Raw genomic sequence first — 72,089 nt, 5'->3', positions numbered from 1 at the left:
GTGAGACGACGCTTCATCCAGTCCCAAACATGCTCAATGGGGGACAGATCCGGAGATCGTGCTGGCCAGGGTAGTTGACTTACACCTTCTAGAGCACGTTGGGTGGCACGGGATACATGCGGACGTGCATTGTCCTGTTGGAACAGCAAGTTCCCTTGCCGGTCTAGGAATGGTAGAACGATGGGTTCGATGACGTTTTGGATGTACCGTGCACTATTCAGTGTCCCCTCGACGATCACCAGTGGTGTACGGCCAGTGTAGGAGATCGCTCCCCACACCATGATGCCGGGTGTTGGCCCTGTGTGCCTCGGTCGTATGCAGTCCTGATTGTGGCGGTCACCTGCACGGCGCCAAACACGCATACGACCATCATTGGCACCCAGGCAGAAGCGACTCTCATCGCTGAAGACGACACGTCTCCATTCGTCCCTCCATTCACGCCTGTCGCGACACCACTGGAGGCGGGCTGCACGATGTTGGGGCGTGAGCGGAAGACGGCCTAACGGTGTGCGGGACCGTAGCCCAGCTTCATGGAGACAGTTGCGAATGGTCCTCGCCGATACCCCAGGAGCAACAGTGTCCCTAATTTGCTGGGAAGTGGCGAAGCGGTCCCCTACGGCACTGCGTAGGATCCTACGGTCTTGGCGTGCATCCGTGCGTCGCTGCGGTCCGGTCCCAGGTCGACGGGCACGTGCACCTTCCGCCGACCACTGGCGACAACATCGATGTACTGTGGAGACCTCACGCCCCACGTGTTGAGCAATTCGGCGGTACGTCCACCCGGCCTCCCGCATGCCCACTATACGCCCTCGCTCAAAGTCCGTCAACTGCACATACGGTTCACGTCCACGCTGTCGCGGCATGCTACCAGTGTTAAAGACTGCGATGGAGCTCCGTATGCCACGGCAAACTGGCTGACACTGACGGCGGCGGTGCACAAATGCTGCGCAGCTAGCGCCATTCGACGGCCAACACCGCGGTTCCTGGTGTGTCCGCTGTGCCGTGCGTGTGATCATTGCTTGTACAGCCCTCTCGCAGTGTCCGGAGCAAGTATGGTGGGTCTGACACACCGGTGTCAATGTGTTCTTTTTTCCATTTCCAGGAGTGTATGTTAGATTTAATGAAATGCAATCTTTAGCGAAATTACTATTTTTTTATTTTAAGATTATAATAAATGCTCAAGTAGGAAAAGAGAAGAAATACAAAAATATTGTTGGAAACTACCCAGCGCACAACAGAACTAACCAAAATGGAGTCAGATTAGTAGAACTCTGCCAAGCGCATGGCTTGATCCTGAAATCCACAGCCTTTAAGAGACTACCCAGAAAACAGAAGACATGGACCTCACCAAACCCACACTTGGGTGAATTTCAACTTGATCATGTGGCGATAAAATGGAAACACCATACAGAAATACAAAATGTCAAAGTACTCAGAGGAGCAAACTTGGATTCTGATCACTATCTTTCTAAAATAAAACTCAAAATTATCCCCAAAAGGAAAGATAGAAACAGTAAACCCAAAAGCAGAAGATACGATCCAGAAAAGATAATGAATTCGAAGGAGTTTCCCCGCGCGACTCAAGATATAAGGAACCAAAATTGGGATCAAATGAAGGAAAGCCTACTAACCAAAGCTGAACAAATAGCACCTATAACCAAAATCAAAAAACACGCATGGTGGACAGAGGAATGTGACAAACTTATTGAGCAAAGAAAGAAAGCATGGCAACAGATGCAATCTCAGAAAAATGAATATAATAGGCAAAATTTCCTGAGTGTAAGAAAACTAGTGAGTAAAAACCTCAAAAGAATTAAAAAAGCACAAGAAGATCAACTCCTTTTGCAGATCAACGAAGACTTCAACAAAAACAAGACTAGGAGCTTTTACAGAACTTTTAAACAAAAAATAACCAAGTACAGCCCACCGACACTCCAATTACAAGATAAAAATGGTAATATTGCACACAACAACAGGGATAATTGCAAAATTTTGAGGGAATATTTCAGAAACCTTCTCAACTGTAAAGAACCAATTGAAAAAATGGATTTCAGCAACTCAACTTCAACAAGTCCTAACTCAGAACCACCCACCGTCGAGGAACTACAATCAATCATTTTGAATCTCAAAAACTATAAGGCTTCGGGAGAGAACCAAATTACAGCTGAACTGTGGAAAAATGTCAATAGAAATGCCATAGAATCTCTCCAAAACATATTTGAAGAAATATGGAAAACAGAAAGAATTCCGGATGAATGGAAGATGGCCCTCATTCACCCAATTCATAAGAGGGGATCCAGAACAGACCCCAACAATTACAGAGGGATTTCGCTCCTTGACGTAACATACAAAATACTGTCTAAAGTCCTTTTGAACAGAGCAGAACCCCAGCTAGATTGTCAACTTGGAGAATAGCAGGCAGGCTTCAGAAAGGGAAGATCCTGCCCAGAACAAATTCTAAACCTCAAAAATCTTATGGCCTACCAAAAATCGAGAGCAAAAGCGTATGTCATCACATTCATTGACTTTCAAAAGGCGTATGACTCCATAGACAGGGAATCTCTAATCTCCATATTAAAAGAATTAAACCTAGACAATAAAACTACAAACCTAATTAGAGAAACCATCACCAACACATACTCCAAAATTAAATTTATGGGAGAACTCTCAGACCTATTTGAGATAAAAACTGGAGTACGACAAGGTGATGGACTCTCTCCATAGTTATTTAACTGTGCCCTAGAAAAAATAGTAAGAGAATGGAATAAGAAAATCAATAGTGGAATCCGACAAGGAACAAAAAACAAAGGCATCAAGGTTAATTGCCTAGCATTTGCAGATGATATGGCCCTACTAGCTGAAACATGGGAAGAAGCCAAAGAACAGATCCTCGAATTACAGAAACAAGCAGAGAAAATAGGCCTTAAAATTTCTTTTGAAAAAACCAAAATAATCACAAATATAAAAAAGCCAATGAAATATCTTAAAGTAAGAAACCAAAAGATCGAAATTGTTAAAGAATTCAAATATCTTGGTGACTGGATTAGCTGGAACGCCCTTGAGAAAAAAGCAATAGAATTAAGAAGAAACAAAGTTGAACTAGCCTTTCAGCTTACTAAAAATACTTATAATAAAAAGTCCCTCTCATGGAATTCAAAAATAAAACATTACAACACTGTCATTAAACCAGAAGCACTATATGCAGCTGAGACATTATCTATCACTAACCATGGCCCAATTGAAAGGCTAGAGATCAAAGAAAGAAAAATATTGAGAAAAATTTTAGGCCCCAAATTTCATAACGACAAACTAATTCATACCAAAAATGAAACACTCTACAAAACCACAGAAAAACTTTCGGATACAATGAGGAAAAGAAGAATTGAGTTTTATGGGCACATTCTCAGAATGAACCCAAATAGACTTACAAAAAGAATGTTTGACTACTTCAGGAATAAAAAATCCAAACCAAATTGGTTTATCCAAACAGAGAAAGACTTAAGAGAACTACACATCACAGAAAAAATGCTCACAGACAGGACCGCAAAAATGATAAGCAAAGACAGAAAAGAGGGATTCCAGCTCCAAAATAGGAAGAAAAGAACGATTGTCATCTCTGATGAGGAAAGAAAAGCAAGATCAGAAAGAATGAAGCAGTACTGGGCGAAAAGAAAGGCACAGAACACACAGAAGTGATTGATTCAACGTACCCCAAAGTTGGGTGAAACGAAGAAGAAGAAGAAGAAATGTGTAAGCCACACAACTGAGCAATTCAAAGATGAGTTCACTTTTCTCATTATTTACTAATCCTGCCATTATAATTCATCATCAGGCAATTCCAGCAAATGTTCCTCTTTGTCACAGAGCTGATACATATATTTTCCAAACTTAATGATATGTTTTTCCATAACTGGGTTGTTGTAGTTGTGGTCTTCAGTCCTGAGACTGGTTTGATGCAGCTCTACATGCTACTATATCCTGTGCAAGCTTCTTCATCTCCCAGTACTGACTGCAACCTACATCCTTTTGTATCTGCTTAGTGTATTCATCTCTTGGTCTCCCTCTACGATTTTTACCCTCCACGCTGCCCTCCAATGCTAAATTTGTGATCCCTTGATGCCTCAGAACATGTCCTACCAACCGGTCCCTCCTTCTTATCAAGTTGCGCCACAAACTCCTCTTCTCCCTTATTCTATTCAATACCTCCTCATTAGTTATGTGATCTACCCATCTGATCTTCAGCATTCTTCTGTAGCACCACATTTCGAAAGCTTCTATTCTCTTCTTGTCCAAACTATTTGTCGTCCATGTTTCACTTCCATACATGGCTACACTCCATAGAAATACTTTCAGAAACGACTTCCTGACAAATCTATACTCGATGTTAACAAATTTCTCTTATTCAGAAACGCTTTCCTGGCCATTGCCAGTCTACATTTTATATCCACTCTACTTCATAATACAACAATAATGGTTCTTTTGCATGTCTATTTGTACTCTTAACAAAGTCACTTAAAGTTTTTGGGTTTAGCCTATTACGGTATTTAGTTTTAATGTCTGTCATCATGGAGGAAGCCCATTTGACATCTGCATTTCCATGTGACAGGACTAGTATTATTTTTGCTAGTTTGGCAGCATTTGAGAACACATACTGTGCAGCGAAATATTTTATTTTACCTACTGCACTCCAGTGTTCGACGCTATTCTTTGATCACAATGTCTGTTTTTCTGTATCAGAAAATTACGCCTTTAGTTTGTTGAACTCTTTGACGGCCTCATGTTTATCGACCTTCCTTTCATACTTCTTGGCCGGCCGGGGTGGCCGAACGGTTCTAGGCGTTACAGTCTGGAACCGCGCGACCGCTAGGGTCGCAGGTTCGAATCCTGCCTCGGGCATGGATGTGTGTGATGTCCTTAGGTTAGTTAGGTTTAAGTAGTTCTAAGTTCTAGGGGACTGATGACCTCAGAAGTTAAGTCCCATAGTACTCAGAGCCATTTGAACCATACTTCTTGGTAAGTTATGCTATATCACATACTACCTCTGAATTGGGACTAAGAGCAATTTTTGGATTCACAATTGCCATGTTCTTACGTAAATCGATCTACATCTACATCTACATGATTACTCCGCAATTCACATTTAAGTGCTTGGCAGAGGGTTCATCGAACCACAATCGTACTACCTCTCTACCATTCCACTCCCGAACAGCGCGCGGGAAAAACGAACACCTAAACCTTTCTGTTCGAGCTCTGATTTCTCTTATTTTATTTTGATGATCATTCCTACCTATGTAGGTTGGGCTCAACAAAATATTTTCGCATTCGGAAGAGAAAGTTGGTGACTAAAATTTCGTAAATAGATCTCGCCGCGACGAAAAACGTCTTTGCTTTAATGACTTCCATCCCAACTCGCGTATCATATCTGCCACACTCTCTCCCCTATTACGTGATAATACAAAACGAGCTGCCCTTTTTTGCACCCTTTCGATGTCCTCCGTCAATCCCACCTGGTAAGGATCCCACACCACGCAGCAATATTCTAACAGAGGACGAACGAGTGTAGTGTAAGCTGTCATCTTCTAAGTGTCCTGCCAATGAAACGCAACCTTTGGCTCGCCTTCCCCACAATATTATCTTTGTGGTCTTTCCAGCTGAAGTTGTTCGTAATTTTAACACCCAGGTACTCAGTTGAATAGACAGCCTTGAGAATTGTACTATTTATCGAGTAATCGAATTCCAACGGATTTCTTATGGAACTCATGTGGATCACCTCACACTTTTCGTTATTTAGCGTCAACTTCCACCTGCCACACCATACAGCAATGTTTACTAGAAATCTCTTGTGGGCACCACGCACACGTTTTTGGTAAAATTTCATACAAATTAGCCTGAATTGCTCTTTGTCCCTCTCACTACACTCCTTCAGCATCTTTATAGTTTGTCCTCCCACATCACGTACCTTCTTCAGTACCGAGCAACACTTTAGGATCATATACATTTAAATTCTCTAACTTTCCATTCTCGCTGAGGAAGGAAGGTTTGATAAAATTGACTAAAAATTCTGATAAATCTTCTAGTTTCTGTATATAGGTCTTGTACAGAGATTTTCCATGACTGAAACATTGCATTGAACTATTATATAACAGGAGTACTTGGTTCAAAAAATGAAGATGAGCCTTTATGTAGGGGTTTTGAAGTTCAGAAAAGATCATATTCCTTACAGGATTCTTATCCTCGAATGATGCATCAATAAACAGCTCAACAAGAACGTTCCATTGTTGCAGTACATGATTAACACAATTCGTAAGTGCTGACAATTTTGATTTATTGGGGTTTAATATTTTTAACTGAGAAGAACGTATGAACTTCTGAAATTTCTTTAATATTCTCTGACGCTTTGGAGAGCGAGATAAATAGCTGCAAATATTCTATATCAGAGCTTCGACATAGCTAGGGATTTGTGTAAAGCAATTACGGCAGCTAAATGAGCTGAATGACAGAAATAACCGTTGACAGTTATCTCGGAGTTTTCACTTAAGATATAGGTGTCGAAGCGATTCATTCTTACCTAACATAACATGGGCATCATCAGTGCAAAACACAACAACATTATCAACAGATAACTCAAACCTCTTTATACTATTTTAGAAAAGAAAAACCTTCGCCTCCACCTATGGCAATTAGATCAAAAATTTGTTTTGACTTAAGAATTGTCTACATATCTCACTAACATACACATTAACCTGATATTGCTGATATCCTAATTACATCTATAAGGATGGAAAATATGTTGTTTCTTTGATCATTACTTAACTCATCCTTAATATATGCGGAAAGTGCATTCTTAACTATGCTTGTGCATTTTGTACAACTGTGGCTTAGTGTTTCTCCAATTGTTGAATCCAATCTTATATTAGCTATTGTAGCATCCTTTTGCTCTTTCTCAGGTTTAAATATCCAAAAACAAAGGTATTAACATACGGTGACAGTGACCTCCTGCTATATTGACATAAATGAGATTAATGTGTTCTATTTTCCTATGAAAATTGTTATATTTTAATTCGTTACTCTAGCTTTAAAGTTCAGATTCATAAAATATAATTGTAATAATAACAGCACAGCAGTAATAATACCCATTTTCATTGTCTAACTCATATGATTAAAAAAAAAACTTGTGTGAGGAATACTTCTGTTGTTGTACATAGCTTTCCCATGCCTCTGGCTTCCAGTGTGATTCACAAAGTCATTTCGTTTTGTTCATAGCACTAAACTGGAAGATTTGCATTCGCTTTAGTGTTATCGCTATAAACTGTTCCTAACTACTTTTTAAAAAGTCTTCATTTAACCATTTTCCAGAGAATAATTGTTTTCCCAGTTTTTTGCTCATCTCGCACAACCTCACTCCTATATTTCATTTTCTTCTTTGGTTCTCAACAACGAGCTTCAGTACTCATTTCATAGTCTTACACCTTTAAGCACTGGCAGCTCGTGAGCATTCACAAATTTTTATACTCAGAAAAATTTGAGAGTGTGAAATTAATAGCATCTGTTGTCTAACAGTTACGCTCATCAACAAGTTTATATAACTACAGCCACTGCCAACAATAATAACAGCAGTAATAATGATAATATCATAAGAATAATAAGATGCATAACTTATCTGACAAATCAAAGAATTGTTTTTATGGAATTTTGTTGTTTTGTACATAATTAAGTGCTGTTTAGGGAGAGCCGGCCGAAGTGGCCGAGCGGTTCTAGGCGCTACAGTCTGTAACCGCGTGACTACTACGGTCACAGGTTCGAATCCTGCCTCGGGCTTGGATGAGTGTGATGTCCTTATGTTAGTTAGGTTTAAGTAGTTCTAAGTTCTAGGGGACTGATGACCTCAGAAGTTAAGTTCCATAGTGCTCAGAGCCATTTGAACCATTTTTTTGCAGTTTAGGGTAACAACAAAATAATGTGTTAGCTTTCGCAATACTTCATTTCGCATTTTTGTGTAAGTGTGTGTTTTCTGCTTTTACATTTTTTTGGACAAATGTACAAGATACCTAACAGATATATTAGTTCACGAATTTACTTCCGGGCTGAAAATCAGATAATCTTACGCTGCACCCTCACAACAATTTGTGCTAACCTTGTCAAATGTTCGCTTGTAGACACGCTTATTTGATTTCGTCACTCTCTCAATCAAAGGATCTGTTCTCCGAGGCCCTAGTTCCTTTTTGGCTAACTTTTCCTGGTAATTTACTTTTCTGTTCCCACAGTGAGATTTTCACTATGCAGCGCAGTGTGTGCTGATATGAAACTTGCTGCCAGATTAAATCTGTGTACCGGAATGGGACTCAAACTCGGGACCTTAGCCTTTTGCGGGCAAGTGCTCTACTGACTGAGCTACCCAAGCACGACTCACGACCCATCTTCACAGCTTTACTTTTCTATTAGCATTTAAAATAGGTTTACACTGCACATGAAAGCAGATTTTCGCTCAGGATACAACAAACAGTAAACACGAAGTTCCGTTTGTGAAAATGATTAAACTGAAGTAGTAATGTCTACCAACATGGTCACTTGACTAAACGAGGCGCTGAGATCCATAAGGGCCTAAAGCAGACCGTCGTCGATCCCAGATTTAAGTGAGTATCAGAGAAACCATGATACAGCTTCTCGTGAATTTCCATATACAGGGTGTTACAAAAAGGTACGGCCAAACTTTCAGGAAACGTTCCTCACACTCAAATAAATAAACGATGTTATGTGGACATGTGTCCAGAAACGCTTAATTTCCATGTTAGAGCTCATTTTAGTTTCCTTCTTCCACCTGCGCTCAATGGAGCATGTTATCATGATTTCATACGGGATACTCTACCTGTGCTGCTAGAACATGTGCCTTTACAAGTACGACACAACATGTGGTTCATGCACGATGGAGCTCCTGCACATTTCAGTCGAAGTGTCCGTACGCTTTCAACAACAGATTCGGTGACTGATGGATTGGTAGAGGCGGACCAATTCCATGGCCTCCACGCTCTCCTGACCTCAACCCTCTTGACTTTCATTTATGGGGGCATTTGAAAGCTCTTGTCTACGCAACCCCGGTACCAAATGTAGAGACTCTTCGTGCTCGTACTGTGGACGGCTGTGATACAATACGCCATTCTCCAGGGCTGCATCAGCGCATCAGGGATTCCATGCGACGGAGGGTGGATGCATGTATCCTCGCTAACGGAGGACATTTTGAACATTTCGTGTAACAAAGTGTTTGAAGTCACGCTGGTACGTTCTGTTGCTGTGTGTTTCCATTCCATGATTAATGTGATTTGAAGAGAAGTAATAAAATGAGCTCTAATATGGAAAGTAAGCGTTTCCGGACACATGACCACATAACATATTTTCTTTCTTTGTGTGTGAGGAATGTTTCCTGAAAGTTTGGCCGTACCTTTTTGTAACACCCTGTATACAGTGAGGGTCTAGAGCACAGTTAAAACTGACTGACCATAAGATCAACAGATTTCAGAAGCATGAATAAATGCTACAATCTCACAAACGACGGTGATATGCTTTAGGCCCTTAGGATTCTCACAAGAAAACTCCTCATCTCACCCCCTTCAGATTTAGCGGTAAAAGGGCCCAGTGGACAGCCCGTAAAAAACTGAACACAGTCCAAGCATGACAACACGAAGAAGTTGTACTAAACTGTGAAGAAAAAATAATAAAAACAGTGAACGGTCCAAGGTCAAGGAGTAACACATTGCGCACAGATGAAGACCCTAGGCATCGTGGTTAAGCAGTGACGGAGTTAGGCTACAAAGCAGATGAGCCCATGTTCAAAGCTCTATCGTGCCAATTGTTTTCTCACAAAATTATGAACTGTCGGTCGGGTCAATGACGTTCCAGTTCGTTGCATTCAGATTTATGTCTGCGTCGTGGTGTAACGTCTGTTTGCAACAGAGAGGTGCAAGTAAGAAACCTGTAACGAAAGTTGATTCTGCATAACGACTCTATTAGCAGCCGAAAGGAAGTGGCTTTCAAATGGGAACCACAAACGTTTGCTAACAAGGCGACAAGTCAACCCAATCCTCCACCGGAAAACACATCTGGTGTGTCACACAAAACATTAGTGACAGTACGTGTCTCCTATGGTAGGAATCTCTTATCGACGCACCTAATTTGTATGCCTGTTTAGTGGGTGAGATATGCCACTTCGCCTGATTTAAGTGTTTGTATGAATGTGATCACTCCCAAAAAAATGATGAAAATGCACTATGTGATCAAAAGCATCTGGACACCTGGCTGAAAATGACTTACAAGTTCGTGGCGCCCTCCATCGGTAACACTGGAATTCAGTATGGTGTTGGCCCACCCTTAGCTTTGATGACAGCTACCACTCTGTAGGCATACGTTCAATCAGGTGCTGGAAGGTTTTTTAGGGAATGGCAGCCCATTCTTCATTGATTGCTGCACTGAGGGGAGGTATCGATGTCGGTCGGTGAGGCCTGGCACGAAGTCGGCGTTACAAAATATCCCAAAGGTGTTCTGTAGGATTCAAGTTAGGACTCTGTGCAGGCTAGTTCATTACAGGGATGTTATTGCCGTGTATCCACTGCCCCACAGGCTGTGCATTATGAACAGGTGCTCGATCGTGTTGAAAGATGCAATCGCCATCCCCGAATTGCTCTTCAACAAGAAGGTGCTTAAAACATCAATGTAGGCCTGTGCTGTGATAGTGCCACGCGAAACAACAAGGGGTGCAAGCCCCCTTCATCAAAAATACCACCAAACCATAAAACCACCGCCTCCGAATTTTACTGTTGGCACTACACACACTGGCAGATGACGTTCATCGGGCATTTGCCATACCCACACCCTGCGATCGGATCGCCAAATTGTGTACCAAGATTCGTCATTCGACACAACCTTTTTCCACTATTGAATCGTCCAGTATTTACGCTCCTTCCACCAAGCCAGGAGTCGTTTGGCATTTACCGATGTGATGTGTGGCTTATGAGCAGCCTCTCGACCACGAAATCCAAGTTTTATCAACTCCCTCCTAACTGTCATAGTACTTGCAGTGGATCCTGATGCAGTCTGCAATTCCTGTGTTATGGTCTGGGCAGATATCTGACTATTACACATTACGACCATCTTTAACTGTCGGCGGTCTCTGTCAGTCAACAACGAGGTCGGCCTGTATGATTTTGTGCTGAACGTGTCCACTCACGTTTCCACTGTACTATCACATCAGAAACAGTGGATCTAGGGATGTTTAGGAGTGTGGAAATCTTGTGTACAGATGTATGATACAAGTGACACCCAATCACCTGAACACGTTCGAAATTCGTTAGTTCCACGGAGCGCCCTATTCTGCTCTCTCACGATGTCTAATGACGACTGAGGTCGCTGGCAGTAGGTGGCAGCACAATGCACCTAATATGAAAAGCGTATGTTTTTGGGGGTGTCCGGATACTTTTGATCACATAGTGTAGGCCTATTGTTGTGTTCACAGAAGAGCCAACACCGTGTTACTAGAGGAGACCGAAATGCACGCGTTTTAGCTCACGCAGGCTGGCGTGAGGAGGGAAGAACTATACTAACGTGAGGTCTGGAACATGACATGGAATTAGAATTCAGAAAGCGGACGTAATTAGTTTGATACTTAACTTTAATCAATTAATGATGAACGTCGCTGTTTTGACTTGGCAAGACAGCCAAGCCACTGTGAGGTAAGCCGAAAGGCACGCGTTTAAGCTCACGCAGGCTGGCGTGAGGTCTGGAACAGTTAGAGGAATAGAGACTAGCAAAAAAGGTACGTAGCTTCTGGAATACTTAACTTTAATCCATAATTGGTGAACATCGGTCTGACGGTACATGCATCACAAGATAAATAGCAAATGATAATGGCGCCTTGCTAGGTCGTAGCAAATGACGTAGCTGAAGGCTATGCTAACTATCGTCTCGGCAAATGAGAGCGTAATTTGTCAGTGAACCATCGCTAGCAAAGTCGACTGTACAACTGGGCGGGTGCTAGGAAGTCTCTCTAGACCTGCCGTGTGGCGGCGCTCGGTCTGCAATCACTGATAGTGGCGACACGCGGGTCCGACGTATACTAACGGACCGCGGCCGATTTAAAGGCTACCACCTAGCAAGTGTGGTGTCTGGCGGTGACACCACACCTATAAAAGTTTGTCACATAAACTGTAACAAATGCTCTATCAAAACATATGTTTTTAACGTTTTTGCAGTTGCGTTCCGTTTTGGAAGTTTTGGCTCTTGGATTCCTTTGTTGTAACATTGTTCACATCTATTTATTTGTTGTTTTCATTTCTATGAGATGTCTATGTGACATCTCGCCTGCTTTCACTACTCATCAGATTTACTTGCGAAGTAATGTATTCTTACCACATGACTCATATCTTATACCCAATATATAGTATGATAATTGCCAAGACTACAGAAAGAGAACAAACATTTCAATGAACAGACAAACATTTGATAATTTTGTGAAAAAATAAATAAAAAATTGGCATAAGGGAGTTTTGAACACTGTTCATCTGCATTGCAGTCCAACACTGACCACTTGATCATGACGCTGTGGTTTATCCGCAAGTATGCTCGATGTTGTACTTGTTAAGCTTCGACCATTCGCTGTTTCTATTTTGCTTTTTTTTTCACTGTTCAGTACACCTTCCTCCTGTTTTAATACTTGATGTGTGTTCAGTTTTTGACGAGCTGTCCAGTGGACCTTCTTACCACTAAACCTGATGGAGTTGCGACGGGGACTTTGTCTTGTCTTGTCATAACTTAATATACTATAACTCATTTAGAGGCCCAGAAAATAGGTTTATCGTCAGTACAATTTTAATATATACTCTCGTTCAATCTAATTTTACTACAGTACTCAGTGAGTGAATCAGCATATATGAAGAGTGGGCTATCACATAGCAGGATTTATGCCGAGCGAACTTGGATAAAAGTCTGCTGCAGTGTGCTGCCACCTGGTGGCACTGACGTAAACTTCTAGTTGAGTGGCAAGGGCTAGCTGTGCACATCGTGAACGGTGCACATAGTTTATCAAATCCATAAGTATTTGGCCCGTAAGGCAGTTGCATCACACGAGTTGTGCATCTGCAAAAGGACCTTAAAACGTGCTCAACTGAAGGTGTGCTCGTGGCCCCGATGCCAAGTTTCATGGAGTCTAGACGATCAGTAGCGCAGTACATTTAAGTGCCGCATCCTACATACAGAAGGCGTCGAAAGTTTAGTTGTTCACGTGCTCTTGTGCCCTTACGTAACAGTCGCTGCTGCCTTTAAAGTTGCTATATCCAAATCAGACACATCTGATTCACAAGACTTCTTGTAATGTATTGATTTACGAAAGTACTTTAATCGTCTCATGTGTCAACTGGTGCCTTAATTTATAGTTCCCATTATTATTATCAATTTCCAACTGTCGGCAGCATCCTTAGTGTATGCTATGTCATAAATGTTATCGTCTCAGATGTAATCAGGTCACATGCAAACCAATATCCGAAAGAATATGAAAGTATGCAGGTTTAACTTTAGGCAACATGTAAAGACATACTAAATCTCTATTAGTCTAAGTAACTAACGGTTTACAATTAAATTAATACTGAATTAAATGTTTTTGTACTTTGAGATGGAAATTTACGGTGGTTTTACTATATTCAGCCGAAGGAAATTAAATTACGCTACGTTTATATCAATTTTTGAATACAACCGCTATGCCACAAAAATTCAAAAAAACTCCGCTACCAGTAGCGGAATTCCGCTACGACTTTCAACACTGGTGGAGCTGCAGTTGCATCCCATGCTCTAGACACAAGTTGTGTTAATAAGGGGACGTGCAATCCACGTGGTTTTTTACTGCATTAGTGATAAATAAATTTACCAAAGATGTTATTTTTGAGATATCGATTCTGTCATATTCTTCGGAAATGATACATCCCTATCACTGTCTTTGCTAGTTTTGTGTGTAAGCACGGAGGAGTTGTCTAGTTTAAATAATATATCATAATAAAACACCTCCTTACTTCCTATTTAATAACTGATTATAGAAAATAGTATCTGGAAACATTTTAGAGAGGCTTGACACTGTATTTCCGATAGGAAAATATTAACAGCAGTTTGTTTTGAGCTTAAACTCGACAAGGCTCAATCATTTATAATAAAAATCAACAACTGCCAATCACTACCACCGATTATATTTTTCTAGTGATATATTATCTTCCTCTCCTGTAAACTGGGGGATGAAACACTACCGTACTGAAAAATATTCGGTGATGACGGCATGCTCTGTAAGATTTCCTCGCACTGAAATGACAGCACCTTCTACGTAGTTTAGACATTGAGATAGCACTGTAGCACTTAACGAGCATCATAGGACAATTTAGATTTACTTGGGGAACAGGGGCGCGTTGTGACCTACATCAAGAGTAGGCCTTAAAATGGAACTACACTACGCAACAAAATTAAAGGATCACATTTTCGAAACCCCATAATTATCTCCCTTTCCGACGCACACGTTTGAAATTTGGCTCAAAGTTGCCAAAACCTTCCTCTGTAATCGTTCAAAATCGTAGTGTCATGCGACGTCACCCTCGGGCCCAACGATGCTTCAAACAGAAAGGTGTCGACACATACGAAAAGAAGTTCATGCAAGTCTTAATGTGGGTCACTGATGTCACCTTGGCACGAAATTTCACCACAATTATGCTCAATGCCATAGCGGACATGTCACATGACGAGAAGATCGTCACAGCCGGCCGAAGTGGCCGTGCGGTTAAAGGCGCTGCAGTCTGGCACCGCAAGACCGCTACGGTCGCAGGTTCGAATCCTGCCTCGGGCATGGATGTTTGTGATGTCCTTAGGTTAGTTAGGTTTAAGTAGTTCTAAGTTCTAGGGGACTAATGACCTCAGAAGTTGAGTCCCATAGTGCTCAGAGCCAAGATTGTCACACCCCTTCTTTTGCCTCCTTGCCTCCCCCGCGATGGAAGTCAGAACCGCGAAATCCAGCATCGGAATCACGTGGTTTCCTTCTGGGTGAGCGAGTGAAACGTTTCACACACACCGCCACTCAGAATCTACACGGAAAGGCATCGGGCGGGGGAAGGGGGGAGGGGGGAGGGGTGGCATAGAGGAACGTTGCAGGGTGCCACACGTTTGCACCATTAAGGGGGGATATAATGGATTTTGGCCCCAAAAAAAACGATTTTTTATAAATATTTTCTTGATCTACACAGTTTCATCTATGTTGTGCGTGGATTTCATCATGATAGCACCTTTAGAAATGCATTTAAATTGTTAAACTGATTAACTCTGCACTGGCGGCCACTCCCACCTTTTCCGACGTTTGGGAAACTTATAACACTCCTTTCTGCTACTGCTATACCATAACCCCAAAGTAGGAGGCAGTTTGCAAAACAGAATTATTTAGTTATAGCAATTATGGTATAAAGCAGCAGAGCAGTGTTACCCTCTGAGAGGAATTTTGTTGTGTTGACCGTGTTATTCCTAATGGGGGTGGCTTATCGGAAGTGAAAGTCAGAATTACGTAAATAATTAAATGGTGACAAACAAAATATTGCCTATCTGCACTGTTTAATTGATAAAGAAAAAAACGGTCGCCAGCCTAACTAGGCAAGAGAAAGATTAACATTCTCGTTCAAGAAAATAGTTATTAGTAACTTTAATGGATGAACACAACCTATACTTTGCCACACGCGAGTGCAATTAACTCTGACACATACATATGTTTACGGTAAGGTTGAAACTAACAGTTAGAGCAGCAGAGACTATTTGCAAAATTATAAGAGATACCGAAACACACTATTACTTTCAGGGCTTAAAGAAAATATGTTTTTTATAATTAGTGGTCTTTCACAATAGACAAACTGTGGATCCTTTTAGACTATTAATATGCACTTCTAATACACAAGAGAGAAACACTTAGCAAACATGAACATATAATTTCCTACTATGCAATTTTCCACTTTTACTACCGTGAGACATAAAATTAACATTTATGTCAGATACTGACTCACTTTCTGCGATTTACAACAGGCAGTAATGTGATCATTTACTAAGCAAAACTTTATAGGCCTCAGTCTTAAGAACTTTTAATTTGAAGTTGGCAACAACACATTAATAAGCAGTTTTACTAGGAAAATTATTTTCAGCAAACATCATTAACTTTAACTCACTTTCTTTACTATGTTCAAGAGGCATTAAATAGAAAACTGGGTTTTAACTTACTTTCAGTAAGGACACTCGGTAATCACTTTAGTTCAAACGGAAAGGAACCTGAGAGGTGTTATGATGAGGAGAAAAATCAAGGTTGGTACATAAATTCAGATATAAATTACCTTATATTTCAGCACATTAGCACATCCATTAAGCTGATCCTTCACTGTACATCATTATAGTATTGCGTTGCAATGATTGCGCAATGCGGTGGCAACTGCATGTTGATAGGTGGAATTGCAGACTGAATTGCTGGACTCTGTCATTTCTTGGTGGCGACGACAGATACAAATTCCAGAATAGTTCCAGCTATTTATCCATCCATCCGAGGCCTTAGAAAGTAACAGGAAAAATCCTCTCTCAGAACTAGCACCATATGCACTTTTTTACATGGCAGTGCACGGACTCGTAGCCCGTCTCCGACTCGTAGATCGCCTCCGACTGACTCTCAGTTCCACCTTTCCTACCTAGGCCAACCACAATTTGCGTGCGCTACACAGTTCCTTTCCCGAGGGGAACCACACTACCTCTTATACACAAAATTACTAAGATTCCTAAGTGAGGATCAGCAGTTTACATAACAGCAAACAAACGCATTGAACAACACAGAACATTTGCACATATTAACATGTCTACAAAAAATTATTCACACAAAATTGCAATTATATACATTAAGTTTTGTTCCCTCCAAATGGGACAAAGAGTTTAAATGAAAGATATGCTACATCGCATAGAATCAGACCATGACACCAAGTTTTAACAAAGAAAGGAGTATACAGTTTTGTATTACCTATTCAATCAAACACATTTACAGAAGCACAGCAATGTAACATTAAAAGAAACAAAAGCAAAATAAATCCATAGAGTATTAGAGCTATGGTGTTACAAACTGCTTGCTTCAGCGGAATTTTTGTCAGTGTGAAAGCTATTTTCTTTCTATATCTTTGGCTGACATCTATACCTCTAGCTGAAAACATTCTTGCATGTGGTTTATTTATATTTTGACAATACTAACACACATTAGTAGGTGAAAGGTGGAAGTCAAGGTTTATGCATAATGGGTGGTGGAAAAACTGTGTTTAGGAAACGGTATTTTCATGGAAATAGGTTTGACAACAAAAAAGAGGAAGTAGATCGAAGTTTTCAGACTTAATGATTTAGAGCTTCTTTGCCAGGCTATAATGTTTTCATGTTCATGTGTTACCTGTAAAAATACGCAATGCATGATTGTTGTTGAAGAAAGAAGAGTGTGAATAGCTTGTGATTTTAAATTAATTTGTAATTCGTATGGCTATGAATTTTCATTTTCCTCCTCCAAAAAAAAATGACACTGGTACCTATGAAAGCGATTTTAGGTTAGCATATGCTCTGAGATGCCTTGGACAGGGCAGGGAAGGAGGTAATTTATTGTGTGGTCTCCTAAAATACTGGCTGTTGTGATTGGCTGGAGAGGACGAGGCTGGCAAAAGGGGGCATGGCTTCATCACAAATGTAGGCAAAGTGTGCCACAATCACCATTACCAATACCAATGTATTTCATGATTAAATAAATGTCTTCTCTTGGACTGTTTGCCTCAAACTGCATAAATAAATAAGCAGTCCACACAGTTAGCACAACTATCCATTCTCTAGTATTGTAGTTGGAGATATATGTTGTCCATATCCTGTGTAATTTAATTGCAGTGTCGCATGGTAAGACAGTAACAATTCATTCTGCTAAATGAAGTTGCACATTGATCACCACTAATCTCCTTTCTTGAATGAGATTTCCACTCTGCAGCGGAGTGTGCGCTGATACAAAACTTCCTGGAAGATTAAAACTGTGCGCTGGACCGAGACTCGAACTCGGGACCTTGCCTTTCGCCGGCAAGTGCTCTACCAACTGAGCTACCCAAACACAACTCATGCTCCGTCCTCACAGCTTTACTTCTACCAGTACCTCGTCTCCTACTTTCCAAACTTTTAATCTCCTTTCTTGTTTGCTTACTGAGTATATGGAACGATGGGCCAAAACATCATGACCACCTTATTATTGTCCAACTTTGTAATGTCATACACAAACCATTCTCCGTATCATGGATTCAGGAAATCCTTGGTAGGTTTCTGGACATATGTGGAATCAGATGTATATGCACAGGTCAACCAACTCCAGTCAACTCCAGTAAATTATGAGCTAGAATGTTTATGCAGTCCACAGCTGTCATGGTGCCTTCTACTAATACCACACGTCCTGTGGAAGCCCAGATAAATGACCCCTATAGCAAAATACTAGAATAAATCTTCATATGTCTCTACTCCATTTATATACATTCCTTATCACATCACGTGCCTGTGACACCATCAGGAGGCTTTCAATCTTGTGGTGGGCAGTGGTCATGTTTTGGCTCATTAGTGTATTCATGTTTCATGCATAACACATTATCGACACTGGTATTTATTTCCTTTTCTGGACGAGATTTTTTAACTACAATCACAAATACATTGCACTGAGTTACAGATCACACCCTGGAAAAAGTGAAAGTAAAAAAAAAAACATTTTTTGTTTTTGTCACTTAAAAATGTGTGTGAAGTGCCCTGTGTCGATGAAAAATGTCACATCTCCATCTCGCAATCAGTCCACTTCAATGCAGTTGTTTCAGTTTTGTTGTAGGCTACTTCACGATTCACCACATCAAGAACAGTGTCACTTCAGTGCTGCTACTGGCATATGTGCATTCATCATTCAAGATCAGAGGCGCATTCCGAGTTGTGAAACATTTCATGTATAAAGTAATTTTAATATAATTCAGTATTACAATGTCTGTGTTTATACAGTGTCTGTATCTTATATTACAATGACTGAAGGATGACAGTGTTTTGACGAATACAGCTGTTGTAAATATTACGAAATTTCATATTGAATCCATGTTCTATGCAAAAATGATTCATACATTATATAAGCCCATTTATGATTCTTTGTTTTCGTAAATTATGTTCCTTAGATTGTGTTGTGTACATAGTTCTGCGTAGTCAGCGTGTACACAACTTTCCCACTAGAGCGCGCCCCGCGAAGCATAACAGTGCAGGCGCAGCGCTCTTCCATCTCCACACTACGAGATGGCACTGTCTTAGAGACGGACCAAGTTCTGCTTCCGCCGATACGCGTATTAATATGTAACGCAGCCAATGAGATTGCTGCTAACGTAGAACCTTTTTTTCCTCGCGGATCACACTCGTGCAGTGATACCTGAATGCGCGAGGTATTATAACGAGTGTTCAGACCTTCGATTAGTCAGTCTGCATTTATCTGCACCTGTCTATACCAGTCTGCATCAGTCTATAGTCAAGTTTCAGTTTGCGCCTAATAAGATTATCATATTCCTGTACATAGCCATGACGAGAAATGTATAGACACTTTGTCAAGTATCAGAGATATGTGAGAATAAGATTAATGAACCAAGACCAAAGGAACTTCAGATTGTCAATTGTAAACAGCATCCAGAATCAAGTTACGTAAAGTCTATGATTTTTATTATTTTAATAAATATGTGTGAAAATTAATCAAGTTCTGTTTAAAGTTGGTCACCGTCAATCTGCTACTTTAACCGTGCAAGTGGCATTTCTATCATCTGACCTAACAGCAGAAGGTAAACACGCCACGATAAGACCACGAGACATATTGCTGACACTCGCCTACTTCGTTAGGGCGACAAGTCAAATAATCTGATGGTGTATGTACTGAAGGTCTTACAGTACGCACACCACAAATTGTATTTTTGAAATACAACAATTTCAACTTGTTTTTAATTTTTTATTTTCACTTAAGTACTAATTTTGCTTGATGGGGGTTTGAATGTCATCATATTACAGAAGGGTGGGAGGGGGGGGGGTAATTACGGGTGGAAAAGTAGCAAAAATATTACATGAAGGGTCATAACAAAAAAAAAAGTTTTTTGAAAGTCAAAAAAGTGACAACTCACAAAATTAATTACAATTACCTAATAACACATCACATTCAATGACAACAGAACTACATGACCATATTGATGTTGCATAGACCACAGTAGAATATACTCGCAAAATTCCCTAATTGCAATTTAAAAGATGCTTAAATAACATTTCAATTTATGTTTTATACAGGGTGTTACAAAAAGGTACGGCCAAACTTTCCGGAAATATTCCTCACACACAAATAAAGAAAATGTGTTATGTGGACATATGTCCGGAAATGCTTAATTTCCATGTTAGAGCTCATTTTAGTTTCGTCAGTATGTACTGTACTTCCTCGATTCACCGCCATGATTTCATACGGGATACTCTACCTGTGCTGCTAGAACATGTGCCTTTACAAGTACGACACAACATGTGGTTCATGCACGATGGAGCTCCTGCACATTTCAGTCGAAGTGTTCGTACGCTTCTCAACAACAGATTCGGTGACTGATGGATCGGTAGAGGCGGACCAATTCCATGGCCTCCACGCTCTCCTGACCTCAACCCTCTTGACTTTCATTTATGGGGGCATTTGAAAGCTCTTGTCTACGCAACCCCGGTACCAAATGTAGAGACTCTTCGTGCTCGAATTGTGGACGGCTGTGATACAATACGCCATTCTCCAGGGCTGCATCAGGGATTCCATGCGTCTGAGGGTGGATGCATGTATCCTCGCTAACAGAGGACATTTTGAACATTTCGTGTAACAAAGTGTTTGAAGTCACGCTGGTTCGTTCTGTTGCTGTGTGTTTCCATTCCATGATTAATGTGATTTGAAGAGAAGTAATAAAATGAGCTCTAACATGGAAAGTAAGCGTTTCCGGACACATGACCACATAACATATTTTCTTTCTTTGTGTGTGAGGAATGTTTCCTGAAAGTTTGGCCGTACCTTTTGTAACACCCTGTAGAATTCTTGAAGTCTATTTTTGTCAAGTATTGCATTTTTGAGTTGGGTCACTTAGCTATGAGTTCAGTAATTACTCCCCTTTTTTCAATTTTTAGAACATAGCGAAAGTGAAAATGAGAGATTTTGTATGAGAGTCCTGAAATGTGGTAACTAGCAACATACCTTCTGCGATTCCTGGGAAAGTGCACTGAATGAATTTCATGCAATATACATTTTTGTGTTGGCAGTATGTGGCAGACATAGCAGAAACCTTTTTTTTTATCAAGTTGAGCCTCTATGGTCTGCGTGGTAACAACCAACTTCACTCTAGTGTTCAGGTCTTGTTCTTGTTCCAGCTTTGACTTCCTGCCAGTATCTTCTGAGCCCACCAAGAAGTGCCTGTTTATGCTCTCCGTCTTTTGGATGTTGATGCCATTTTAAAACCTTGATAGTTGTTCACCAATCTTCTAAATTTGTTCTCGTCAGGAATTTCTCTCTGAGATACCAATCTGCCTAAGATCTTTTTCACGTTCTTCAAACCATCTTGGCCTTGTTTTCTTAGATTGGATGAAACTCCATACTCTTTGTTGATCAATCACTGTCCATCCTAATGAGATGACCGTAAAATAACAATCGTCTCTTCTTTGTAATTAGTTGTTACTGTCTTAATAATATAATGCATACTTGATTGGAATTACATGGTAACGAAAGATCACTTGTGAGTAAACCAAGTAGCAGCATCCATTCACTGCTGAAATATAGAGCAACTTCACATTGTATTCAAAAGAGATTGCTTGTAAGACATTTTTATGTCTACATCTATACTCTGAGAGCCAGAGTATTATGTGAGACAAAAGGTACAAGGTCCACAAGCATCTTTCTCTCCCCTTCATGTCCCACTCTTGAATGGTAAATAGCAAGGAAGACTTTTTTTTTTTTTTTTTTTTACATGCTTGAGTTTCTTTAATTTTACTCACAAGATCATTACATATGATGTATGTGAGAATGAATAGTATGTTATTCACTTGTATTGAACAATGAGTACTAAAAATTTTGGAATTCTGGCTTTCTGTGATGCATAACACTCCTGTCAGTCTCTCCCACTGGGGTTTCTTGGCCATTTTTTTGTGATATTCTTGACATGATTAAACAAACCCAAGACCAACCGTGAAGCACCTTTCAACTGATATATTAATGGTGCTGTATAGTATATTCATATGGTGATACAGGTTATACTTACAATCACTGATCAAGGTGCTGGCATCAGAGAAGACTATTGGAAGATGGTGATACATGAGGCAGAGCCCCTACCTAAATAAGACTGGGAAGCTAAGGTTGGTTACATTGATTACTACAGCAAAGTAGGTTGGTTTTACGCCACACATCATGAAGGTGTTTTTGTTAATAGTAAAAGAACTGTGTCTCTTTTAAGATAATCCAAAAACTGAGTACCTTCACTTTAAAAATTTACATTATAAAATGGTTTACAATCTCCTCTGACACGTTAAAAATGTTCACTATATTAGAGTTTGCAAGAGAAGATTCCTGAAAGCTGAAGTGGAATTGGCATGGGTGCTTCATGTGTCTACCTCAACCAGTCAGGAAAGCTGTTTTGTCTATGTTTCTTTGGCAATGCCTCTATAGATGACTATTGTTTTTGCCTTCAACAGTCTGCACTTCACAGTTGAATATTAACAGCAGTGCTGCCAATTAGAAAAACTAAAGATAGAGAAAACTGGAATCATTATAGACGGCACTGGAAACATTTAAACAAAGTTATACAGGAATCAAAATCTTTTTTTTTTTAAAAAAAAGGAAGAGAATAGACAATTCTAATAAAACAGTGAAAACATTTGGAACATAGTAAAATGTTAGTCAAAGGCAAAAATAAACGACATAGATGACCAAAAACTCGGACAAGAGGAAATTTAACAGAAAATCCAAGTAGTATAGCTGCATTTTCTTTACAAACATTGCCTATCTGTTACTCATCAAATTAGTTGTAAGTCCTCTGTTGATGAAGCCTTGACTTTATGGCAAGCTGCATACCCAAACATAATCCCCTAGAATGTTCCTTGATCATGTCGCTGTAGAAAGCTGAACAGTTATCTGGTCACTAAAAAGTAAGAATACTGCAGTGATGGATAATGTCCCTAATAATCTTTTAAAAGTGGGATTTTGAGTCAAACACAGTTCATCAAGGCATTGTTCCAGAAAGATTCAGTTATGTCATTGTCAAACCAGTATTTATAAGAAGGGTGATGAAACTGTGCTCACCCCTCAAGGTCACGGCCACTGCCTGCCGCCAGCAGGCTTTGTTACCATGTAGGTACCGTTAGCGGTGCGGTAGGTCAGAGCAGCTGAAAGTTCAGTGTTACCGTGCCATATCGGCGTTCACGCTTGATCTCAGTGTGTTACTGTCTTTAGAAAGGTGCTTTGACGTGTGTTCGGTGGTGAACAACAATGCAGGAGCAACGGCCTACTTGTAGTACTCCTCCGGTCGGTGTGTGAAAAGGGCCGAAAGACATTCGTACACAATCTAAAATTATCATATCGAATATGTTGTTGTTGTGGTCTTCAGTCCTGAGACTGATTTGATGCAGCTCTCCATGCTACTCTATCCTGTGCAAGCTTCTTCATCTCCCAGTACCTACTGCAACCTACATCCTTCTGAATCTGCTTATGTATTCATCTCTTGGTCTCCCTCTACGATTTTTACCCTCCACGCTGCCCTCCAATGCTAAATTGGTGATCCCTTGGCGCCTCAGAACACGTCCTACCAACTGATCCCTACTTCTAGTCAAGTTGTGCCACAAACTTCTCTCCTCCCCAATCCTGTTCAATACCTCCACATTAGTTATATGATCTACCCATCTAATCTTCAGCATTCTTCTGTAGCACCACATTTCGAAAGCATCTATTCTCTTCTTCTCTAAACTATTTATCGTCCATGTTTCACTTCCATTCATGGCTGCACTCCATACAAATACTTTCAGAAACGACTTCCTGACACTTAAATCTATATTCGATGTTAACAAATTTCTCTTCTTCAGAAACGCTTTTCTTGCCATTGCCAGTCTACATTTTATATCCTCTCTACTTCGAACACCATCAGTTATTTTGCTCCCCAAATAGCAAAACTCCTTTACTACTTTAAGTGTCTCATTTCCTAATCTGATTCCCTCAGCATCACCTGACTTAATTCGACTACATTCCATTATCCTCGTTTTGCTTTTGTTGATGTTCATCTTATATCCTCCTTTCATTGTGCGATTTGTGCTTTTACCAGTGGGGGGGGGGGGGGATGTCTTAGGGGGTTAGTAGAATTAAATATGTTACTAGCTTGGACCGCAGCGTTACGCATGGTTAAACAGCTATTTATAAATAGATGTTAATGCCGAAACTCACTATTGACGCTTATGCACTATCAGAAAAGCCATCCCTTGTTATATCTTTAAAAGTACATTATAGGTAAAGCTTATTTACAAAATCATCTACATACAGTTACAGATATACGAGGGGAATTCAAAAAGTAAAGGCACATTTGTGAAAAGTTGTACTTATTCTGATGATAGAAAACTGAAACATATTAATAGTATTAATAGTGAGACTTGTTAAAAACTTTCAGTGTTCGGCTCCACAAATTTAAATTATATGTAAAGTTTTACTCCAGTGCTTGGGAAATAAACATCCCAGGTTGGGCTGCATAAACTAAAACCAGAGGAGGGGATGGTCTGATGCAGAGGGGGAGAGAAATCGCCCCCATCCCCCCCCCCCCCTGCAAATCGCACACTGCCTTTCAAGACACTATCCATTCCGTTCAACTGCTCTTCTAAGTCCTTTGCTGTCTCTGACAGAATTACAATGTCATCGGCGAACCTCAAAGTTTTTATTTCTTCTCCATGGATTTTAATATCTACTCCGAATTTTTCTTTTGTTTCCTTCAATGCTTGCTCAATATACAGATGCAATAACATTGGGGAGAGGCTACAACCCTGTCTCACTCCCTTCCCAACCACTGCTTCCCTTTCATGTCCCTCGACTCTTATAACTGCCATCTGCTTTCTGTACAAATTGTAAATATCCCTTCGCTCCCTGCCACCTTCAGAATTTGAAAGAGAGTATTCCAGTCAACATATATCGAATATACTCATGTTTTTTACTGATCAGGCCGACAATGTAGAAGCGAGGAAAAACTTAAATTTTCCGCAAATTCATATAGTTACTGCTAATGCGTGTGGTGTCTCAGGGTCAACTGTAGGCCGTACTAGCAAATCTGTGTCATTGGCAGAATCTCCAGACATTAATGAGTGTTTCGATTCTTCAAGAAAGGGATATGAACGTGAACGGAAATAAAACTACTTTGACGATTTTAACAAAGAGCTCGTGCGTAGAACTGTACTTGGATATTAAGACAGAGGAAAGTATCTAACGGCTAAAAAATACAGGCTGATCTCCGTGGAACAATTAATTACTCGGGCTCAGACACCTCCGTTCTTCGTCTTACCCACTCCCTTGGTTTCCGATTCACGGAGTGTAATGACGGACGGAAATTCTTAATGGAACGCAGAAACATTGCAGCAGCAAGCGAAGTTTTTGCGTACAATGCACCTCTTGTGTGCTGAAGACACTAGGCCTGTAGTGTACTTGGATGAAACTTGGGTTTCACAGAACCCCACTAATAAGTATACAGGCACGACGCCAAAGGAAACGGCGGTTTGAAAGTGCCTACTGGTAGAGGTGGCCGATCACCGCCCACGCTGGTTCATTAACCAAAGGCTTCATACCAGAGGCCAAACTTGTTTTTCGTGGTGGGAAAAGTTCTTGCCAATCCGATTACCATTCGAAAATTAATGAACAAGTTTTGAAGAATTTGTTTATTCGACTGTTGTCTGCGCTGGAAGAAGGGTCAATTATCGTGATGGATAAAGCCAGCTACCACTCCATTCAGACACAAAAGCTGCCATGTTCAAATTGGCGCAAGGCAGGTAGTATGGAGTGGTTAAAGAGAAATAATGTTTCATTTTCAGTCGATGAAACGAAGGCTGCACTCCTGTCTAAGGAAGAAATCGTAGGTGCCAAAAAGACTTACGAATTAGATCAATTGGCAAACGAAATGGGACACCAAGTGGTACGTCTACCACCGTATCACTGCCAGTATAATCCCACTGAATTGATATGGGCCGAAGTAAAGCGAGAAGTAGCGAAAAGAAATACTACTTTCAAACTTGCTGACGTCGAGAAGCTAACACACGAAGCTCTTCACAATATTATTCAACAGGGCTGGGAGAGGAGCGTAAAACACGCAGAAGCATTTGCAAGGAACTGATTTCTTGAACCAGGGTTTAAGAGACACCATACTGGAATCTGTAATGGTACACCTGGGTGAAACAAGCGACAGTGAATCTGAAGACGTGGAGCCAGAAGATCCTTCAGTTTAGGTAAGTGCCATCTATGTAAAAAGCTGACTTGATTTAAATGTTTGTCTATTCATTTCAGTTATAGAGGACATACTGCGAATGTTTTTCCCTTACAGTACACGTCTGATAAATTTTACACAAGTGGTGGCGATTATTTTACTCGACGGAGTTTAACTCCTTTTTATCCATAGAAGGATTTACTGGCTGTTTCGTAGTAAGGGTAACGCAGTTCATAAAATGACAAAATGTTGTGGTGCTTCTGTATCAACAGTATATATAAACAGTGCAGTAACATCAGAACAGTCCCAGCACCTATTCTGATTCTCCGACAAGAGCATGGAAATCTATATTTTACGACTTCTACAAAAAGATAGAACGTAGAATTGTATTACTTTAGTATGACAGACGATAGTAACCGATGGCTAGAGAAATACAGGGAAATGTCCTTGATAAAATTGATTATTCTGTCCAGTCACTTCAGTGCACTGTCTCCTCCGCACTCTTGATTTCTTAATTAAAAAACTGTACTAATGGACTAAATTTGTAACACAAGACAGGGATATTACAGTAGTAAGAACGAGGTTTTTGTGCACCAAGCACGTTTTGCGTGCTGAGAATAGTAGGCTTACAGCAAATTTAGATAAAACTCGGGTTTCACAAAGCCTTTCGAACACATATTTCGCTTGACTTCAGTGAAACTATTGGCCTCGAAATATCGACCATTAGAACTGTAGATTAAAACTGAAGAAACTGCAAAAAGGTGGGAATTTAAGGAGATGGGACCTGGATAAACTGACTAAACCAGAGGTTGTACAGAGTTTCAGGGAGAGCATAAGGGAAAAATTGATAGGAATGGGGGAAAGAAATACAGTAGAAGAAGAATGGGTAGCTTTGAGGGATGAAGTAGTGAAGGCAGCAGAGGATCAAGTAGGTAAAGTGACGAGGGCTAGTAGAAATCCTTGGGTAACAGAAGGAATATTGAATTTAATTGATGAAAGGAGAAAATATAAAAATACAGTAAATGAAGCAGGCAAAAAGGAATACAAACATCTCAAAAATGAGATCGACAGGAAGTGCAAAATGGCTAAGCAGGGATGGCTAGAGGACAAATGTAAGGATGTAGAGGCTTATCTCACTAGGGGTAAGTTACATACTGCCTACAGGAAAATTAAAGAGACCTTTGGAGAAAAGAGAACCACTTGTATGAATATCAAGAGCTCAGATGGAAACCCAGTTCTAAGCAAAGAAGGGAAAGCAGAAAGGTGGAAGGAGTATGTAGAGAGTCTATACAAGGGCGATGTACTTGGGCACAGTATTATGGAAACGGAAAAGGATGTAGATGAAGATGACATGGGAGATATGATAGTACGTGAAGAGTTCGACAGAGCACTGAAAGACCTAAGTCGAAACAAGGCCTCGGGAGTAGACAACATTCCATTAGAACTACTGACAGCCTTGGGAGAGCCAGTCCTGACGAAACTCTACCATCTGGTGAGCAAAATGTATGAGACAGGCGAAATATAATATATATATATAAGAATATAATAATTCCAATCCCAAAGAAAGCAGGTGTTGACAGATGTGAAAATTACCGAACTATCAGTTTAATAAGTTATGGCTGCAAAATACTAACACGAATTCTTTACAGACGAATGGAAAAACTAGTAGAAGCCGACCCCAGGGAAGATCAGCTTGGATTCCGTAAAAATATTGGAACACATGAGGCAATACTGACCCTACGACTTATCTTAGAAAATAGATTAAGGAAAGGCAAACCTACGTTTCTAGCATTTGTAGACTTAGAGAAAGCTTTTGACAATGTTGACTGAATACTCTCAAATTCTGAAGGCGACAGGGGTAAAATACAGGGAGCGAAAGGCTATTTACAATTTGTACAGAAAGCAGATGGCAGTTATAAGAGTCGAGGGACATGAAAGGGAAGCAGTGGTTGGGAAGGGAGTGAGACAGGGTTGTAGCCTATCCCCGATGTTATTCAATCTGTATATTGAGCAAGCAGTGAAGGAACCAAAAGAAAAAGAAATAAAAACTTTGAGGTTCGCCGATGACATTGTAATTCTGTCAGAGACAGCAAAGCACCTGGAAGAGCAGCTGATCGGAATGGACAGTGTCTTGAAAGGAGGATATAAGATGAACATCAACAAAAGCAAAACGAGGATAATGGAAAGTAGTCGAATTAAATCGGGTGACGTTGAGGGAATTAGATTAGGAAATGAGACACTTAAAGCAGTAAAGAAGTTTTGCTATTTGGGGAGCAAAATAACTGATGATGGTCGAAGTAGAGAGGATATAAAATGTAGACTGGCAATGGCAAGAAAAGCGTTTCTGAAGAAGAGAAATTTGTTAACATCGAATATAGATTCAAGTGTCAGGAAGTCGTTTCTGAAAGTATTTGTATGGAGTGTAGCCATGTATGGAAGTGAAACGTGGACGATAAATAGTTTGGACAAGAAGAGAATAGACGCTTTCGAAATGTGGTGTTACAGAAGAATGCTGAAGATCAGATGGGTAGATCATATAACTAATGAGGAGATATTGAATAGGATTGGGGAGAAGAGAAGTTTGTGGCACAACTTGACTAAAGTAGGGATCAGTTGGTAGGACATGTTCTGAGACATCAAGGGATCACCAATTTAGTACTGGAGGGCAGCGTGGAGGGTAAAAATCGTAGAGGGAGACCAAGAGATGAATACACTAAGCAGATTCAGAAGGATGTAGGTTGCAGTAGGTACTGGGAGATGAAGAAGCTTGCACAGCATAGAGTAGCATGGAGAGCTGCATCAAACCAGTCTCAGGACTGAAGACCACAACAATTTTGCGTAGCGTATATTGGCGTTTTGAGTGATGGATGCAATGACGAATCATATGTATCAGCAGCCAGTAAAATATTTTCGGGAAGTAGGGAATATTCTCGGTCTTATTAAAGAGAGCCGTCCGACCAAAACTCTTGGCGACGGCCTACGACGACTCGCGCTGCTACGCACGGAATATCGCCTCTGTTCGTGATACGATACGATAATGATGTCTGAAATGTTATCATAAATAATTTTGTGGTTTTCTTCGCAGTCCTACAAAACTAAAACTCATCAGCAACTACATTTTTCGTTCGCAGTCGGCACAGTTTCACACCTCTTACATTCTATTTTTTATTTCAGAATACTTTTATGTTTCCGAAATATAAGACGCCGAATATGCCTCTGCATACTTTGAGGATGTTCATTTTTTTCAGTCCTATTACATTAGTGATTCTGTTACTACCACAGGTAGAATTTTAGAACATGTTTTTTGCTCGAGTATCATGTCGTTTTTGGAAACCCAGAATCAACTCTGTAGGAATCAACATGGATTCCGTATACAGCGATCGTGTGAGACCCAACTCGCTTTATTTGTTCACGAGACCCAGAAAATATTAGATACCGGCTCCCAGGTAGATGCTATTTTTCTTGACTTCCGGAAGGCGTTCGATACAGTTCCACACTGTCGCCTGATAAACAAAGTAAGAGCCTACGGAATAGCAGACCAGCTGTGTGGCTGGATTGAAGAGTTTTTAGCAAACAGAACACAGCATGTTGTTATCAATGGAGAGACGTCTACAGACGTTAAAGTAACCTCTGGCGTGCCACAGGGGAGTGTTATGGGACCATTGCTTTTCACAATATATATAAATGACCTAGTAGATAGTGTCGGAAGTTCCATGCGGCTTTTCGCGGATGATGCTGTAGTATACAGAGAAGTTGCAGCGTTAGAAAACTGTAGCGAAATGCAGGAAGATCTGCAGCGGATAGGCACTTGGTGCAGGGAGTGGCAACTGTCCCTTAACATAGACAAATGTAATGTATTGCGAATTCATAGAAAGAAGGATCCTTTATTGTATGATTATATGATAGCGGAACAAACACTGGTAGCAGTTACTTCTGTAAAATATCTGGGAGTATGCGTGCGGAACGATTTGAAGTGGAATGATCATATAAAATTAATTGTTGGTAAGGCGGGTACCAGGTTGAGATTCATTGGGAGAGTGCTTAGAAAATGTAGTCCATCAACAAAGGAGGTGGCTTACAAAACACTCGTTCGACCTATACTTGAGTATTGCTCATCAGTGTGGGATCCGTACCAGATCGGGTTGACGGAGGAGATAGAGAAGATCCAAAGAAGAGCGGCGCGTTTCGTCACAGGGTTATTTGGTAACCGTGATAGCGTTACGGATATGTTTAATACACTCAAGTGGCAGACTCTGCAAGAGAGGCGCTCTGCATCGCGGTGTAGCTTGCTCGCCAGGTTTCGAGAGGGTGCGTTTCTGGATGAGGTATCGAATATATTGCTTCCCCCTACTTATACCTCCCGAGGAGATCACGAATGTAAAATCAGAGAGATTAGAGCGCGCACGGAGGCTTTCAGACAGTCGTTCTTCCCGCGAACCATACGCGAATGGAACAGGAAGGGGAGGTAATGACAGTGGCACGTAAAGTGCCCTCCGCCACACACCGTTGGGTGACTTGCGGAGTATAAATGTAGATGTAGGTAGATGTAGAAGTAAAAAATCATTTTCCTCCAAAATTTCTTGTAACTTTAGTTTTTACTTTTTTGCTAGCAGCTAGTGAGTATTTTCTTTTGGAAAGTATTCCATCACATTCTAGGCTAAAAATAGAGTTGCCCGATATTTTTTTGAATTTTTACGAACATTTGAAATTATCACTATAAAAAAACTGGCAGTGCTGTAAGATGGCGATATGACCTTGAAGCCCTATTTTCGTGCCGGCCACTGTAGCATTCTATTTCATTATTAACAGTTCTCTCTAAAATTCTAGGCAAATTAATGCATGCTACAATTACTGAACACCTGACAAGGAACAGAGTTCTTAACAAGAGCCAATTTGGCTTTCAGAAGTGCTATTCAACAGATGACGCAGTGTTTGCATTTGCAAATGAAGTCCTTGAGTCTCTAAATGGAAAAAAAATGATAGCAATTAGTGTCTTCTGTGACTTATCAAAAGCTTTTGATTGTGTCCGTCACCATATTCTCTGTGCGCACTGACAGACAGCAGTAGCAGTGAAGGGTACATAAAGCATGTCGGGGTGGGGGGGGGGGGGGGGGGGGCAAGGGGGGAGGGATGCAGAGAACAGTGCAGTCATTGTTGTAATGTGAAAATGGAGCAATTTAAATGGTCTTTTGGGCCACAGGTGAAAGCATTTCCAAAGTAGCTAAGTTTTTGAACAGTTCACATGCTGCCATGGTTAAAGGGTACCATGCATGGCAAAATGGCGCTATTTAAACTGGCAGCAAGGCAACTGTTGTGCATAACAGGCCACAGATGACAGGGGTGAATGATGACTGCGGAAATGTGTACAGGTGAACAGATGTGCAACTGCAGAGTGACTGATCACCCATGTGAACCAATGGGTTACCAACAGTGTCTCTTCAATGACTGTTCAGTGAATGGGCCTTCGCAGCATGCACCTGTTCATGCACCCAAGCTGACTGCTGTTGATCGACGCCAAGGGCTGGAATTTGTACACCAATACCACAACTGAATGGCCACTGCGTGGCAACAGGTAGCCTTTCAGACGAAGCACATTTTATGCTCCATCAGCCAGATGGATGATGGTATGTATGGCATGAAATGTCCAAAATCAAATATCCTGCAACAACTGTCAGAAGGGTCCGTGCTGGAGGGCACACCCTGAGTGATCTCACTATTCTAGAAGGCACAATGGATCAATGCAAATATGCAGCTATCATTGAGGGTCATGTTCACTGCTTAACTGTCTCCCAGAATAGATAAAAATTTTAAGAAGTCGTGAAACTCTAAAGCTAAATTAAAGGAATATGTGTTAGTTATGCCCATCTACTTATTAGAAGAACAAAAATAATATATTTTTGACCATATGATGTAAATGGATAGTTAAAAATATCTACTCACCAAGCAGTGGCAGGAGCACACACATTAAAAAAGGTTGTAGGTAGGTAAGCTTTTGGAGCCAGTGGCTCCTCCCTCTGGCAGAAGGGTTGAACAGGAAGGAAGAGTAATGAAGAAAAGACTGGAGATACTTAGGAAAAGAGGTAGAGTTTGGAAAAGTCACTTAGAACCTCAGGTCATGGGGAACTTACCATAGGGAATGAGAAGAAAACACGGATTGTTGGAGACTGCATTGGATGAGATTTTAAAACCTGAGAGCTTAAAGGTAGAAAACTGAGTAATTTCCAAGACATAGATTACTACTAAAACATCGTGCATAAGTTAATAAGAGTGAAAAGCTAAGTGTATTGTATGTAATAGAGGTGGGAGGGGTGGCAAAAAATAGACTGGTCAGAACATAAAAGATATAGAAAACTAAAATGTAGTGAAGAAAGGAGTGTAGTAGTTGCTGTGAATAATTTCTGCAACAGAAAAGGTTAACATAAATTAAGGCCAGGTGGATGGCGAGAACCAGGACATGTTGTAGCAGTAGTTCCCACCGGCAGAGTTCTGAGAAACTGGTGTCTGTGGGAAGAATCCAGATGGTGCGTGTGGTGAAACAGACACCGAGGTTATGACAGTTGTATTGAAGAGCATGCTCTTTTTTGAAATAAAAACATGATATCGTGTATTGCCACTATACACCCTCTGCCTACGCCCATTCATCCTGATAACTTGATGGTAGTCATGCCAATGTTGAAGGCCAAACAGTTTTTACGTAACAGCTGATATATGCCACATCATTTCACAGGTGGCTCTCCCTTTGATAGTATATGTTTGCCAGTTACAGGGCTGGTATAGGTGGCAGTAGGAGGGTGTATAGGCCAAGTCTTGCAGTAGGGACAGTCACAGTGGTAGGAGCCATAGAGTAGGGAGATGGGTGCAGAAGGAACATAGGGACTGACAAGGATAGCGCAGAGATTGGGAGTGGAAAGAAAAGCTATTCTAGGTGTGATGGGCAAAATCTCAGATAGAATGGATCTCGTCTCAGAGCATGATTTTAGGTAGCATGGCCTTATCGAAGTAGCTGATTAATACATTCAAGACCAGGATAATACTCAGTGACAAGTGGTGTGTTCCAAAGTTGGTTTTTGGAGGAATCAGCATAGGATGTGATGGCCCGGGAAATCTGCTTTTGAACTAGGCTGGTGGGGTATTACGTCCAGAGATGGCTCATGTGAGAATGGTGGTGTATTATTACATCCAGTGATGGCTCAGGTGAGAATGGCGGGGTATTGCTGTAAAGAGTCTGCATCTAAACAAGTACGTTAGCCGCGAATACCAAGGCTGTATGGGAGAGAATGTTTGACATGGAAAGGATGACGACTGTCAAAATGTAAGTACTGTTGTTTGTTGGTAGGTTTAATGTGGACAGAAGTATGTAGCTGGCATTCAGTGAGGTTGAGATCAACATCAAGGACAGTGGTACAGTATTTGGAATAGGAATGTGTGAAATTTAGTTGGGGGAATGTACTTGGAGATCCCAGGAATTTTGACAGGACAGCCTCCCTGTGAGTCCATATGGAAAAGATGTCATCAATGTATCGAAACCAAACCATGGGCTGAAGGCCTGTGGATCCCAGGAAACCCCCCTCCAAGTGACCCATGAAAAAGTTGGCATAGGAAGGAGCCATCCTGGTTCCCGTGGCCATACCCCTGATCTTTTTGTATGTCTACCCCTCAACGGTGAAGTAATTGTTAGTAAGTATACAGTTGGTTAAGACGAGCAGGAAGGATGTCATAGATTTGGGATCAGGTGGGCACTGACTGACAAACTGTTCAGCAGCAGACAGACCATATACATTGGGGTATTGGTTTAGAGGGAGATGGCATCAGTGGTGACAAGCAAGGTGTGCGGTGGGAGTGGCACGGGTGCACAGATTTCAGATGTTCTAGGAAATGGTTGCTGTCTTCATTACGGGATGGCAATCTTTGTACTATGGGTTGCAGGTGTTTATCACTTAAGGTAGATAAAGGTTTGGTGGGTGCTTTGAGGCTGGCAACTATTACACAGCCGGATGGTTGGGTTTGTCGCTCTTAGGACGAAGGTACACTGTAGCACCAAAGAAACTGGTATAGGCATGCCTAGTCAAATACAGATATGTAAACAGGCAGAATACCGCACTGTGGTTGGCAATGCCTACATAAAAATGGTTCAAATGGCTCTGAGCACTATGGGACTCAACTGCTGAGGTCATTAGTCCCCTAGAACTTAGAACTAGTTAAACCTAACTAACCTAAGGACATCACAAACATCCATGCCCGAGGCAGGATTCGAACCTGCGACCGTAGCGGTCTTGCGGTTCCAGACTGCAGCGCCTTTAACCGCACGGCCACTTCGGCCGGCAATGCCTACATAAGACAAGTGTCTGGCACAGTTGTTAGATTGGTTACTGCTGCTACAACAGCAGGTTATCAAGATTTAAATGAGTTTGAATGTGGTGTTATAATCGGCACACAAGCGGTGGGACACAGCATCTTCGAGGTAGCAATGAAGTGGAGATATTCCCATACAACCATTTCACATGTGTACCATGAATATCAGGAACCTGGTAAAACATCAAATCTGCGAAACTGCTGCGGCTGGAAAAAGATCCTGCAAGAACAGGGCCAACGACAACTGAAGAGAATCGTTCAACATGACAGAGGTGCAACACACCTGCAAACTGCTGCATGTTTCAATGCTGGGCCATCGACAAGTGTCGGTGTGCAAACCATTCAAAGGAACATCACCAATATGGGTTTTCAGAGCTGGAGGCCCACTTGCATACCCTTGATGACTGCACGACACAAAGCTTTACACTTCGCCTGGGCCCGTTGACACCGACACTGGACTGTAGATGACTGGAAACATGTTGCCTAGTTGGGTGAGTCTAACTTCAAATTGTATCGAGTGGATGGACATGTATGGGTATGGAGACAACCTCATGAATCCATGGACCCTGCATGTCAGCAGGGGAATGTTCAAGCTGGTGGAGGCTCTGTAATGGTGCTGGGTATGTGCAGTTGGAGTGATATGGGAACCCTGATATATCTAGATACGACTGACAGGTAACATGTACATAATCATTCTGTCTGATCACCTGCATCCATTCATATCCACAGTGCATTCCGATGGACTTGGGCAATTCCAGCAGGACAATGTGACACCCCACATGTCCAGAATTGCTACAGAGTGGCTCCAGAAATACACTTCTTAATTTAAACACTTCCGCTGACCACCAAACTCCCCAGACATGAAAATTAGTAAGCATATCTGGAATGCCTTGCAACATGCTGTTCAGAAGAGATCTCCACCCCTCGTACTCTTACGTATTTATGGACAGCCTTGCAGGATTCATGGTGTCAATTCCCTCCAGCACTACTTCAGACATTAATCAAGTCCATGTCATGTCATGTCGTGGCACTTCTGCATGCTCGCAAGGGCCATATATGATATTAAGCAGGTGTACCACTTTCTTTGGCTCTTCTGTGTAGAAGGTAAGGGTGCTTGGCTTGGGTGGGGTAAGTACTTCTATGGACTGAGGTGTTAGTCCTTGTGAGGGGCCAGAGGTTTTGAGGAGGGACTGCACGTCACTTGAGTCATAGGGATGGGATCGTAATGGCAGATGATGTATGTAGATGTGTCAGACAGCTGGTGTAGACCTTCACTAACACTCCTGTCACTGAAGTACCACAGTGGCAGACCCTCTGTCTGCTGGGAGAATTATGATGGAGTCATCAGCTTTTAGGGAATGCAGAGCATGCAGTTCTGCACAGGATAAGTTAGGGTCATGTTGTAGGGACCTGAGGATGGGTTGTGAACCAATGCTAGATGTGAGGAATTCTTGGAAGGCTTTTACGTGATGATTTTGAGGTAGTGGTGGTGGATCAAGTTGGGATCATGGTTGGAGCTGTTCAAGGTAGAGTTCAATGTCATGTTTACAGCTGGAAAGGTTTTGGGATCAGGTTGCAAAGTGATATTTCCAGTTGACATTATATGTAAAGGAAAGTAGGTCCTTCACCAAAGCAGCATGATTAAATGCAGGTTTAGGGCTGAAAGTGAGACCCTTGCACAATGTAAATAATTCAGGAAGGGAGAGTGCTTTAGATGAGAGGGTGAGAACACTATACTGTTGCGACTGGTTCTTATGATTATGAGTTGTTATTGGTCTGGGAGGCAGTGGAGAAAGCTGGGGGATATTAAGGAGGTTCGCCAAGCTCTGTTTGTACGAGAGGAGGGGTGTGGCTGTTCAGGGAGCTGCAGAGGGATAGGAAGGGAAATCTCTGTCTTGCATATTACCCCATCTTCCAGCTTTAAGCTCCCAGGTTTTCAAATCTCATCCGGTGTAGTCCCCAACGATCAGTCTTTCCTTATCATTCCATGCATTAAGTCTCCCCTGACCCATGGTTCTGGGTGACTTCTCTGAACTCTACTACTTTTCCTGAACTCCTCCAGTTTTTTTCCTTCCGCTTCAACCCTTCTGCCAGAGGAAGGAGACACTGTCTTTGAAAACTTACATACCTAAAACCCATTTGTTGTATGTGTGTTCTCCTGCCACCACTTGGTGATTGGATTTTTTTAAATCTATCCTTACGAATCAGAAGAGTTTTATACATAAAAAGGGAATTGTATTTAGAAAGAACTGAATAACTACCTATAATAAATTATTCATCTGTAATAGACGATTTACTTTATTTCCTATCTGATTGTTATCTTTTGTTGATGTGCAATACCTCTATTTTGTGATGAGCAACTTTGAACATGTATCTTGTAAAATCATCTGTTGTTCAGGTAACTCCTTATGGAAATGCAGTTTTGCTCTTTTTCCCAATTGTGTAGCATAAAATTGCATTACGGCTATCTGTTTTTGTAAATACGCAAAGAAGGCTTAAGGTACAAGTAATTTTTCTAGTGTTTTTAGTAAAAAAAAACCACAGTCAGTAACGTTAATCATGATAGTTATGAAACATTCTTTGCGTTTGGCTCATTCTGCATCTCACATGAGGTGCTCACAACTTGAAATCAATGAAACATGAAATAAATAAAGAAGGGGAAGTTTTACAAGGACTAGTAATAATAAAATTTATGCAGTCATTAAAAGAATACATCAATTTTAACTACAAGCTTTAAACACCACAGTAGTATGCACTGGTGTTAAAAGCCAGGAGTGTTATTTTTGTGCCAAATGGAAGTATTTAGACTTTCTTAAAAAGTGGAGCACCAAGCATTTCTATCTCAAAAGAAATGGAGTTTTATAGACCCTATCACAGTTACTCATGAGAAAAACACTGAAATTCCTGTTAGCAGACTAATAAAATACAACAACAATTTAGCAGATGAAAGTTCTCACAGTAATGCAATAAAATCTTCTTGGGGTTCTTGCCACGTTCATCCACAGTGTGCCTGCAACACTTCAGAAAGCATGCTCCCTCCTTTCATTGCCTGACAAAGTGGAAGGAGAGAACACACATGATACGTCACGGTTGCACTGTCAGTTTGAAACACAATAAGCTGGAAGCTCCACCATCTGTTATATTTTCTTTGCCCATGAATAACGCGGCTGCACAAGTAATATGTAAAATATACAAGCTTATATCAAATTGTTATTTATGAAAAATTTCATCTGACTTTTAGTTCAGTTGGTTGTATTTATCTTCTTGATTCCAATGACAATTAGTTTCACTAAAGGCTCAGGCAATTAAAAATTATGGCTAACTCAAATGTTGGCAACAATAAGAATGGGGAAATATTTTGAGCTAACAGACAGAATGAGAGGTGCTGTTACCATTCATTAAAAAGTAAGACATTTCACTTGAATTTCCTTGAAAATAACTAACTTTTGAGATAATTGACACAGACTGTTCAGAACTTCGTAATTTTAGTTGCTTGTTTTGCATCATTGGTTACAAGAGTCTGAACTTTAACATTGTACTTTTGTTACTATATTTTTTTCTGCATCATATGTCACCTCTCCCTAATTCGGACACTAACTAGGATTTTGAATAATTTATAATTATAAAAGATTGTTTTTAAAACTGATGCCATACATGTAAGTAGGGGATTTCTAACTTGGAAACAGAGCAAACTTCCTTACACTTTCACATTTTAGACTATCCTTGAACATTTTCCATAAACCAGATAACAGTGAACTTTTGTAGTCCATACAAAAAAATCAAAATCTCGCCTAACCAATTTTAGAAACATTAAGTGTTTCAGAAATCCGCACATATTCTTCCGTCTGTTTAAATAGCAACCCCTCCCCCAAAATTGGCGTTCATCTTAGTCTGATTTCAGATACACAATTTTAACACCTAGGTTGAAACATGCTGTGACCAGAAATTACAAATGCAATAACTGTGTATCTGTATGGGAAGGTTTGCCATAGTCAGTGTGGTACAGGCAGCGTAAATTAGTGCCAACATTTTTCACTGTGCAATCTTATCTAATTGTGATGCTTTTTGTCCAGTCTTAAAAACAGTGTGTTATTCTGGTGAAATTGTTATAGCACTCGATGTTGTAACTGATATTTAAGCTGATCATCACTTGTATATTAAACTACTGTTAATTATTTTATCAAGACTATGTTTACTTCACAAAACTTGGTAGCAATAACTGTAATGAAGTGCAACATTGTGATTAATATTGTTAAAGCACTAATGTGATAAATACTGTCAAAGCACTGTCAAGATACTGTAATTTTACAGACAAGAGTTACATCCATAATTCAAAAAGAAACTCAGTGAAAAAGGGGGACAACGGGATAGTTAAATCAAGAAACAAGTTAAAGATACAAAATTGCAGACTGCTGCAATGTAGTGAGGTGGTAAATTACTTCTAGCTTTAACGAATAAGACAGACATGCTTTGAGCCTTTCTAATGGTGGAACTGGAGTACCTTTCAGTGGATCTACATTATATTCAATCAAACTGGAAAAAAGAAGGCAACATCTATCTATGAAACTCTCACTGAACGGGATGTTCAACACTATGATAAAGCATTAGTTTTTGATGTAACAGCTTCAAATAAGAGCCTGTTTAGAGGTGTGTTTGAGAACTGAAAAACTTTTTTTGGTAAAGGTACTCTTATTTAGCTCCCAGACTTCACATTTACTCAATTATTCTCAGAATAATTTAATACAAAACAAGCAGTGAAAGTACAGGCCCAAATATAGCAGTCAAAGTAATATAAATTTTAGATCAAGTATTTTAAATTAACTCCAAACTGGAATTGGGGGCAAAAAGGTCAAGAAACACTTGGATCAGATTAAGGTATCGTGAATCCCTTATTTAAATGAAGGCACAGAGATTAGGTTTTAATGGCTCATTGATGACGACATTGTGACAGACTAAGCACAAACTTAGATTGGGAAAAAGACGGGGAAAGAAATCAGCAGTGTCCTCTTTGAAGCAACTGCCCCATCATTCATCTTGAGCAAGTGAAGGAAACCAAGAAATACCTAAACCCGTGTTATCAAATGGGAGTTTGAACTGCCATCCTCCAAAATGCGATTCTTCGATTTATTAGAGACACTTTGAGTGGACAGCAGAGTGGAGAGAATTACAGAGAACATTTAAGATTTAAATACAATTTTTCTTGGTGAAACACCATCTCACGATTTATTTTTCCATGTTCGAAGAGTTGAATATTATGCAAGTTAAATTGACAACGATATTTGTTGCCTGAAAATGTTTATGCCACATCAAGAATTTCAGTTGTTATAAGAAGAAAATGCAGCTTGTGATGTTTGCATTCAATCGTACAAATGGTCTGTTTAACCTTTACAGCAGACAAGATAGTGAGTCTGTGTGCAATCTATTAGACTAGACACAAATGCACAAGCTGTCTCACATTGGCTCACTGCCAAATGACAATACTGAAATGGTGCTTTGCTGGCATGTGATAAGCATATCAACTGGTCATGTTCATCCTAGCCTCCGAGATTCAACAGCACTTAGCCCTGAACTGAGACTGCTGTGAGAATAGGTTTGCCGAGGTTTAACATTGTTCACATGCCTCACTCAACTCTTCTAGTAGTGGCAGGCCCTACTGCCTTGTTCTAGTTCCTGGGACGTTGGGATTCGGGCCCAGGTGAGAGTTTTGAAAGTAGCTGACCGAGACAAATCTGACAATGTCTTAAGGCAATGGGGTATACCCATCTGCTGCTGCATTTGTAGCTTGCTACATTACGTTCAGCAGAATAAACACTAAAATGGAGCTTGGAAAACCAACTGCTTCTGCTACTTTTATTTTAGGACCATAATCTGCAGAGCCTTATGATTAAAGGACAAGTTTGAGGAGTTGGAAGACGAGTTAAACATCACATGTGGCGAACCAAATTAGACTAATCTGAATTAAAATTAAGTTACGTCCTTTAATGACAGAACAGAAAGAAAATTGCTTTGTAGGTTTTACTAAACACAAGCAAATTGATGTTCCCCATATTGGAGGTATCTCAGACAGAAGAACAAAACTTGTCTTTAAAAAGAAACAGACGATACTTCATGGAATTCATTCAAGTCTATGCTCCTAAGTGAACACTTCCGATGAGGAGGTAGACAGTGCTCTACAATGATTTACAGAAACTGATAAATGACAGCAAATCTCAGTACAAAATGACAATGGGGTTTTATACAAGTACATCACAAAAAACAATAATTCAGCATGAAGCTTTGGTTATGATAGAAATGACAGAGGTGATATGTTAGTTCTGGTCATGAGAGCTGATAACAGCCAGGAGAGCGGTGTGGTGACCACATGCCCCTCCACATCCGCATCCAGTGAGGCCTATTGGCTGATGATGAAACAGTGGTCAGTTGGTACTGTTGGACCTTCCAAGGCCTGTTTGGATGGAGTTTAGTTCAGATACATTAGAAAAATTTGCTGATCAGAATTATATTTTTGTTATTAATATAATCTTGCTGAAGAAAACAAACAAAAGCAGAAAGAAACAAGACATAATAAATGTAGATTATAAGCATTTAGTGAGGTATATCAGATCAAATTAAGCAACCCAAAAATGAACATACTAACACAAAAGAAAGTAAACTGTATGGTGGAGGTACCTTGTACCACTACTAACCATGTCTCTAGTCTTCCTTTGTCTTTGCTCTAGAATTAATCATAAGCCGAGTACCGCCTCTCATATATAGACACCTCTACTAAAGCCAAATTGGCCCTCCATGATCATTGTCCTGCCTTCAGTCCACCTTAGAATGAAAGGGGTCAGTATTTTGGACTTTTACACTTTGTAAGCTGAAAAAAATTATGTAATTTATGCTCTTAAACAAAATACTGTTTAACTATTATGGTGACTGTATATTGAGTTTAAGCTGTCATTTGATGTATTTCCAAAAATACTAAAGTATCAGAATGTTGAATTTAATTGAAAATTATAAATTTTTAATAGTTTTAGTAATTTTAGTATTTCTGAAATTACTTCAGATATGACACAGACTTGTGAAACAGTTAACTGCTGTTATTTGAAAGACTCTATAAAATCTCATCTGAATTGTCATATGGCAGAGGTATGTACTAATTCCCAGATTGGTGTGTAATTTTGTTGATCAGCCAGGCATACACCTGCACAACAGACAGACAGCCCAGAACAGCAGATGGCACACTTCATCACAGGAATGCAAAGGGCAAAAGAGCAATAGAAACAAAATTTATAGCTTCCTAAGCACCAATGCATATTGTTACACCATATATTAATGAAAGTGCCATAGGAATCTAATTGGAACAGTTCTACAACAAAGGCCTACTGTTGACATCCCAAAGAAGTCAGATAATCCAGGCTAAATTAGTTACTGACAAAGCAGGACAATTCAACAAGTTCTTACATCTGGACTGTGACAATTACTAGGACATCATGATACAACCTCAAAGCTGCAAAACGTTTAGTTTGTGTGTGGTACAAGAAAGGGGGACTTCCAGAACAGCAGATGATACAGATAACTAAAATTATTCTAAGTAATTGCAGTGTCACCATTACTTTATAGAAAGAATGAACAACAGGCAAGAAAGGTAGAAAGAATAGAAATGACATTTCTTAGAAGCATGGTGGGCTTTACTTTAATGGACACGAAGAGAATGTTATATGTTAAAGAAGTTAACTGTATCAAAGAAATAATAAAATAGAGACAGAAATGGAACAGGCATGTGACAAGAATGGATGAGGCCATAATTCCAAAAATGCTGAAACATGGGAGAAAGTATATTGGACAACCAAGAAAGGGACAGCTAGACAAAACGTAAGGGTGAATAAATCAGGAATATTTTAATCCTTGATGGTGAAAAAAAGGAAAGGAAATACCAGATTGTTAAGGTTAATTATTAAAGAAAAGGTAAGATTTTCAAGCAAACAGTACTCTGAACATAATAGACTAAATTTTACAAATAAGGGATTTGACTGTCAAAAGAGTTTTATTATTATTATTATTATTATTATTACAATTATTATTATTGTTACTAAGCACCTTCTATAGAGAAGGCACAAATAAAACTTTGTAACAAACATTTGAAAGCAGTATCAGTGTGAAGAAAATCTAACTAACTAGTTTTTCAGCCACCACATTTCATCATTTATCATGGCAAATGGCATAGTGTGTGTATAAAGCCATTTGAGGTATGAAGACAGAAATGGTTCAATGGAAAAGAAAAAAAGCAGAAGAAATGTAAAAAAAAAAAAAAAAAAAAAAATCGATTGGCACATTTACTTACAGTATGTATAATTTTTCTTATTCACACAAGCCATGTTCACGCTTAAATTATCACGAGATATCGGCAATGGTAGAGCATACTTTGCGAAATGGACACCAAATTCATTCCAAGACATCTTTCATTATGGAGAAAAACTGTTTCTGCGATAGCATAATAAAAAAAAAAGTTACATTTAAATCTTGGAAAATACCCTCAACAAAGGTGGTGGTTCATAACGAACAAGGGAACCTCCCCATCGCACCCCCCTCAGATTTAGTTATAAGTTGGCACAGTGGATAGGCCTTGAAAAACTGAACTCAGATCAATCGAGAAAACAGGAAGAAGTTGTGTGGAACTATGAAAAAAATAAGCAAAATACACAAACTGAGTAGTCCATGGGCAAGATATGCAACATCGAGGAGAGTCTAAGCTTTGAAGCGCCGTGGTTCCGTGGTTAGCGTGAGCAGCTGTGGAATGTGAGGTCCTTGGTTCAAGTCTTCCCTCAAGTGAAAATTTTAATTTTTTATTTTCAGACAATTATCAAAGTTCAGGCACTCACACATAATCAACTTTGCTCTCCAAAATTCCAGGACATGTTCAGATTTGCTTGGACATATGCAGGATTTGACGGTCTACAAACGGAAAAACTTGAAAACGTTAAAAACATATGTTTTGACAGAGTACAGGGAAAACTGTGCGACTGTGAAACTGTTGCATTCATTTGTTGCAGTTTATGTGACAAACTCTTATGTTTTCATCACTTTTTTGGGAGTGATTATCACATCTACAAGAAAACCTAAATCGGGCAAGGTAGAAGATTCTTTTTACCCATTCATCAAGTGTACAAGTTCTACATCTACATTTATACTCCGCAAGCCACCCAACGGTGTGTGGCGGAGGGCACTTTACGTGCCACTGTCATTACCTCCCTTTCCTGTTCCATTCGCGTATGGTTCGCGGGAAGAACGACTGTCTGAAAGCCTCCGTGCGCGCTCTAATCTCTCTAATTTTACATTCGTGATCTCCTCGGGAGGTATAAGTAGGAGGAAGCAATATATTCGATACCTCATCCAGAAACGCACCCTCTCGAAACCTGGTGAGCAAGCTACACCGCGATGCAGAGCGCCTCTCTTGCAGAGTCTGCCACTTGAGTTTATTAAACATCTCCGTAACGCTATCACGGTTACCAAATAACCCTGTGACGAAACGCGCCGCTTTTCTTTGGATCTTCTCTATCTCCTCCGTCAACCCGATCTGGTACGGACCCCACGCTGATGAGCAATAATCAAGTATAGGTTGAACGAGTGTTTTGTAAGCCACCTCCTTTGTTGATGGACTACATTTTCTAAGCACTCTCCCAATGAATCTCAACCTGGTACCCGCCTTACCAACAAATAATTTTATATGATCATTCCACTTCAAATCGTTCCGCACGCACGCTCCCAGATATTTTACAGAAGTAACTGCTACCAGTGTTTGTTCCGCTATCATATAATCATACAATAATGGGTCGACAACATATTCCTCTCATGTGACGCACATACCATAACCAGTGTCTTATAGAATATATCAGACGTGTTTTCCCGTGGAGGAATCGGTTGACCTATGACCTTGCGATCAAATGTTTTCAGTTCCCATTGGAGAGGCACGTCGTTTCGTCTACTAATCGCACGGTTTTGCGGTGCGGTCGCAAAACGCAGACACTAAACTTATTACAGTGAACAGAGACGTCAGTGAACGAACGGACAGATCATAACTTCACGAAAATAAAAAAGTTAAAATTTTCAGTCGAGGGAAGACTTTAACCAAGGACCTCTCTTTCCGCAGCTGCTCACTCTAACCACGGGACCTGAGCTCACATTATCCTGGATGCTCCCTATGTTGCACATGGACTACTCAGTTTATATATTTTGCTTATTTTTTCATAGTTCCACACAACTTCTTCCAGTTTTCTCGATTTATCTGAGTTCAGTTTTTCAAGGCCTATCCACTGTGCCAACTTATAACTAAATCTGAGGGGGGTGCGATGGGAAGGTTCCCTTGTAAGTATGATCCACAATCTGGGCATCCCAAGAGAAGGGCTCTTTACCAGTTTTTACACCATTTTGTGTATCACTGATATCATCCGCCTTTTACATTGTGTGTGTCCGTAACATGTCTCAAAAGTTTTCCTGTATTTCAGAGTTTTGTTTGATTTCTGTAATAGTTTTACTTCATAGTCCTTAATATGCCCTCGTGCATTACAATGGCTAAAGTTACTTAAGTGACAAAACTGCGAGTGTAGATACATCATGAATACAATGCATCACATTTGAGGGGTTCAGAGCACAACTGGCGTAACTCCACCTACGATAGTTTTGAGTAAGAGGAGCATTCGCTAAGAAGTATATAAACAATTATTAATGTTAATAATTTATTTGTATTGTCAAATACAGGATAATATGCATTAAAATCTCTCTAAATATATTAACAAAACAGAATATCATGCAGGAAATGCATACGAAATGACTTGTTAAACAAAAAAGAAAGGAGTTAGTTTGTGGATTGAACACTTATCAGTCGTCCACTGTTAACTTCGAGTACATTGTGTTAATACAAGTTTGTCATTTTCCTTGTCCAAAATCTAATCCTGGGAATCTGAATGTCGAGTAGATGCCATCGTAGGCAATTTCTTGAAGAATGCATGATACACAGGAGGAATAAATGTTAGAAGATCAAGCCTATCATCCTCCTTGTCAGTTGACACAGGCCGCCTGGTCTTGTAAAGTCTCCCTTGTGTCACTGATGCAGGTTTTGAAGAGGTCTGCCTAATGCATGTTTACGAAAATCCACCTCATGAAATTCTTCACTTTGATGGAAACTTTATTTAAAACTCATGGAAAATGGCACTGTCCATTCAAATTGCATCTATTTTACTTGCAGCCAATTTAGCAGATGCCCATCAGTAGCCCTTTTCCTGATCGCTGTGCTGTCTAGTAGCTCCTTTGTTGACACAAAGTAGTCATCCTTCATTATGCATACAATGAAAGCCTTTTTTCTTTTCACACCCTTGGATAATATCTACCCAATCACCAGCCGTGTAAATATATGGTTTTTTTGTGAGTGGCTAATTCAATCAGACAAAGTCCGCATCATTAGACAGGTAGCTATGGCCAGATATCAAAATTTTGTGGTTCATTACATCCACTTTCATGTCTGGGTCTTGCACTAGTTTTATCAAGAAAACACACATTTTACAATTAAGGTTCTGTCCTGTACATGAATCAGAATGTGCAGTTATTACTTTGCACGTATTTGCATATTCCTTAAGGTGTTTCACAACACAAGACAACATCTTTGGAACCTCAACCTTCAGTTTCATCCCACATGTACATGTATCCGTTTCCCTTCCAGATTATACACATATAACTTTCTCTTATAGTAGGCAACAGGGGTCTGCAACTTTAGAAAGGACAGTGCCTTTTGTAAATCAAACATACACCCATAGTGGCCTTCAGTGTTTCTGTCTTGTTTCATTGACTCTAGCTTCTTCAGCCTATGCTACATGTTTGTCGTCCTCGTTTTGCAGCCTACGTCTTTTGTATATCGTCCACAGTTGCAATCTTCAACTGTAGTTCATTTGGCATTTTATAAGTATCTTTGGATGGAGCCTTGAAGTGTAGATTCAGTTATGAACTGGAAACATGATAGTAATATTTTACTTTCACCAGTTCTTTGCCAGTGTTCCTACACCATTCAATATAGAGTTCATAAATTTTGCTCACTGTGAGGTCTTGGCTGAGATATTGTTTGGGATTATCCTTTCTAGTATAATGGCTCTGGTAAGACGGAAACAACTTGATATGTTCTTGAACATTGCTGTCATCTATTTTATTTCCAAGTGTTTTTCTTCCTCATGACTCAGTCACAGCAAACACTTCCTCCTTTCCTATACACCTGTATAACTTCCCTTCATTTATTTGCAGTGTCCCTAAGAAGTACTTTTTGCACACCTGGATACTATTATTTCCTACCCTAAGAAAGTATTTGTATTACACTGCTTTCGGAGAACAAGATCCATCCTTCAAGCATTTTCTTTGTACTGAGCCTGACTGAACAAGTCCCCGAATATACACATTCTGTCTGGAGTAGTCTGTTAATTTCCAAAAATTTCCAGATATTTATTTCCTCTTACTTGCGTCAATTTTTTGCATTACAATCCCTCCTGCAGTTACGCTCCTTGTCCTCAAACATCTTTTCTGGAAAGTTCTTTCCACGATGAGATATATATTGTCCGCTGTTCCTGTTATTCTTATGGATGTTCTGCTTCCATGCGCAGGGAGTTCGCATCCTTTTATGTCCCCAGTGCACTTCCTCAGAATCTAAAAGTATGATAAATAAAGTTACGTCAAATACTGTAGTTCCGTGCTACAATGCAGTTATTGTATGTTCATAGTATACACGATACGTAATTGTTATAAATTGCACTTCTGTTCGATTGTGTATGTAATGGAAAATGCAGCACCCTTCAACAGGTTAGGTTAGAATCAGTATCTTACTGATTTTGGTTACAAATAGAACATTATTAATTATTACCTGTCATAGTATCATTCATAGAAACATTTTCCTCGCTGTCTGGTGGATATTCTGAACAACACTCCATAATACGATCACTACAAGAAGCTTCACATTCCATCTTCTTCTAATGCACATGGACATACATATGTTGTGCTCTGAACAAAGACAGGAAAAAGTTAAAGCACTAACGCAGTTTTGCACTCTATGCACAGATGATGAAACCTCAGAGATATGTACTTATAGCTCTGAACCGGAGATGTCTCTCTGTTAACGAATATATCTGTAAGTGGATTTACGCCACTTGTGCTCTGAACACCTCATTTCTCCTATTCACTGGTCTATTGTCCACATTGAAAAATGTGGCTGTTCATTTTCATTAATTTTTTACAAACACCGTGTTATGGCAAGCCATCTTCACAATGCCTCACAGCATACCAAAATATTTAATCATCTATAATTAATAACAAATCTAATTTGAAAAGACACATACATAACCTGAGAAGAAGATGATAGTAATTCCTAGTACAACTGCCAATAAATTTACCTTCTAGACACACTGCCACCAATAAAATCTGTACCAATGACTACTGTAAAATTATATATATATATATATATATATATATATATATTCCATTATTATATTTGGTCTTTAAATATGTCTGCTTGTGTCTGTATATGTGTGGATGGATATGTGTGTGTGTGTGTGTGTGTGTGTGTGTGTGTGTGCGCGCGTGTGTGTGCGCGCGTGTGTGTGTGCGTGTGCGTGTGCGAGCGCGTGTGCGAGCGCGCGCGAGTGTATACCCGTCCTTTTTTCCCCCTAAGGTAAGTCTTTCCGCTCCCGGGATTGGAATGACTCCTTACACTCTCCCTTAAAACCCCCATCCTTTCGTCTTTCCCTCTCCTTCCCTCTTTCCTGATGAGGCAACAGTTTGTTGCGAAAGCTTGAATTTTGTGTGTATGTTTGTGTTTCTTTGTGTGTCTATCGACCTGCCAGCACTTTCGTTTGGTAAGTCACATCATCTGTGTTTTTAGATATATTTTTCCCATGTGGAATGTTTCCCTCTATATATATCATATACAGGAAGGAAAGGAACTAAACAGAAATGTTAACTTATAATTTTTGAGATTAGGAAGGCTAATCAATCAGTCATAGAACACTGATCTATCAAGCAGAGAAAAATATGTATCTGCAAAATTCCCTAAATTCACTGACATTTCTTCTGTCCAGACTTCCATCCCTTCTTGTGCATGATGGATCTTTCTTGGGTTGTGCGCATTACGATGCACCTCATTTTCCACATCCTTTTCCTCCTCTTTGCTAGAAAAAGTAAACTATGGTTCTGGAACCATGCTGTTTGTGACACACCTGTGTCTCTTAATACTAGGTACGTCAGGCTCTTAACCTGTCTGGCGAGTACAAACTTATGAAACACTGACTTTGCATATGAAGCATTCTGCTTCTCAAAATGATATGAACTTTTAATTGAAGGATGGGTTACAAACAATACAATTCCAAACTGTTCTATGGAGAAAAACAGATTGTATATTAAAGTTGACTGTTCAATTAACAAATCTTCATTGCTTTCACTTTCACAATTATTTGTAACACAGTAACATGAGTTTTCTGGAAGTTACTACAATGTCCTTAAGTTCATGATAAGTTTTAAATCTCACTTCAGAGAATATAGTACATTTACAGACTGTCAGTTCATTATCCTGTTCTTTGGTCATATTGATATTAACTTTCCAACTGCCTCCACGACCAATGACCAAAAACTTCAGAACTACCACAGTTCACTATATGGCCAGCATTAATTTTGCATGCAAATTATTGTGAATCTTCTGCAAATTTTTGTCTTCCTTCCAGGTTTTAATTGGTCACCATGGTCACTCCTGGACATAAAAGTAAAAAATAAAATTAATATTGTTCCACAACATATAAATTACTTTCCTTGGCATATTAAACTATTTTATGCATTTTTTCTTAAAAGTCTTGGTCCTGAAATAAAGATTTTTAGAGTTTCATGAAAACTAGAATACAATGACAATGCTTTAGGACTGGTACAAACAGAACAATGCAAGTAGAATGAAGCAAACTGTTCATTCAAATGCTAAAAATTACTACATTCCACAATTAGTAGCAGAGACATAAATTGCTCACTATATTGTTGTAACCTAAGAAAAAAATAACCATGTTCAATGAAACAACAATTACTTCTACATCATTCCATTCACTCAAAAATACAGCAGATGATACAAAAGACAGTTACGAACAACAATATCAGCATTCATACTGACTGTGAAGTCAGCCAATAACTGCCTTTTAAGAGTAATTTGAACAGGGACTAGTGATATTGCATGTAAGGAGGAAAATGGTGAATAGCTGGAAACTTCCTCTGATGATTAAGTACACAGAACTATTAATTTTTTGTGGGCAAAAGTATCTCATGCACAGAGCTTCAAAATGGAATTTTGATGGTGTATGCAATATTTTGGCAGAAGACCAAAGCAATGCAAGACGGCCAAAAAGTGCCACTCACTATAAAGACACCAAGCCTGATTTAGAGCACAGAGGACAATTCACAGATAATGCACAGTGATTATTGAACACATTGTTGGGATTTACAGTGGAACTGTGCTTTCCATTGCCTGTGACCAATGACAAGTTTCACTGTATCTGCACCTGGTACATTCCTTACTCTTAGACTTGCGAATCCAGTGGAGAAACTTCTTTCCTCATTCTGCAGCGGACTGTACGCCATTATGGAAATTCCTGGCACATTACAACTGGGCCTCTAACATGGATTGTAGCATGGGTCCAGGTTTGTGTCCAATCCAGCACTCAGTTATATTGTTTAAAGATGTGTTTCAACTTCTCTAAATTTCCTTCACTGCTACACAGTGGAAAGTCAATTCAATATGGACAATGTTATGAGATTTTACCACTTCACCCTCAGAATGACGTGAACATAGATGGTACAGAGACATATCATTGTCTGTAAACTAAGATCTACCATCGGCAACTTTGAAAGAATGGCGGACACACAGTTACTGTTGACTGGTTGATATAGTGTGTACTCTAAAATACATATACCAATGAGTGCAGAAAATGTGAAAGAGATTAAAATGCATCAGTGAATATACATATATAAAAACTGAATATGTGGGGCTGTTCATAATAAATAATGAGTGAACCAGCTACTCTGACACTAAAATTTCCTCCTTGCCATTTCAGGAAAGAGCCTTAATATCACGTGGGATGTTAAAATTTGCTTCACACTCACCTCACCATTTTCTAAAGTAAATGACGTATCACCTGGCAATTATCATCTTACGTGTACAGTGAGAGGCAAACAGATTGCCCGACCCGAATAATTTAGAATCCGAGAACAGAGCATTGCACATGTCCAAGTTCAGAAGTGCCAGTGTTCACAACTCTAATGGTGTGTGGAGCTTCAGCTTGGTGTTTACATTGTCAGATAGAAGCAATAATAATGTCCCGATTCTTTGCAATTTAACGCATCGTACCATTTCTTTTGAAAATCATTATTCAAGCATGTAGAAACAGTTGAAATATAAGAACTCCACGTTAGTAGAATTGCTACAATGATGAGTGTTCCACATCTGTTTCAGTTGCTGAGTGGGTAGGCTGACAGTTTACGAACGTAAAGGACTAGTGTTCTAATCTAACTGGAGTCAAATGTATTTTTTTTTTATTTCGACCTGTGCAGGTAATATTTTAAACCTTAATTCACTACAAATTGTGCAGTTGTAGGCTTTTCTAGGTTCAATGTTCTTTCAAAAGATTCAATTTTATAATAGTTTACTCTTTAAACAAACAGACAAATGATCATAGTAAAAATATTGAAAATTGATGTATTTATTTGTAATTACTTCGACTGCCACCTGGTACCTCTATAGTTTTCAGCTAAGAGAAATGTATCAGCTGATTGGTATACATCATAGGTCTGCTTCGAAATGGCTGATGTGAATGTTTGCAAGTGAATAACTGCTTCCTTTGAAAACAGTGTTAGTGCATCAGACGCAGGACATCATTATGGTGTTGATGCTTCCACGGCAAGAAGATGGTTTAGACTATTTAGAGATAATGGTGAGGTAGCAAGACATCCAATACCTGGAAGACCTCTAGTCTCTAAATGGAGATGACGAAAAACCGGTGACTGTGACTCAGAATGCTCCTTTGTCACTCATCCGAGAACTAAGGAGAGCTTCACATTTCCTGGACTCGCCGAGGACTGCTCTCAGAAGATTAAAGGACCACGGAATCGGGTTCCGTCATGTCCTTATCAAGAAACTGTTGTCTGACTAACAATCTTTGCATAGACTAGCAATTGAGTTCCTGGGAAGATGTCAATTGGAGGAAAGTCATTTTCTCAGATGAATGCACAATAGAGTCCATGAGAAGAGGTACTGCTCTTGTTTACCGCACAGATGGGCAATGATATTATGTGCACTTAGTGGTCACACAGGCTAGAAGTGGACACAAAGATGTGAAATGTTGGGGCTGGACATCTTACATGGGTGCAGGAACCACCTCTGGAGCTCAACTTTGGTACCCCGAAGGACATCTCACTTACCAACATAATAATCACCCTCCATCACACACCAGCATTAGAATTCAGAGCTGGTTTCACTGGAGGGAGAATATTATTCAATGCCTTCCGTGGCCTCTAAAAATCACCTGATCTCAATCAAAACTTAAAAAGACTCTGCGGGACAATTGGCCAGATCCTCCTCCGGGAACAGTGAATGCCCTATGAGATTTGGTTCATTCTTCACGGGAGAGAAATGCCATGGATGACGACTTTTTCCATAGACTTGTCAATTCTATGCTTCAAAGGATCCAAGCTGTTCTTGATGCCAATGGAACGTGGACAAAATACTGAAGCTATACTTAGCTTACTCTTCATTTTATTTCATTTTCTGTAAAAGGCCTGCATAGTTAATAGGCCAACAATATTAATTTCAAAATACAAATCTATTGGCAGCTATATTATTTGTATTTTTATGGGAGATTAGATGAACATCACCCTACAAGGAAGATAATTTTTATTGTTATGGGAGGTCAGATAAATTTTACCTTCCAAGGAAGATTATGTTTAGACATCAAATTCACAAACCATAATTTGTTACTTACTGAAGAGAATTTTAAAAAAGATAAAAAATAAAATAAAATTTAATAACAAAAAGTAAATAAAGCACGAAACATTTGCAATGTGATAAAAAAATGGTGCAGTGAATTTGCTCTGGCACATTCTACAGCTACCAGAACAGTAAGTGGACACACTACCAAGGAGCTACCTACCTCTTCTTTTTAGCATAATGATAGAATAGGCCTACTGTAGTTGACGAACGAATATTTTACTGGAAACAACAGATACTGGAAGGCGTGTCCACTAGGTCATGTAAACTCTTCTTAAGGACTTCAAGAAATATGCTAATCAGCTGATATGTTTCTCTTAGCTGAAAACTAAAGACACACCAGGTGGCAACTGAAGTAATTACAAATAAATACATCCATTTCAATGTTTTTACTATGACCACTTGTCTGTTTGTTTAAAGACTAGACTATTATAAAACTGAATCTTTTGAAAGAATGTGGAACCTAGAAAAGCCAACAACTGCACTTTTTGTAGAGAATTAAGGTTTAAAATATTGCCTGCACAGGCATAAATAAAAAAAAATGATAGTTGACTCCAATTAGATTGGAATGCTTATCCTTTATGTTCATAACCTGTCAGCCTATCCACTCAACCACTGAAACAGATGTGAAACACTTGTCATAGTAATTCTACTGACATGTAGTTCTTATATTTCAACCATTTCTACATGCTTGAATAATGATTTTCAAAGGAAATGATACGATGAGCTAAACTGCAATAAATTTTGACATGCGCTGTATCCTAGCTATTGTACTGCTTCTATTCGACAATGTAAACACCAAGCTGAAGCTCCACAGACCACTAGAGTTGTGAACACTGGCACTTCTGAACTTGGAAATGTGCAATGCTCTGTTCTTTGACTAAATTATTCGGGCCGGGCAATCTTTTAGCCTCTCATTGTACACAGAAGATCTTTGACAGGGGATATGCCATTTAGCTTATGTATTGATGAGGCAAGTGTGAAGCAAATTTTAACATCCCAAGTGATATTAAGGCTCTTTCCTGAAATAACAAGGAGGAAATTTTTGTGTCAGTAGTTGGTTCACTTATTTATGACGAACAGCCACACACATATTCAATTTTTCTTCACTGATGCATTTTAATTTCTGTTTCACATTGTTTGCCTTCATTGGAGTATGTAGTTTAGAGTACTATATCATATTCATCTCTAATTGTTATATATAGGGTTGTTGAAGTTGTTGAGTGTCCCAAAAACAATAAATCAATCATTCAACAGTAACTACATGTCTGCCATTCTTTCAAAGTTGCAGATGGTAGATCTTACTTTACAGATAATGATGTGTTCAGATTTATAAAGGGTGCTGATACTGGGGAGGTTGATTCTTCTATTCACTGTTTATCACCTCATATATGAAAACATGTTTTGACTCATTCCACATCCATGACTATCATTCCACTTGGGATATGTGGAAGGTATACATTAGCACATTTGTTTTTCTTAGTAAATATTTATTGTGTACCATTGTTCCTCTGACAAGTTCTACGTTCTGGAGGATCTCCTCACTATAGAGCAATTGGAATGGAAAGGATATACAGGGTGTTACAAAAAGGTACGGCCAAACTTTCAGGAAACATTCCTCACACACAAAGAAAATATGTTATGTGGACATGTGTCCGGAAACGTTTAATTTCCATGTTAGAGCTCATTTTAGTTTCGTCAGTATGTACTGTACTTCCTCGATTCACCGCCATGATTTCATACGGTATACTCTACCTGTGCTGCTAGAACATGTGCCTTTACAAGTACGACACAAGTGGTTCATGCACGATGGAGCTCCTGCACATTTCAGTCAAAGTGTTTGTATGCTTCTCAACAACAGATTCGGTGGCCGATGGATTGGTAGAGGCGGACCAATTCCATGGCCTCCACGCTCTCCTGACCTCAACCCTCTTGACTTTCATTTACGGGGGCATTTGAAAGCTCTTGTCTACGCAACCCCGGTGCCAAATGTAGAGACTTCGTGCTCGTATTGTGGACCGCTGTGATACAATATGCCATTCTCCAGGGCTGCATCAGCGCATCAGGGATTCCATGCGTCGGAGGGTGGATGCATGTATCCTCGCTAACGGAGGACATTTTGAACATTTCCTGTAACAAAGTGTTTGAAGTCATGCTGGTACGTTCTGTTGCTGTGTGTTTCCATTCCATGATTAATGTGATTTGAAGAGAAGTAATAAAATGAGCTCTAACATGGAAAGTAAGCATTTCCGGACACGTGTCCACATAACATATTTTCTTTCTTTGTGTGTGAGGAATGTTTCCTGAAAGTTTGGCCGTACCTTTTTGTAACACCCTGTATAATCAGATCTGAGGGTGGACAAGGAGCTAATGGCACTTCTACCTCAAGGATCCAATAATCTTTCTGATTGTTCATCTTATTTTGATAAAGTCAGAATATGAACAGTCATGTAGGAAGCGTTGTTTTGAAGTTATATTTTTGACTGTGACACTACTTACAGCCTTGGCCATTGTTGGCTTGAACGAACAAAGTTTGTCACATTGTTACGTCATCTCACCTTGCTCGTAAGTAGGTTAATGCTTACTACCCTGTTGCAAACTTTCTCTGTGTTGTGCTGAATAGCTGTGGACGACCATTTTGGTCACTGCTTTGGGTGTCAGTTTCTGTCATCTTGGGTTATACGGTGTGTATATGTCAAGCAGATTCCTCTTTAACCTGGCATTTCCTTTTCAAAGTCCTATGTGGCAGTGGTGTTATTGTGATCTCAGAGGGGCATTGCTAGTGCATAAAATTTGAATAGTGCTTCTTAACAATCAGAATTAGCAGCTACCATACTGTCTCCAGGAATTCTGGTGTGTTGCAACTGTGTGTTTCCATCTGTCTCATTACTTTATTATTATACACCAGCCTAGTAGGAAGACATAGGAGTCAACAATACAGTGTGTTATTAGCTGAGTAGTGTGTTATTTATTTGGTGGTGTAAGAACCTCTTCCTGAGTTGTTTTAGTTAATGCAAAGAGTAACAATGCCACACCACTTTGAGCACAGTGTAAGACCTGCAGAGCAGGTAAGGGCAGGTGGTTTTAACAGGCAGAGGAAGTGAGAATTGACTGAGTCTAGTACACAGAACCAGAATGTAGGTCTCTGTTATCAATCATGCAATTCCATTATTACTCAACTTACAGCCACAGACAGCTTTTTCTAACTTATGCAAACAGCTTGTTTTTGACGTATTCCTCCTATCCAACCTAAATCGATGCACTGATTATTCATGAGTACACAGCCCAAGATGTTTCAAGGTAGTGCAGTTCTAAATTAATGCACTAAATAACAATGGATAAGGAGGTTTAATGCTGAAACATGATGTTTCTCGAAAGTGAGAGGACAGTGTGCAGTGGCCCGACATTATGCCATAGTGGCTCCTTTTCATTATTTTTAAACATTCATCAGCTTATTCATTACCTTTACTTTCTACATGCACTGTAAATGGATAGAGGTGGTGGTCTCCATGTCCTGGGCTATTTTCTCTCTAACATGAAAGCCCTATCTACACTGCAGGCTCTACCACTGGGGCACTTAAAGACACATAACGTGCGCAAGTGTCCACAACTTCAGATCTTTCAGCTGTGGAAACAACATGAATTTCACATAAAACATTAAATTCAGGAACCTCATTAGCACTTTATTAGTATAGTGTCCTCCATATGGAACTGTGGGAATTTACAGAGTCAGTGATAGTCATTACCTGTTGCAAAGCCATTGTGCAACCGTCTCATGAATCTGTACTGAGAAAGTTACACATCCGTTGTCAAACTTTATATTTTTACCACAACATATTTCAGAACTATGTTATCCCATTATACAGTGCCATAAAACAAGGAAACATCAATACACTGCAATACTATATGTGCTAACAACCACACAAAAATATTTACATCATCCTGTAGTATAACATACGTTAAAACTTGTATGCCATTAGGCACCGTCAAAAATAAAAACCCAGCAACTAACATGCATTGTCAAACATAAAACTCTTCTTAGATGATCTCATGCTGATGTGTTATACTCTCAAGGCGCAATTGTCAACTGTGGGCAACCATATGAAACTTCCTGGCAGATTAAAACTATAGACACATTGTCCAAGGTGTGACAGCAATGAAAGGGGCTGCCTGCTCACACATGCGCAGTTTGAGCTTAGGCTGCGACGCGTGGCTGGTGCGGACACCGTTACAACACTGCACCAGCGATCAGTGCGGTGTCGAAAGCCGTGCGACTGAGGTGTTCTACCTATTTTTGTCACATGGTGTCTACACAAAGAAAACTACAATGAGACACTCACAGAAAGTAATACCCAGTGAGTTAGTCTCTCAGCATCAGTGTCTTTAGATTTAAAGCATCGTAAGTACAAAGGCACTTTGTTCCAGCACAGTCAGTTGGAAAACTGCCATTTTATCGAAAATTCCTTTCCTTGTTCAAAAAGTTTTTCTGTTCAAGGAACTGGAAATAAATAGGGGAAAAAATAATGAAGCTAATATGTTTTTATTTTTAATAAGTCTATATTTCATGGTATTTAAGTGATATTTTCAAGAACATACGGAGAAATATTAGGGACTCATGTCGTAGAAATAGAAGAGAGAGAATGTGGAACACGACCAAATGTCTCATTGCAGCCAAAGAAACTGGTTCTGTATGATCATTAGGTTTTCCTCAGAAAAGTTCAACACAGAAGACAGTAAGTAAATTTCTTGATTTTAAGCATACTACTTTCCTCTGCCAGTAGTTTGTTTTTTCGGCTTCAGGAAAAATAAATTTGGACTGCTTAAGTGGTTGTAGGAAAAAGTAACAGCATTTCAGTCAATGTTTTATATGACATTATTAGACATCTTAATTATGAGTTTTCTGTTAAATTTCACTGCTGTAGCTCTAATAATGGAATGTTTTAGCATCTTGTGGATGGCATTAGAAATCCTGTTTCTTTTTATTAAAACTTTTCCTTTCTCAAAAACTGTTACTCCTACAGCTATGAAATTTTTACTGCTGTTTCATTACGACTTAAATATCATACAAATACTAACTACTCATTTCACCACCTCTCAAACAAAATTTTTCCCTGTTAAATTCAGTGGCAGAATCAATCAGCTTTGTTTTGTGATAACTCCCGATTGGCAACAGTTAAAGACTTATTTTGATTGCTGATCCATTATAAAAAGACAAGGACAAAAAAGATGTGTTGTCAGCATTCGTCTAAGTGTTGCTAATCGGTAGTAGTTGTGGAACAAAAGTGACCAATTTTGCCACTGAATTCACCAAGGAAAAATAACATTATTTTATCAATTTTGGTTGGAGGACACCATAGCTGTTTTCATAAATTAACTGTAGGATATACTGCACTCAGCCAGAAGTTTTATTTAAATGAATTTATTATATCATTACCAGTTTCAGATCCGAGCCCACTGTCAGGTGGTAGCACCGACTACTTTTACATTAGTGTCATCCTGAAAAGCCCTCCTTTTCATATTATAGGAGGGCTTTTCAGGACGACACAAATGTAAAAGAAGAAAACACTACCATCTGCCCATGTGCTCAGGCCCAAAACTAGTAATGGTATAATAAAATCATTTCGAGAAACTTGTGTCCGGTTTCTGTATTTCCTACAGTGTAATTAAAAAATAATCTTGTTTGAGAGGCAACCCGATCAGTAGGAATTTTTTCCCCATTTGCATTATTATTCTTTTGATAGCTAAGGTATAATAAAGCGGCATTTAAATTTTAATATCAGTAGAACTGGCAGTTTTATAGAAGGAAAACACTTTAGCCTGGAAACGAGATTTGTTTTGCTCTGTTTACAAAACGGAAAAACGTTAATCTCCAAAAGTATTAGAACTACAGCAGTGAAATTTTAACTACAAACTTGTGATTCAGATCTCTAATAACATAATTTAAAACATAGACTCAATTAGTGTTACTTAGGTGACATGACAATTCGACGAAATTTAGGTAGGTCCCTAAACTTTCTCCACACAGTGTATTGATACATTTGACAAACTAAAACAGGAAACACACACATGAAAAAAAGGTTTGCTTCACCTCAGTTCTGAGAGTTCTGGAACTTGTACATGAAATTGGAAGAGAGATCAACATAAACATCATTTCCATCCTTTTTATTGCATGTTGTACCATCAAACACTGAGACCTTCAGAGGTGGTGGTCGAGACTGCTATACACACCGGAACCTCTAATACCCAGTAGCACTTTCTCTTGCATTGATGCATGCCTGCATTCATCGTGGCATACTATCCACAAGTTCATCAAGGCACTGTTGGTCCAGATTGTCACACTCCTCAACGGCGATTCGGCGTAGATCCCTCAGAAGGGTTGGTAGGTCACGTCATCCATAAACAGCCCTTTTCAATCTATCCCAGGCATGTTCGATAGGGTTCATGTCTGGAGAACATGCTGGCCAATCTAGTCGAGCGATGTAATTATTCTGAAGGAAGTCATTCACAAGATGTGCACGATGTAGGTGCAAAATGTCGCCCATGAAGACGAATGCCTCGCCAATATGCTGCCAATGAGGTTGCACTATTGGTCGAAGGATGGCATTCATGTATTGTACAGCCGTTATGGCGACTTCCATGAACACCAGCAGTGTACGTCGGCCCCACATAATGCCACCCCATAACAGCAGGGAAGCTCCACCTACCTACACTCGCTGGACAGTGTGCCTAAGGTGTTCAGCTTGACAGGGTTGCCTCCAACCACATCTCCGACAATTGTCTGGTTGAAGGCATATGCGACAAGACACTCTTCAGCTGTACCCGCACTGCATGGTGTGCGAGTTGCAAAGATGGACCTCAGCATGGACATCTGGAGTGAAGTTGTGCTCATACAGCCTATTGCGCACAGTTTGAGTCATAACACAACGTCCTGTGGCTGCATGAAAAGCATTACTCAACATGGTGGTGTTACTGTCAGGGTTCCTCTGAGCCATAATCTGTAAGTAGCGGTTATCCATTGCAGTAGTAGCCCTTGGGCGGCCTGAGCAAGGTACGTCATCGACAGTTTTTGTGTGTCTGTATCTCCTCCATGTCCGAACAACATTGCTTTGGTTCACTCCGAGACGCCTGGACACTTCCCTTGTTGAGAGCCCTTCCTTGCACAAAGTAACAATGTGGATGCGATCGAACCACGGTATTGACTGTCTAGGCATGGTTGAACTACAGACGACATGAGCTGTGTACCTCCTTCCTGGTGGAATGACAAACTGATCGGCTGTTGGACCCCCTCCATGTAAAAGGCGCTGCTCATGCATGGTTGTTTACATCTTTGGACGGGTTTAGTGACATCTCTGAACAGTCAAAGGGACTGTGTCTGTAATACAATATCCACAGTGAACGTCTACCTTCAGGAGTTCTGGGAACCGGGGTGATGCAAAACTTTTGTTCATGTGTGTATTTTGTTGCAGATGTGTCTCCAATATTTGACTTTCAGTTAGAAGAAAAGACCGACAGTATTGTTTCAAACATTGTGACTGATTCAAGAGACAATATGGAAGTTGTATCCATATCACTGAACTGGAGAGAACCTGAAGTAAGAGATACAAGCACCATTAACTGTTTCAGATGGACATACAACTTCCGTGCAGATAGAGAAAGGTCTCTATCCCAGTGGCACAAGTTTACATAAGAGGAAAAAAAAAAGTGTGTTGAGGAGTTGGGGAGAAAGCATCCGCAGAATCGAAAATAAAATACCTAGAGGCACCTACTGAAAAATATATAAATTTATTTCTGCTGAGCATGGGTATGGCTATGAGAACACAAACTTCCACTATTTTTGTTGTGTCAAACAGGCATATGGAATTTAGGAATTAAGTAATGGATATAGAACTCAAAAATGAGAAGTATAAAAGTGTCAGAACAGACTGATATTTGACGATGGTTATCTTCAGGGCACGATGTACATCCTTTTAAAATAAAATTAAAGTGTTGTTTAATTTTTTACTACATTTTCAAAGTAGCTTAAAACAGCTTGCCATTTTAATGAATACAATTTATTTTAAGTTCTCTCTCTCTCTTCTTTGCTGTAACCCTGTCAATGGTGGGAGAGTGCATATGGGCTTTTATCACAGTCACTCAGTATTATGCACAAGTTATTACCTAAATGATATGCAAGAGTGTTAATAAACAGCTGTTTTCCAAACATTTCACTGTTTTCACTTTAAAGGAGACATGTGGCAGCATGTAGCAGTAAGCGGTTTAATTACCATCCATAAACATTTGTTCTGAATAATATAGCAGGTGATCAAAAAGTCAGTATAAATTTGAAAACTGAATAAATCATGGAATAATGTAGATAGAGAGGTACAAATTGACACACATGCTTGGAATGACATGGGGTTTTATTAGGGAAAAAAAAAAATTACAGACGTTCAAAAAATGTCTGACAGATGGTGCTTCATCTGATCAGAATAGCAATAATTAGCAAAACAAAGTAAGACAAAGCAAAGATGATGTCCTTTACAGGAAATGCTCAATATGTCCACCATCATTCCTCAACAATAGCTGTAGTGGAGGAATAATGTTGTGAACAGCACTGTAAAGCATGTCCAGAGTTAAGGTGAGGCATTGGCGTCAGATGTTGTCTTTCAGCATCCCTACAGATGTCAGTCAATCAGGATACACTTGCGACTTCAGGTAACCCCAAAGCCAATAATCGCACGGACTGAGGACTGGGAACCTGGGAGGCCAAGCATGACGAAAGTGGTGACTGAGCACACGATAATCACCAAACGACGTGCACGAGGGATCTTTCACGCCTCTAGCAATTTTTTTTTTTTTTTTTTTTTTTTTTTTTGTTTTTGTTCTAATAAAACCCCATGCCATTCCAAGCATGTGTGTCAATTTTTACCTCTCTATCTACATTATTCCGTGGTTTATTAAGTTTTCACATTTATATTAACTTTCTGATCACCCGGTATGTTCTATGATGTGTTAAAATTTTACGAGTTGTTAAACAATTAGAACTGTGACAAAGAAAAAAAATTATTTTACTAACTTTAGCCCAAAATTTGAGTATTACAGCAGAAAATCAGCATCACTGCGAGTTTTTCAGTTGAACTGACGGGTTTTTGTGAACAGAGTGCATTTTTTTCTGTAAGGCGCAAAACATGCACAAACTAATATAAAATAAAGTCTGAATTTAGTGTCATTTACAAGATGCCCATATATCAAAATGTTTTAACAACCTTCACTATCATGTGCCGCAAAAATAATATTAACCTTCATCTTCATTTTCTTTATCATCAAGTTGAGGGGCCATGATAATCTTATCTCATTTTCTTCTTGTAGTAAAATATCTACGTAGTCCTAAGGCTGATTAAATTCGACCGTGGTTCTTTCCATCCCATTGCTGCTGATGTCACAGCTGTGCCTGGGCCATTGGGAAAGAGTGGCAACTGAGCTAGCGCAGCCCATTTTGCTGTAGGAGGGGGTGCTGTCACAAGCTGCTGTCGCGCCAGGACATCACTACAGTGGGGACAGAAATGCCCCTCGGACACTTCTATCTTCTGATTTAGCACGCAGACACAGTGCTTCCTTCAAGCACAAAAAATCTACACTTCCTCTAAATTTGACAGCAGCCCCCATTTACCCTGAAAGTGCAATATCCTCATGTTGTCTGCAATTTTACCCAGCTGCCTTTAATTTAAAACTGAGTCTTCGGAGTATGATACACCAACACCAGATGTTCTAGGAACAGTTATATGTTTGACAATGCAAGTTTTCTGCTGTTTTTTTTCTTTTGATTGGGTCTAATTGCTAGCTGTAAGGCATGTTATACTGCAAGGTGATATGAATATTTTTTCTTTATACATTTGTCAATATGTGTAGTGCTGCTATATATTAGTTTGTTTCCTTGTTTTATAGTTCTGGACAATGGGATAAGGTAACCCTGAAACATGTTACAGTAAAAATATCATGTATGACAATTGCTGCATAATGTTCTCAGTACTGATAATGATTAACATTTACAGAAACTGACTTTTCATATGAAATGGAAAAGACAACACTTTTGGCCCGTACCAGGGGTACCCCTGGTCTTGAAACAGCAAACTGCAAGTTCTATAGTTTCCATGTCTGAGGATATGCAAAAGATAGAAAAGCTGCCTATAAACAGAGGCACTGGATAAGGCTTCTAACTGTGCGTGTTGTGCAGTTTTCAGAAATAGCAAACATTTAAGTTTTGGATGGGCAATCTGATACCATCTGGTGTTCAGTCCTAAGCCAAACATAGCTTACCTGATAACCTTCTTAGTAATGAAATAATCATTGAGCCATTCATAACTTCTATAATGGAATTTTTACAATTTTCCACATTGTTTCTTCCACATGTATATTATCCACATGTTACCTAAAATTATGTAATCTTCAGTGTATGTCTGTGGCTGCTTCTCTACCATACAGATCCCAATATCAATTATTAAATTTGCATCTATATCCCTCATTCATTTATTCTGATAATGCCTAACTTTGCAAATAATCATCTTATTCACTATAATTACTTGCACTACATTCACATCAGTATCATCAAACAGCAATGACCTAATTGCAATAGTTATAAGAAGACTGGAGGTAATTTTGTCTAATGAAAGCATCCTAATATATTTTTGATGTTACTTAACCGCATACAACAGCTAAGTCTTAATAGGAATCACTGGACTACACTGAATGAGGGTTCTTTTAATTGTGGGTCAGACATCATATTATTCAAATGTGAGTGTCCTAAGGGCTTGTTGTACTAGGATGATGAACGGTACAAGACAGAAGAAAGGAGGGAATACTTGGATAAAATGCCTTATTTATAACTAGACTTTAGGCACAGAGCACCTCAGATTCATGTAGAATAGTTAAGTAAATTTTATATGACATTTCTATCCCAGCATTTACTATACACCATTTAGCGAAACTGCGGAGAATATAAGTCTGTATAGCCAGCCAGGGATTGGAACCCCTATACTCCCATATATGAGTCCAGTACCTAAAACACTGCAACACATAAAAAAAAAAGTTTCTGATAAACTCAGTTAATGCAGACCTTAGGTTGCACATATAAACAGAGAACTTTAACAATCCAAAATACATATGGTTTTATCTGAAACCGCTGTTTACTGCATTTACAAAACATGCCAAGAGTCACATCTAAAAGCACACTGCATTACTTAGGCATTACTCGCCTGAAACAATGGGATGGAAGTTATTCATCTTTAGCACTTAGCTTGGCAAACACACAGACAGGAAATCTGCCATGGATCAGTTACGAGGGTAATGTCTCCACACTTATCTGAAAAGGAAACTGCATACAGTAGAAAAATATTTTAGCTATGTCCTTTGGTGGAAAGCATAAGCATCATCATCATCATCATCATCATCATCATCATCATCATCATCATCATCAACAACAACAACAAAAATATTCATCCTAATTGTAACAGAATACTTCAGCAAGAGCAGCCATCGCCTGGAGGGGGAACAGTGACCGTTAAAAATAAAAATGTTTAGCAGCCACAAGTCACATACAACTCTCCTTTATTTGACATGCTTCACCTGTCAGATGTGTCCATCTCCAGAAATTTAGCACCCACTGGCCACACAGATGTGGAGGTGTTACAATGTACTTGGTGCACAACACAATGATTCTACCTTATAGTGGTCAGACACAGTTATCGGAAGCTTGATGAAGGGTTATGCCTGTTCCAGAATTCGCACGCAGTCCAATATTGGGCCAATGTCAAATTCGTGTGCCCAACAAATCTGAATATGGCACAATTTGACCAGCCAGCCAAATGGAGAACCACAATGAGTTTTCTTTCAAACTCTGTAAGATGCTGATAACATTGTCTCACACAAGTGTGCAGCATCTCTGTGCAGTTCAAAGTGATCACTCGACATCTGATGCTGTTCAGACCACATATACCCTACTAGAACAGGTAATAACGCTGAACACAAAAAACACTAACACACTCTGGTAACTGTTGTATCACAGATAATTGCAAATTTAATTATTTTCATATCTGTGGATGATGTGTTCGTGTATGAAATTACATCGACATCCAATGGTCTTCAGGGGGATTCACTTTTTTGTCATATAGAGTGACTGATAAACTTTTGAAGATGATCAGATCTGATGAGCGAAACATGTCAAAGGAAAATCATATGCAACTTGAGGCTACTAAACAATTTTATTTACAACACTTCAGGCTTTGTTATAATTTTTAAATTAATAAACTATTCATGGTTAATCCACATCTGGCTAATCCAGATCTTGAAATAAATGAAAAATAGTGGAATTTCATTGGAAGAAGTGGAGTGGGGCAACTACTGATGCCAATTCCGGCTGGAGCAACAGAACTTACAAACAAGATGAAGCAACATCTAACACCACCACATGAAAGTCAAACAATGTTTTACACATGAAATACTTTTGTATTCCAACATTTCTGTGCCATAATAATAAGCTAAATTAAGTAATTACCAAGACAGAAAAACCACGAAAATTATAATCGTGTGTTTCATTATTCAATCCATTGAGCAACATTCTAACAATACCACAAATTATGTCGTTTCAGTCTAAACAATATATGGAGAAGTATCATGGTGTCATTGGTAAACTGCTATAATACCATTTTAGTTTTGTATCACCATGAATGTCAGATATATTTACTTAAATGAGTATTTGACACACCCTCTGGCCAATAAAAGTGCTAACTTGTCATCTGATTGTAACTGCTGAATTAGCACAATGAGAAACTTTTATTTTGTCAGCATATTTTTGGTTACAGTATATTAATCCAAATTCACGATATGAAATTGCAAGTTCATATTTTAGGAGTGACCTGGAAAATTTTTCACTGCCTCCAAATATGAACTCAAAGATACTGGTCATGCATCTTTTCCTTCTCATTTACTATGTTTACCTTTCCAGCATGTCATTAAGTGGCTCTCAAGCTGGAAACTATGAAAACACATACACATTTCTTTTGTAACCCATTATCCTTAAATCAAAATGACATATTACAACAGTAACTGCAAACTACATTTTAGAAACATGAAGGGTATCATTCACACGCTGATTAAGATCTGGATTCTACAGAGGACAGGTGTAGGGAGGACTCGTCACAGAAATGTGTTTCTGGAAGCTTATGTCCGTAATGCAATATAACAAGGTACCCTGAAAATAGAATTTAGTAACTCTGCATTAGTAACCCCTGATAATGATGGAATTCTTCATTGTTAACCGAAATTTCATTTACAACTTAATTTTAATACTGGTATCAGCATATTTTGATTCGGTGGCGACCCATTTCAGACATGCCACACGGAAAATATTTAATACATCATATGATACCAGATTAAGAGAATTCTTTATTAAATATTTTTAGTCCCACTTGCCAACAAGATGACCCAATATGAAGTGTCAGCTTCAACAAGGGTGGAGTAATTGTTTACTGTACTGAAGGGACTGACACTGACACAGGCTTTTACTCAGTGCAGTCGTAGAAAGTCATATTTGAGTGTTTTAAGCATACTCTGCATTCCATTATCACATTATTATTATACCTTCCACAATTTTTAGTGCACATGAAGTGCTGAAGCTAAAAACTGCATATAAAATTTGATGGTTTCTTTGCACTTTTGTCAATTATGCACAGTGTTACAACCGTGCAATATTTTCTTTCTTTGAATTTAGAAGTAGCAGCATATCTTTGACATGCAACAGTAGAATTATAAAGGAATATAATTAACAGTAGTGAACTTTACTATTTGGGCAAAGTTTAACTTTTATAGTGAATATGTAGCTGAACAACACTGCCAATAATGGGAGCACACTTGCATTCTACTGTAAAAGATAAAAATGAGCATTACAATTCACAAATAACACACATGACTCCTACATAATTGAGGAAGCTTCTTGATTCAATAACTTGTACACTCATGGCTCAAATGCACACACAAATTCAGCCATAATTTGACATCAATGAAACACAGCCACTCTTTCAACCACCTAACCAGGTCCTTTTTTGTGGCCTACAACAACATAACCAAAACTATAGCATAGTTTAAAAGATGTACTGTTGAGGGGTCAGAAATGGGTTCCTGTATGAGAATTATTTCAATTTACTTCATTTTTCACTAGTAACAGCTGAAAGTTTTTTTTGTGCAAACAAAACTGAAAAAGTTTCACTACAGTTTTGAACATGTTCAGAGCCCAGCAATAATGTATCTCCGAACAAGGAAAAAAAAAAAAAACAAAAAACAAAAACCAGTCAAGATCAAACAGTAAATGCATCAACTTGTCCATTTCTCTTTTGAAATTTTGTAACCCACCTATCCGATTAAGGGATTTAACACTCCATGCTCCGAATGGTAAAATTCCAGTTTTGGTTTTCCTGATGACCACATCATCCTAGTTAGTTCCTACCAGGATATCTGAATGGGGAACTACATAACCTTCAGAATATTTTGCTCAGGAGGATGCAATCATCAATTAGCAATACAGTAGAGCTGCATGTCCTCATGGAACTGTAACGCTAAAGGCTCATCTTGCTTTTTGCCATTCACAGCATCAAAACATCAAGTCCATATTGGCAGGTGTTTCAAGGCCAATCAGTCTGTAATCCAAACTGTTGCCCCTGCAATTACTGGAAAGGCTGCTGCCCTCTTCAGGAACCACTTGTTTATCTTGTCTCTTCACAGATACCCCTCCATTGTGGTCACACCTACAGTACAGCTATCTGCATTATTGTATCATTGACGCACCCAAGCCACCCCACTTTTGGCAAGGTCCATGGTTCATCGGGGGTGGTAATCATTATATTGTTTGACATTGTGTGAAATGAAAATAAGTTCACATTCATTAAATTCACTGAAAACATAAGAAAATGACAAACCAAATCCAACAAGATGCAACATTTAAAAAATATTTTTAGTGTGCTCAAATATGATACCCATTTTCATAGTAGGAAACAGTTACACACTTGCTCACTGAAACAACACTATACTTACATAAACATTCCAACTTCCATTTTGGAGTAAAGATCTATTTGAACATTTCATCCAAAATTGCACACATTTTTTACTTTCATTGACATTTTGGCTGCTTATTAAGTTACATCTAGCACTCTTCTAGAGGAGTAAATGGATGTTTTAGACTGCATTTCATGCCCAATCTTGTGTATTGCCAGCAACATAGCAACACAAGTGTCAGCCCTGAAACAAATAGAGCAAGCATGCTTAATATGACTAATACCTCATAATACAGAAAAAATTGTGTTATATAAATTAGACTTTGATGTGTATTTTTCATCATGTAAGAACCATTGCATGACTCCATCATTAGTCAGTTCTATTAACACGGACGTATTTAGCCCTCATATTTGGTTCCATGATTGTGAACATTTATCACATAATAGGTGGCTGTCATATGTACCCAGTTGCTTTAACATCTTCAATTACTATCAATTCAGGAGTATGGGCACTCCCAACTTCGAATTGTATGTTTACATGACCAATTAACATACAATGGAGGCAAACCTGTGATCTCCACCTCACATTTCCCTATGACACCTCATGCAGGCTACATCACTTTTACAAGCCAAGAGAGTAAGGTCCAAATTCTAGCATTTCTTTCAGTCAAATGAAGCCTCACATAAGGTAATGTGATAATGCAATACTGAACAGTAACAGACAGCAATATTATTCATCATGCTGTTGACCATTTACATTATACCATGAATTCCTATGATTTTCTTGTTACCATTCCAAGTGTTGGGCTGCTTCTATTAAAGTGCTGAGTGCAGGTAAACATTTACTGTGTAATCTCTAAAGTTGTTATTATTCATGAAGTTCGTCTATTGACGAACAACTGAAGTTTCAACATGAAGAATGCCATTTTTCAGTTACTTAATGGATTCCACTGAAAGAGACAAAGTCAGTAGGATCTTGCTTATATGGAAAGTAAGGCCTTTCAAATGATCATTCAAGTTCTCTTCCTATGAACATGCACTTTATTAATGAGAATTCAGTTACAATATATTGCACTCATGATTATTATGTTTATTTTAATTATGGGAGTCACAGTCTGATGTTTTGTTATTTTAATTTTTTCTCAGGAGGGTTTGAATATATTACGATGTAATCTATGACCACGTACCCTTTACAGCAACGTTCAGCTCTTTACTCCTTTCAATATTTATAAAAATAATTGTAATCTTTTCCTGCTCAGACAATTTGTTCAAGGTGGCAAAGCCAATGATTGTGAACAATATAAAGATTATTGAAAAGACTGAACTATTGGCATATCCTGAAGTCTAAATACATCATTTTCACTCCATACTGAACACTTTTGTTTGTAATTATCTAAAACTACAAAGTAAATTCAGAAACATTGAATTTTGTAACAAACTTTCTCCATTATCTCAGTGTATATTAAGTATAGTAATACTTGAGTCACACAGCAACTACAAAACATTCAACAGTGTCTCATGACTTAACTCTCGCCAAGGATGCTGACAAGTACATCCAATATCTAGCATAGTTGAACCAGATGAATAGCACTACATTTTATCTTTGTCTAGCCAATTTAGAAAGCCACATTTGTACATGTAGAGGAATCCATCCCTTAAAATACTTCTTCCAGAGCTCTTACTAGGGATGTCTACATCACACACGAAAAGCATCCACATGAGAAAAAGCCATAGTTTATCAACTTCATAGTAGATCAACCTAAACAATACAGCTTGCTCCTAATTTATACAGAATGTCTACTTCCGTAAATAGAAATCAACCCACTTAATTTTTCTGACATCAACTTTAACAATAACAATAGTTCTTTATGACAAATTATTTCAGGTTTTAACTGAATGTTTAGAACATTCTTCCTGCACCAAGATGATATTTTAATACAGGCCTGGACAATACTGACTACTCATATACTTTGTAGTCAGAAATTAAATTTATCTCCAGCAGTCCACTTAAAAAAAAAAATAAATAAATAAAATTAGGCTATGATCTAGGCTAATAAAGCCATCTAGTGTTCACCCTTAAACAGACGGAAATTACAGAAAATTCCCGAACAGACATCTGAATCTGTTTGTACTCTATCATTGACATTAAGATGTATCAACTTAGACACAGCTGGGGCGTTCACATTGTTAGGAGGCAAGGTACATGAAATGGAAGAGGAAAGAAGATTTGTGTTCAACTTTTTACTGGCAACAACGTTAGGGATGGTACTGTCATTGTCCTTCCTAAAGCAGCAATACCAGAATTTGAACAACTAGATAAACTGCAACTATAATTCTCGCGAATAAATTATCTGCCTTTTCAACGACCTTTTCCTCGTCCATTACTTATAATTTGGTGAAGTAAACATTATTAAATCAATAATACGTCAATCTCAGTGTGTAACCTGCCAACAAATATCTAATAATGTGTAAATACCAAGCTCGTGAGTGCAGTTAATTCAACACATCCTATAGCTAACTAAAATCCTAAACCACTGAAACCATGTATCTCACACAAATTAATGACGAGTCTGCAAACTGTTTTTTAACCCGACAAGAAAAGTACCGTGGCGAAATATTGTATGTAGTGATGAATGTTACTGTACAGTATTAAATACATTTAAAGAAAAGCAAGCAAATTTATTTTGTACCTCTTTGTCCACGGTGTTTGTAGATTCTTTTTGCTGATGAAAGTCATCGAAAACATGTAACAGCGGATAACCGAACCATATACGTTTGTATTCAATGTCTGCCTCACTGTCAGGGACTGTCAGATCTTGCCTCTTTGGCTGTTTCCCATTTTCGCTTCTCCCGGCAGTGTTCGATAACTGCGGGTGACGTCAAAATGACGTCACAGTTTCACAAAGTCTTGTGAACTGCTGATCACCACAACATGGATACTTCTCGCTTCACAAGAATTCCCGTAAACGTGACGTCATTTCGAAGTCGCGCAATATCGACGACCATATGATCGGCTATCGACTTTGTGACAAGGAAGAATATGTATTATTACTGCTCCTCCATTCGCTCGTAGCAATTTAAGCTGTCCTCTTAGGTTCCTGCCTAACCACTCACTCTGTAGTCGCTACATATTCGGAAATAAAGAGAGAAATAATTGTGAGAGAAAAAAAAAACAAATTTTACTGCAGCTCATTTTGGAGTCGCTACATATTCGGAAATAAAGAGAGAAATAATTGTGAGAGAAAAAAAAAAAACAAATTTTACTGCAGCTCATTTTAGCCGCAGCATTTAAAACCGTACTCTTAGGTTCCTCCCGAACTACACCCTCGGGGAATGCCACACATTCGCAAATAAACAGCAAAATATTTGTGACAAAGACGAATATGAATTTTAATGCTCCTCGTTTCACTCGCAGCAACTGAAAATGTCCTCTTGTAGTGCGTTTAAAATTAGTTGCGACTTTGACAGTTCAGTACGGAGCGAGTGGATGGAAACGTAGGGCCAGCGTGCGCTGAACACGTCAACAGGCGACGGAAATGCCAGGCCTACTCGGCGCGTAACCTGTGAGCCGCGAAAGTTGGCCGACCAGTAGTTTCCTCGAACGATTTTAAAGGAACTATGCAATAATAAACTCTGAGACTCGCGCATCTTATAGCATCATTCTTTAGCTTGATGGTGAATTACCTATCATTACGTTAATAGTCATAGTTATTGAGATATTTCGATATTAGCTAAATTACTGCCAGAAATTCTTAAAGTTTGCTGTGAAAAATAGAGGCCGCTATGAATTTGCGTTTGGTGTGTGTTAGGTCATATGTTGCTGCATATGAAATTTAGATACTATATTAAATTATTCTTCAAACCTAGATGGATATCGCCTGTGTGTCTCCAATGTCAAAATAATGGAATGTATATAAAGGGCTCCGTCATGAACGCACTCGCCAGTGAAAAACCAAGAATGAAATATTCATAAATCTCCTGTAACTGATAAACGGTCTGAGATATCGAAACAAGATATTGGCAAAAGATAGCACGCAAAGTGAAGAGTATTTCGTCATATGATTAATACGCGAAACTTCCATATCTACCGCGATATTCAAGCAACTACAAATGTTCAAATGGCTCTAAGCACTATGGGACTTAACATCTGAGGTC

At 39.3% G+C, this 72,089-nt stretch overlaps 1 long non-coding RNA gene across 1 annotated transcript; it reads right to left on the bottom strand.

Moving 5' to 3' along the window:
- Window positions 1–49,188: 49,188 nt before the first annotated feature.
- On the bottom strand, window positions 49,189–70,888 carry LOC126249556 (uncharacterized). Its single transcript, XR_007545612.1, has 3 exons — window positions 70,625–70,888; window positions 67,975–68,178; window positions 49,189–49,644 (listed from the first exon to the last, which is right to left on the bottom strand). It is a non-coding gene; the product is annotated as an uncharacterized LOC126249556 (long non-coding RNA).
- Window positions 70,889–72,089: the final 1,201 nt, after the last annotated feature.

Source organism: Schistocerca nitens, chromosome 3 (assembly GCF_023898315.1).
Source record: "Schistocerca nitens isolate TAMUIC-IGC-003100 chromosome 3, iqSchNite1.1, whole genome shotgun sequence".
Lineage (NCBI taxonomy): Eukaryota > Metazoa > Arthropoda > Insecta > Orthoptera > Acrididae > Schistocerca > Schistocerca nitens.
This window is presented reverse-complemented; position numbering and strand designations above follow the sequence as displayed.